The sequence below is a fragment of the Eschrichtius robustus genome, chromosome X (genome assembly GCF_028021215.1).
Source record: "Eschrichtius robustus isolate mEscRob2 chromosome X, mEscRob2.pri, whole genome shotgun sequence".
NCBI classification, from domain to species: Eukaryota; Metazoa; Chordata; class Mammalia; order Artiodactyla; family Eschrichtiidae; genus Eschrichtius; species Eschrichtius robustus.
Window position 1 is genome coordinate 114,938,120 of NC_090845.1, and position 72,089 is coordinate 115,010,208.

At 43.0% G+C, this 72,089-nt stretch overlaps 1 protein-coding gene across 2 annotated transcripts; it reads left to right on the top strand.

Moving 5' to 3' along the window:
• Positions 1-17,053: 17,053 nt before the first annotated feature.
• Positions 17,054-46,636, top strand: ARHGAP36 (Rho GTPase activating protein 36). Of its 2 annotated transcripts, XM_068533677.1 has the most exons (12): positions 17,054-17,111; positions 39,575-39,733; positions 40,938-41,003; positions 41,527-41,762; positions 42,002-42,194; positions 42,415-42,470; positions 42,716-42,866; positions 43,301-43,449; positions 43,632-43,808; positions 44,048-44,145; positions 44,282-44,388; positions 46,462-46,636. In XM_068533677.1, exons 1-12 carry the CDS (start codon positions 17,054-17,056, stop codon positions 46,617-46,619), a joined length of 1,608 nt encoding a protein of 535 aa, XP_068389778.1. In that variant the 3' UTR covers positions 46,620-46,636. The 2 variants fall into 2 exon arrangements, with proteins under 2 accessions (XP_068389778.1, XP_068389777.1); XM_068533676.1 differs by lacking the exon at positions 17,054-17,111 and having other exon boundaries at positions 39,481-39,733.
• Positions 46,637-72,089: the final 25,453 nt, after the last annotated feature.

Sequence of the window (72,089 nt, forward strand, 5' to 3'; positions counted from 1 at the left end):
AGTCATACTGCATTTTTGCGGCCAAGCTAGGACTAGAACCCAGGCCTTTTGCATGCGTGTCCCAGCTTTTTCCACTCCACTATGCTAAGAAAGACCAGGATACAAGCTGCACATTGACAAGAGTGTTTTTTTTTTTCTTTTGAAAATAAGTGTTGTCTGTGTCTGTGTAACAACGTAATCGGTAGAGACTTTGGCTCATGTCTGTCTGGACCCAGGTTGAGAGATCACATCACCTCTGCTACTTTCCCATCTCCTGGCTGTCAAAGCCTGAAGGACAACAAATGGCTTGAGTAATGAGATGAGTTAAGATAGTGTCTCCCACGCTGAATTATGTGCCAGTTCCAGGACTACAGGATTCTGCCACAATCCATTTACACAAGAAATTAAATTGAAGATCTCAATGTAATATTCATATATTAAATCCTGGCGGACAATCAAAGTAATTAAGGCCAAATGCTCTGAATCATCCAGTGGCATCACGAACATTCTATTGCTGAATTTTTAGAAGGACTTATTTCTACAACCAATTATCTTAGAAATCATTAAGGCTCTTTTGGAATGTGAATAATTTGAAAGCCACCACGGTACCCAGTACTACTCAAACCCATTTGCCCCCTTGAGAGAAGAATTCTGCTAGAAAGGGGTATAGGGTGGGCAAGGAAAATCTGATTTCAAGGAGCTGGAGTTAGGGGGTAGAAACCAGTCTCTGACCAACTCCTTCACTGTGTGTTTTTTTTTTAAAGGAGTGGATATATTTCATCTTAAATTGAAATAGTTAAACTGATACAGGTTACTGAGCTAACCCCAGCCACAGACTGATCTGCTGGATGTGTAGCTTTGTTGCTCTTACAAATAAATGCTGATTAAAAAAAAAGAACTTGCGGAATGGGGATGGCTCTGTGTAACCGTGATGAATAGGACGGACCTTCAGACCTACCCCCACCAATGGGTCACCTTGTCTCTTTTTTTTTTAATTAATTAATTTATTTTATTTTTGGCTGTGTTGGGACTTCGTTTCTGTGCGAGGGCTTTCTCTAGTTGTGGCAAGCGGGGGCCACTCTTCATCGCCGTGCGCGGGCCTCTCACTGTCGCGGCCTCTCCCGTTGCGGAGCACAGGCTCCAGACGCGCAGGCTCAGTAGTTGTGGCTCACGGGCCTAGTTGCTCCGTGGCATGTGGGATCTTCCCAGACCAGGGCTCGAACCCGTGTCCCCTGCATTGGCAGGCAGATTCTTAGCCACTGCGCCACGAGGGAAGCCCCACCTTGTCTCTTAAAGTTCTCCAACTACCCTCATCTCTTAGTCCTTGTTCTTCACAGCTTCCCTTTGTGCACACCCTTGCTACAGCATTCCTGATAAAGTCCTCAAGTTATTTGTTGGTTCCCCTCTTGAAGTGTATGCCCCTCGAGGGCAAGGGCTATGTCTAAATCTCTCCAGTATCCCTACACCTGACCCAGTACATGCTTCAGACAAGGCGCTGGGTGTACAGTTGGTGAATGGATGGAAGACTAAATAAGCAAAAGAATGAATGACCAAGAGAACAAACTTACACAAATGTATCTCTAGAAAAGACAGAAGAACGGATAAATGACCTGGAAAATAAAATAGTGGAAATAACTACCGCAGAGCAGAATAAAGAAAAAAGGATCTTCCCTTCTCTTCCAGTAAATGCCTTAATTCTCTCCAAAAACACAATGCTCTCTAACCATCACCAACAAATGAAACCCTATCACCAAAAATGTGTAACTAAAAGATAAATAAAAGTATTAAGTTGTACTTTTTAGAGTTGTACTTAGAAAACAATCAGGTTATTTTACCTGAACTAATTACAAGACTTTTATGCATCTTGAATACTGCATACAAAAAAAGGTCTCTGATTCATCAGTTTTGCCAGTGGGAGTAATTAAAAGTATGCATATAGTGTAATATTCTCACCAAATTATTTCTTCTCATAAATATTTATCTATAGCCTAAGTTTGTTGACGCTGAGCAGTATCAGTATTTCTTGGCTTTAGCTCATGTACTGCTCCCTGACTGTACCATAATTCTGGTTCATAAATAAGATATTTGAGAGATAGTTGACTGTATCTTGTTCATGTCTGTATCCCTGGCTGTAGCACAGAACTTGGCACAGAGAAAGCACTCATTGTAGAATGAATGAATGAATAAATAAATGAAGAGTGAGACAGGCGCCAAGGGATGTTTCCCATCATCAAGGTAGAGCTGCATAAAGCAAGCCCCATTCATTTAGGTTCTCTTTGTGATCAGTCGGCTACACTATCTCTGAGCTTCTAAACCAACTTAATCTACCCACTCAAGCATTATGCCCCTTTTAAAAGGCAGTCGTCGCAGCCCTCCATGTGCCCAGCACAATCCAGAGGGAGTGGTGCAGTTGACACATATTGATACTGCACAAAATCAATAAACTGGGGCTATGGCTAAATATTTATTGGGGCAGACAGTGACGCCATATTTGCTCAGAAAATTCAATCAAGTTTTGTCCAATTACTGCGGGTTTAGATTTGAACGAGTTAGCTCTTAGTCATAAAATCCTAGAATGTCAGAGCTGGAAGGACCCTTAGAACTCATCTGGCCCCGTGTAACCCTGAGATTTTCAAACTTTTCTTTTGCAAGAAACACTTTTTATCCAGTGAAATTTTATGGTGTTCCTCTCATTCAAGTGGGGGTGCAGGTATTAGATCTTGCTACTTGACCTCCTCCTCCCATCTGCTTCAAAATGCAGAGAAAAGGAAAGTCCAATGAAGTTAAAAAGGATCATGGAATACCAGGGGAAAAAGTCCTAGTCTTGGAGTAAGAGTCAAGACAGACTCCAAATCTGTCTTAGCCATGGGACCTGATATTCCACTATTTAAACTCATGCCTGAAGGGGCCTTTTGGATATGGTTGTTTAAACTGGTTAAGGACATCTGTTCCCTGTGAAGGATGACACAGTAACTAATAGATTCATTAGCAGGAGTGAGTTTATTTAAATAAAACACACTGCTACCAATAGTCACAATGCCCAGAGGAAAATCCTGAGGGCAGGAGACACAAGGGGGTAAAATGTCTTTTATCAGGTACTTCAGGAAGGCAAAGAGAGGAGAGGAAGAGAAGAGCTAAGGTGGCACCTCCTCCTCCCACCCTGCCTGCTGTCTGCTTCTGCACCTGTCTGGTTGTATGTTGATCTTTTTTCTGTGCCTCTGTGTCATCTTTCACAGCAGTGTATCTAGTTCCTTGTCAGTTTCTGCCAGTGCCCATCCTTGTGTTCAGGTTGACTCTGCTGATACCTGTCTGCTTGGGTCTGTCCCTGCCTACGTCTCAAGTCTTTCAGCACCTGTGCACCTGTTTGCCTCAGAATGTCTCTGTGTCTGCCTAGTTTTGCACACGTGTGTGTGTTTGTGTATGCATGTGCTCTTCTGTGTGTTCAGCACTCTGTATCTGTGACTTTTATTTCGGTAGGTTAATTGTCTCTACCTTTCTGTTTCTGCTTTCAATGCTTTACCCCTCAAGAATGACTAATGGTAGAAGTGGAAGGGAGCTTTCTGAGCTAGGAGGGAAACCTGGTGACTCTCACCGTTCTTAAGACCAGCCCCAAGGCATTACATTGAAATCACGTGTGCCATAGAGCAAAAGGGAAAAGATGCAAATAGGAAAAACAAAAACAAAAACAAAAAACATTTCTGGTGCCTCTTAAGACCTCAATCTCTTCTTCCATGTTTCTCTACTTCCATCATCTGTTTTATCCCACCCATCCTTCCTCTCCCATCCCTTTTTCTTTTACTCTCTTTCTTTATCTCTTTTTGTTTTATTTTTCGATTTCTCTTTATCCCTTTCTTATTTTTTTTCTATTGTATTTCTCCCCCTTTCTCCTGTTTCTGTTTATTTTCTTACTAGATTTTGCATTCTTCATATATTTTCCTTAGAAAACACTTTTCTTTCATTCTCTGTTTATCTTTTTTCTCTTTTGAGGGGCTGCTTTCTTACTGTTTTTCTTTCTTTCTCCCTTTCCTCTTAGCTCTTCTTTCTGAATTTCTTTTTATTCTATTCCTCTTATTTCCTTTGTCTCTTTTCTGTTTTTTATTTTTCTTCATTTTCTCTTCCTCTCCCTGTCTCTTTTTAATCCCTCTTTCTTCATTTCTTTCTGTTTTTCTTTCTGTTGCGCATTCTTCTCTCTGCCAATAGGTTCCTATGTACGAATCTGTCCGTCTCTTTTGTGCTTTGTCTTCCACAAACATGCTTTAAGCATTGGGAGAGAGAATAAGTTCTCTTTTTCTGCTCTGGGCTGGGCTGTGTGTGGGTGGGGTTCATTACGTCTTCTCACTCACCGGTGGGTGGGGTCGTTGCTGCTCCCTGGAACCTAACCCTGTTCCCCGCCCCCAGGACCCGTCTGCAGAGTCACACTGCACTCCTGCGCTTGCATTCCCTGCACGTCCCATGCAGAGCGATGAGCCCCCAGGTGCTCTGGGAGAATTCATCAGCCGCCCGACAGGGCTAACGATTTACTCCTGAGAAATAATCCATATCCGGATAATGGATCACCCCGACTCCCTAAGACCATTTGTCTTGGCACTTAAATGGCACCAGAATCCAGGGGCAGAGCCAGGACTCTATCCCAGGTTCATTGGTAGATGAATAGTCTGGAATAATAATGTTAAGGATTATGATAAGGAACGCTTTGCATTTGCATGGTGCTTTTAAACTTTATAAATTTGGAGGTGATTAACCTTCCTTGGCTCATCACTTTTGAATCTGACACATTGTGGAACCTGCTTGCGAATTCAGAAGCAGGGGCTTTTAAGTGACTCTCCCGGAGTCATCTAGCTTGTTACTGGCAGAAATGGGAAGAAAACTCTATCTTTCTGACTTCCTGAGATTCTTTCCTCTGAATGCTAGATGGTCTTCCTATCTCTGGATCTCATCTATCTGGGAAGTGGAAGCCTATCCTGAGAGACAGAATACTGTTAGACCTGGGTTTGAATCCTGGCTCTGCATTAGCTATAGCTGTGTGACTTTGGACCGGCCGCTTACTTACTCAGAACCTCAGTGTTCTCTTCTATAAAGTGGGGATCCTAATAAACCTTCCGCATAGTACTGTTATGAAGATGAAGAGAGATTATGCATGTAAAGTGCTTAATATAGTCCTGGCTCATAGTAAAAGCTCCCCGAGTGGTAGCTGTGATTGTTACTACTGCCTCTCTTTTTTGCAGGATGCCAAGTGAACTCATACAAATGCATGAGAAACTTGGTCTGGGGGAGGGGAAAAGATAATTGATGAGCCAGCTTCCGCAGAGGTGTCCCTGAGGCCACTGATGGGGGAAGGGACCTGGAAGGATGAATTCTGATGGCGGGAGGAGCTAAGGATTCTACTTAGGCTGGAAGGACTGGCTGATTCTGAGAACAGGCAAAGAGAAGGAAGGAAGTTGGGGATTGGCCCTAAACATGTCTCAGCAGTGTGTTGCTCACCAGGACCAATTGCTGGCCTTCAATCCCAGCCGGCTAATGTTCCCCTTCTCAGGGTCTCAGCTGTCAGTTTCCTGGGGAGATTCCCTTCCTCAAAAGCTGGACAGAGGACTTTTTTCTTTGGAGAATACTGAAGCCATAAAGGTTTTGTGGACGGCCAGTATAAACTAAAACTAATGAAATCTTGTGTAGGACCATTTTGCATAAATGGAAGTTCACTGTACAAATGTAAAAATGATTATTAATACTCCCAATAATAACCGTAACAATCAATCTTTAGAGCTTGTTTTGTGGAGTGTGGCTGCTAGAGGTTGACACATCATCTCAGATGGCGAGAAACATCCCCAGGGTCCACCTGCATGCAAAATCAGCCCGCATTCTTCTCCTCCTTTCCTGGGACCGCATCCTCCCAGAGTCACACACATAATTCAGCCTTCAGTGAAATGATTCTGACGCTATTGAGACTCCCTGGAGAATGGATGCCATGCAGAGGCAGTGAGTGTGGGCTCCTGACGTCAAGCTGCAGGAAGGCGAGGAATTGATACATCTCCTAAGCACCAAGGGCTCAACTCCTTTGGAGATGAGAAGGGCTCTGTCAAAGCCTGATGGTTTACTAATAATTCTCTCAACTGAAGAGAGCTCCGTGCTTATCAATTGACAAGTATTTAGTGAGACCCCTCTGTGGGGGATCTAAAGAGGTTTGGCAGAGCTGACAATGTGGTTGAGGAGACAGACCACAGACATATAAAGATTATTGACAATACAAAGCAGTCCCTTCAGCAAAGGGATGCAAGCAGCTGGAGCAAAGTGGAAAAATATAAGACAGTTAGGAGACTTGACGTCACTTAATCTCTCTGAGCCTTGGTTTCCCTGTCCTCTTGGAAAGGCAGCCTAGTGGTATTGAGAAAACTTTAATTTTGGAGTCAGAACAACCTGACTTAAAATTTCAATTACCTCAAAAACTAACTAGGGGTCCTTGAACAAGTTACTTAACTCCTATGGGGTGCAATTACCTTGTGTATAAATTGGGGTATAATAGTAGCCCATACCACATAGGGTGATGGTGAGGATTAAATGAAAGCACACATGTAAAGCACTGAACGTAATGCCTGGCACACGGTAAGCACTCAATAATCAATTCCTATTATTATAATATGCAGGCGGAAAGGCAGGGAATGTTTGGAAATACAAGGGTTTTATTTTCCTCTTCAGCTCTTTATATGCCTGACATTACATTTCATAGGAATGCAAACTCAAAAAGAAATCTTATATATAAACAATAATTATAATATTCTGTGATACCTTTTATATGCCTCCCCGGCATTGCTCACTAAATTTGGTATGATCAAATTTACAGAACAATGAAATAGCAGAGGAGGCAAATTATGTATTCCTTGTGGTCTTGAGTGCCTCTCTGAGCTTCAGTTTTCCCATCTGTAAAATGTGGCTAAGAACACCTACTTCACAGGGCTGTTGTAAAGATTAAATTAAAATGTGTATAAAGCACTTGGCACAGAATAGACAGAAGACAAATGTTGGCTCCATTCCCCTTCTCTCTTTTATAAAAATGAGAATAATAAAGACTCAACCTCACTGGGTTACTATAAGGGTGAAGTCAGGTAAATATACAGGAAATGTTTGTAAACTGTAAGACCCTAATAACAGGCTTTACAGAACATTTGTTATATACGAGACCTGTGCAATTAACAAATGTTAATCAATTAGGTAAACATTAATGAGGTGTCTCATATACACAGGACACTGTTTTAGGTGCTGTGAGTGATACAGAGATATCAGAGGAATTAAGGTGGGTGAGCCCCTCCACACAAGAACAGACCATTAAGGACAGGAACTTGAGAGATGCTCCCATTTAGGGTACCAGAGGAGAATGAAGAGCCAGAAGGAGAAATCATTGATAAGAACACTAGTATAGCACAGTATCCTCAGAGCCAAGGGAAGGGAGAGTTTCAATAAATAAGGAGGGATTCACAATGTAGCATTCCACAGAGAAGGCAAATAAAATTATGACACAGATGTGTCCCCTTGGATTAGGACTCCAAAAAGACATTGGTAGCTGCAGTGATAGGGGTCTCAGTAGAGTGTGTGTATGTGTGTGGATACGGGGCAGGCACCATCTTGCTGCGGACCAAGGAATGAGCATATGGTGAGAATTGAGGAGAGCAAGTCTACACTGCTCTTTGAAGGTGTTAAGGAATAAGGCTGAGAAAAGGAAGATTGGATGATAGCTGAAAGGGGACTCAGGGTCAGAGAAGGGTTGTTTTCATATAGGAGGAGAGTTTGAATGTCTTTGTGGGCTGTGGGGAGGAAGCCCATAGGGAAAGAGAAGATGAATAAGAAGGTTATTATGAGAGAGGGCTATCGAGCAGGCAGAAGTCTGAGACATGAGATCTGGGAGGTACAGCTAACGGAAGAGGGACTTCTTTTAAAAGTATAGTTGATTTACAACACTGTGTTAGTTTCAAGTATACAGCAAAGTGATTCAGTTTTATTTATATATATTCTTTTTTCAATTCTTTCCCATTATAGTTTATTACTGAATATAGTTCCCTGTGCTTTATTTTATATATGGTAGTGTGCATCTGTTAATCCCATGCTCCCAACTTATCCCTCCCCCCTTCCGCTTTGATAACCATAAATTAACCTGGGCACGTATCTGGAAAAGATGAAAGCTCTAATTCGAAAAGATACCTGTACCCCAACGTTCACAGGAGCACTATTCACAAAACCAAGACATAGAAACAACGTAAGTGTCCATCAACAGATGAATGGATAAAGAAGATATGGCACATATATACAATGGAATATTACTCAGCCATAAAAAATGAATGAAATAATGCCATTTGCAGCAACATGGATGGACCTAGAGATTGTCATACTGAGTAAAGTAAGTCAGACAGAGAAAGACAAATATTATGTGGTATCACTTATATGTGAAATCTAAAATATGATACAAATGAACTTATTTACAAAAGAGAAACAGACTCACAGACACAGAAAAGAAACTTATGGTTACCTAAGAGGGACTTTCAATCAATAAGGAAAAAGGGATCATGGGGGAGCAAATGCTGCCAAGTTGTCAAGGGGACTGAGAACTGACAAGGGGCCACTGCATCTAGCCTTGGGAAGCTACGAGGGCCTTCAATAGTGGGCATGGAATGGAGAAGTAAAATAGTGAGTGGAGGCAGAGACCATCCATTTGAGAAGTTTTGCAGACCCAAGAGCAGGTAGAGAAAGGCTGAGGGAAAGACTGTGTCTTATGGTGAAGGTTGGGATGTGTGTAGGCAGAGGGAAGGGGTCAGTGGAAAGGGAGCAGCTGAAGGGACAAGAGAGTGAGAGTCTCTGGTGGCTGAGGTGGCAGCAGCAGGAGGGACTGAGCATCAGTGAGGAGGGCCCCCGAGGGGGCCCTTCCCACCTTTGAAGTGGGAAGGAAGAACAAAAAACCCAGAGAGGCCAAGGTTCTGCATTCAGTCCTTGAACCTGGCCTTGGACATTAATATCACCAGTCCTGACCCCATACCTTTCAGGGCATCTCTCTATCACTGAGTAGATTTGAGGGACAGTCTCTGAGGATAGCAAGGTGTGTGTTGGTGGATATACTGGTAGCTCTCTCTCTAGGGAGGCAGAAGAGAGCCATAGCCCCAGAGCATGGCCCAGCCAGGAGAGCCAGCCATCTATGACCTATACCCATGCCACACGGTCTCTTCGTTCCCAATTTCCTCCCTGAAATCACCACCCCGGAGCCCCTCTTGAAAACAAAGTCAAGGTCCACAGTCGCTCAGAGGCTCGAGTTTTCCTGTTATTCTCTAAGGCACTGGGGGCCCAGAGTCTGTTGAATGCATCATATGGCCTTACTGCCACTTGATCTGGCCCCCGCTAGGACCCCTCCACTCCAGTGTGGCTGTTCTCTGGTCCTAGGCAGTTAGAGCTCAGATAGCCCCTCTTTTCCTTGTCCCTTAGCTGACAGTCTGACAAGTCTCCTGGGATTTGGAAGGTGGGCTGGCAGGGCAGTTAGAAGCCCTGGGTGCTTGAAAGTAGGAGAGGGTTCTTGGTCCCAGAAGTCAGGAGAGAGGGGCCTTGAGTAGGTGCCAGACCCAAAACAGCTTGGAAGATAAGGTCAGCCTTTAGCATCTTTAGTTCTGAGGCCAAGTCTGGTGTTCACATACCAGCCCCCACAGTGCCTGGGATGTAGGGATGCAGGGGAGAAGGAGAGACAACTCACTAGCTAGGGGAGGCTGGGCTCTGGAGCTAGCCCTGAGCCCTTAAGACTTGAGTTGTCCCAGGATTGAGTTACAGCAGAGAAAGACTTACTTGCGTTGGTTGACAAATGGCAATTAACAAAGGAGGTGATTAAAAGTGAGAGGAGCTACAGCCTCAAAAATGTCAGCGGTTGGTGTGCAAGGGAATTTCTTCATTGAATTTTCCTCTGCCCTTCTCCCTCGGCCTTTTCTTCCCTCCCCTTGTGCTCTTCTTCCTTCTCCTCTGCTCTCCTCCTGCTTCCTCCATCCACCCCCACCCGCAGCTACTGATGTGATTTCTCATGATCTACAGTCAAATGCCATTAATCCCGACAGGCTCACGAGGGTCTAGCTAAGCTGTCTGATGAACCAATCCTGTGAGCAGACAGACCAGGGGAAGCGGCAGGTAGACCACCCCCCACCCCCACCCCGCCCCCTCAGGGTAATGGAAGTTAAACCAATGAACTAGAGTGGCTGCCCCGAGAATAATCAATAAATCACTCGGGGTCCGAGAGAGGTGGAAAGCTCCCCGGCAAACAGTGCTCAGGACATATTCCATGGCCTCCTCTTCCGTGAATGTTCATGGCGCACCAGCCGCACAGGCCTGGCCTAACTCTGCTCTCCAGGTGCTACTCCCAGATTCCGCCTGGCTCATCTCGGTTTCAGAGGGAGGTCATTCATTCCAATGGGATGTGACAGGTGCCATCTTCAGGCGCCTGGCTCTGCTCCCAGTGGCAGGGACTGTTGTTGACTGCAAATCCCCCAAGTGCCATGCTGGTCTGAAGAGAGCAAGCCCTGGGGTGGGCAGATGACCTTTCAAGAGCCCACGAATCCAAGGTGAGATGACAGGTGTGATGTAATGGACCGAGCCCTGGACTAGAAGGCTGGACACTTGGCTTCTAGTTCCATTTCAGCCACTAACTTGCTCGGCGATGTTAGGTAAGTCACTTTCCCTCCCTGGATCTCAGTGTCCTCCCTGGGATGTGAGGAGGTTGGACTGGATTATCTCTAATGACACTTCCAACCCTGATCAGTGAACCCTGCAATTTAAAAAAACAAGCAAACTATTTTTGGAAAAATTCCAGCTCTGATTAGATTGTGGGGGGACTCTTTCTCTAGGGCTTCCATTTAGCTGTGTTGCCACAAAATCCCTCACCTCAAACTCCCACTCAGTACACGCAGCCGTTTTCCCACCACTCAAGCTCCATCTAAGACATCAAAACCAGTCATGGGTCCAGCCTGTCCCTCCTGCTGAGCTAGTTCTGTGCTTGGGGCTGGGACATTCTGAAGGAGCCCCTGTGGGAGGGGATGTGCCATTGACCCCTAGATTTTAGCATAGGCAGGTGGAGTGGCTAACTAGGTTGGAGAGATTTCCCCCAAGTTTGTATTTTCAAACTTTTTAACGTACAGCAAAATTGAAAGAATGACACAAATATTTGTACATACCCTCATTAATAATTTGCTGTATTTGCACACTCTCCCTTCTCTCTTTTCTTCCCCACCCCCCTCTCCTATATTGTAGACATGATGGCACTTCACTTGCAGATACTTCAGCATATATCTCCTCAGAATAAGAATGTCCTTTGCCGGGAGGCATTTAAAGGACCCTACGATGCTCACCTAGGGGAAAGGCTCCAGTCTCTAGAGTCCAAAGGAGATCAAGGAGTATATGAGGTCTAAAGACCAGATTTAAATCTGCATATGGGTAGCGTGAGAAGGAGCTAAGCACAACAGAAGGAGGCATAAACAGGGGTCCAAGTGCAGAATGACCTTGGGCAAGTCACTTCCCTTTCTTGAGCTTCACTTTCTTCATCTGTAAAATGGGGATTGTGCTAATCTCTCTCCTGCCAATCTCCCAAGCTGTATGAGGCTCAGATGTGAAAACAGATATGAAAGCACATGGGGAGCTGCCACACTTAAACATTTAAGGGCAAGTGATTTACAGAGATGACCTTCAGAGCTAGTAAAGAGCAGTCCTGGGCGCCGCTGGTAACACATGAAGTCGAGAGTCCCCCAGCTCAACCCCCAAACTCTTCTTACTGAAAGCCACAAAAGTTTCATTTATAATGGAAATTTCAGTGGCTCACATCTTTTGCAGTTTTTCAAAGGTGTAAACACTCACCCCAGTTCTTTCTAGTTCTTGTTTCAGATAACTCCATTTTCTCTTATTGATTACGGCACAAAACTAAAAGATCACCTCTCTACTTTTTCTTCTTTCTGACATTTTCTTCTGTGCTCCCCCTTAATTCCTACTATTCCGCCCCACCCTGTCGAGACTTCTAAGACTTAAAAAATTCTATCATCCTAACTACCCTTAGCTCAAAGAGCAAAATGCTTTACAAAATTAAGTGAGCATTTGGGATTTTTAACTTGATTTTATCTTTTCATTCAACCAGAGGGATATGTGTGTGGGAGATGCACTTGTCAACGAAAAGCAATTTCTCTGCCTCCTTGGGGACCAAAGCGTAATCGTAGCTCTGTCTTCCTGGTGTCAGGATGAAACTTGCATTTTCCTGAGTGGTGTCAGCACACTGACAGACAGCTCCTGGGATCTATTGAGGGGTGCTGGAAAAGAACGGGCAGGGGGGTGAGAGGTCTCGAGGCTGGTCTTGGCTCATCTCTCCTCCCCTGGGTGACTCTGGGCTAGTCACTTACTGTCTTTTACCTCAGCTTTTCTAACTTAAAAAATGGGAATAATTTTCTCCCATTTCTACTTCACAAAGATGGTGCCAGGACCTTGTCAGGCTTTGGTGATACGAAAATGCTTGGAAGTAATAGGGCTGTGGGGGAAGAAAATAAAGTGCTGTAGAAGCAGTGTATCCTAGGAAAGCTAAGTAGCTGCAAAGGAACTTCATGTTTTCTTTGTACAACTCCACTTGAGAAATGAGGAAACCAAGGTCTTTCTGAGGTTCAGAGAGGTCCCAAATGGTCCCCCATGATTTTGCTATATGTTCACCATGAGCCCAGACAAATCCTTCCCAAACAGAATAGCAGAGAGGCAAAGTCTTGGGGTCCTAAGGCTTATAGCCCCCTTTAGAGAACACATATGACCCTATACACACCATGTGGACCTTCTGATAGGACTCCTCAAAAGGGGGTGTTGGGAGGCAAGCTTGCTAATCTCCCAATTCCTTCCATGGGCCTGGGGGTAGTTACCTTTGTTATCTCACTCCTGAAATTGCAGAGACCTTCATAGCAACCTGCTGAGGAAGTTGGGCAGGGGGACAGGGACCCTCATTTCATAGAGGAGGAGTCTGGGGTTCAGGTTGGGAAGCAGACATACTTGCATCCATTCAACCAGTCAGTCAACATGCCCAGCCTCACTCCTAAGATTTTAGCTTTAAATGCCATACTCTTTCCACGGTGCTTCTGCTGCCTCTTGCCTGATGTAAGGACCCCAAGTAGGGAATCCAAGTGAGATAACCTGACTGAAAAATGCTACACAGACATACACAAGGATTCTTAGAAAATCCAAATGAATGACCTTTATGGTGTATGCTCATTTTGAATGCCACTAGACCCTATCAGGAGTCAAGTTTTGAGGTTTGCTCAATTTCTCATGCTACATATTTACCCATACACCCAAAGGAAGTAGAGTGGGGTTAAAGGGATCAAGTTCTCCACAGGGCTGCCCCAGTGTTCCTTGTAGCTGGAGGGCAATGGGAAGAGACAGTGGTGGAGGGTTTTCAGGGAAAGACTTCTTTCCTCTATATTAGAGTTTCTCTAACTTTATTGGGTATAAGAGCCCCCATGGGGAGCTTGTTTAAAATGCTGTTTTCTGGTCCCCATGCCCAGAGATTCTTGTTCAATGAGTCTGGAGTGGGAGCAGGGGATCTGCATCATTACAGCACATCCCAAGTGATTCTGATGCAGCTGGTCCAAAGGACCATACTTTGGAAAATCCTGGTCCATGACAAAGTTTACAGGCCTTTGATGCTTGGAATCCCATTTAAATAGCAACTGTTTGCGTGGGTGCCAACTACTTTTGAGCTTCAGGAAAAAAGATAGAAGGTTTGAAACCTTTCTTCTCAAAGTCAGCAAGCCCCCAGCTTGACTTCATCATCGTGCCTTCTTCTTAGCTATAATATGTTTTCTTCCTGCTAAAGACTTCATGGCAAACAATGACCTAAGTTAGGAGCGGCGTGCTTGGCTTTTAACTGGAATTGCAATGAGACACCCTTAAGAGGCAGCAAGCTGTAAAGCTCTAAGCCTTAAACTATTAGGGTGAGGGCATATATACCCAATGTGCCCCTTGTACACCTTGGTGTGAGGGGTTGCAGGTCCAGGCTAGCAGGTTCTTGGTTGCTCATTTGGGGTGCTAAGGACCTCTGCATTCTTGGAAAGGAGATACCATAACGGGTTATGTGGCCCTGCACAGGACGGGAGTTCTGCATTTTACACACAGACCAACTTTTAGCTTTTTCTGGGTCACCAAAGCCAGGCCCAGTGTCCTGTACCAAGAGCACAATCCCAGCATAAAGGCCCCAGTCTTTCCCTTACCTAACCTCATCCTTTATTCTGTGGACAAGGTTATAGTTTTTTTCCTATAAGTAGTATTTTCTAACTCCAGAAAAAGATCTATAGGAAAGTTGGAAAATACTAAAATATGGAAATAATAAAACAGTTTAAAATTGCCCATAATTGCATTGCTTAAACAATCACTACTAAGATTCTGGTGTGTTTCATGTTAACACTTTTTTTTCTATGTATAAGCTTATTATTTATTTGCACTGTTTATATAATAGTGTGCATATATTTTGCATTTTGATTATTTTGCACTTAAAATAACCATAAATGTTTTTTTCAGATTATCATATAGGCTTCCAAATTATACATTTAAAAATAATTCATTGAGTGAATCAACATTATATACATAGCTCAATATCTTGCACACAGAGGACATTTAATAAATATTTGTTGAATGAATGGATGGATTGATGGATAAATGCATTCCCCTATTATGTGACATTTAGTTAAGGGTAAATATTTTCAAAGGAAACAACACTAAGTAATTAAGTGGCAGAGGAGGTAGGTCAAAGAAAAAGGAGTTGGGGAGAACTGCTAACTTGACTGCTAAATAAAATTTTTTGAGAATTCTGAACTCTATATTTCCCCTTTTCTTTTTTCCAAATGAGTAGGCTTTGGTTTGCCAGGAGCTTGTTCACAACTGTTAATATCCCCATTTTACAGATGAGGAAAACTAGGCCTCAGAGAGGTTAAATAATCTTCCTAAGATTACATAGCTAGTATGTAGCACAGTTGGGCTTCCAATCTAGGTCTGTGAGCATCCTTAGCTTTGTTCCTTTACTACATCACACCTCCTGCAGAAAAAAAAGTGACCAAAAGGGATAGTGGTCATGAGGTTATACTTTAGGTAGAGCTATTTTGGAATCAGAGAAACTTCAGTTACTGAGGGCCATTGGATTGGGCTGGGCAGGCAGCCTTTATGTCATGAGGGAGCCCCCCAAAAAAATCTCATTCAGCTGGAAAAAAAAAAGAAACCCATTGAGACCATTACAAAAGCTGGTGGTATACATGCTCGTGGGAAGAGGTAAGGCCGAGATTTCAATATCCAGAGCCTGAGACTGGACATTTCTAGATGTCAGACTTGTTTGGCTTGGCTGACTGGGTATTTGTACAGCAGAAATTGGTAAAAGAGCAGGTCTGGTGAATGTTTGTTGACTCTGATTGCTTTTAGAAAACAGAGAAAATTGGAAATGATTTAGAAATTGGTGTAAAGGCAGAGAAGTACCATGTTTCCCAGAAAGGAAGGAAAATGAATGGAAGCCCTTTAAACTCTGACTATAGCTCTGCTTTGCTAAGAATTGCATGGTGAAGTACAGGCGATTTTTTCATTTTACGCACCTCTTTTGCTGCATTAATGCTAATATCAGTGGTTAGCAAAGCAAATGTAATAACTGCTCTCCCCAAAGGACTTGTGATTGCAGCTTCCACTCCTCAAGCCTGCAATCGAGCTGTTGGAAGAGGATTTTTCATATTACTTTCTACCTCCTCTAGCGTTTTGATCGACAGAGTCCCATTTTCCCAGCGGAGAAAAACAAGGCACAGAGTCATGTTTGTACGACTGCCAATGGAGAACTGGGGGAGAAATTAATTTGGGAGCCTGAACTTGAATAGAAAAGGAAATTTCGATTAGAAGCCCTTCTTGCTCAATATGGTCCATCTCTGGTGGCTGTTTACTACCACCAGATCCCCCAAACACTGAACCTATAATGGCATGTGCCCCCATATGTATTTAAAATTTAAAAATACAAAGCCATAAAAGAAGTGCAACGAAATCCAACACAGTACCACCCCCCACATTGAAATATCAAATATCAAATTCTTTCTAAAAATAAAGGTTGGTGCCCCTCCTATGCCAGTGCCCTGAGCAAAAGCATAGGCGGTGGAATCCGTAAGTCAGTGGCAACTGAGGTGCACCCCATATTTATACACATTTGACACCGTGTTCTTTTGTCTCAGTTAGGGGTCAACCCCCTCAAAACAAAAGTTCCCAGGCAGGAAAGCATCTCCCTCTTCCCCGAGGGATCCGCAGGGCAGGAACATTAAAATTACTTTCAACTTTGGGGCCCCTTGGGGAGCAAAACTCTTTTCTCCTACTCACATTTTTGATCCTCGAGAACAGAGCTGTGACATAACAAATCAGATCTGGAGCTCCTCACAGCTGAGGTGGTGCCTCCCCTAAGACAGGGGGTCCCCAAGGGCTGAGGCAGTGCCTCCCCTTCCGGTTCAGGGCTCCTAAGGCAGACACCACTTCCCGCCTAGATGGGGCCTCCCGAAGGCTGAGATGATGTGTCCGCTAAACGTGAGGGTTTCAGGGCTGGAATACAATCTCACCCTCAGATCTGAGGCTCCCAGGGGCAGGTGCACTATCTCGCCCTCAAATGCCAGCTTCTAGGGGACAGGCTTGCTTTTTACGTGCCAGATTAGGGCCCCTGGGGGCAGGGGCCTCCCTTCCCCCTCAGATTCGGGGCTCACCAGGGCAGAGATGGCGTCTCCCCTCAGACTCTGGGCTCCCTGGGCTAGGGGCACGGTCCCGCCCTCAGAGTCAGGGCTTCCCGGGGCAGGAGCTGTACCTCGGCCTCCCTCCGCGTGGGGGAAAGGGGCTGCGGGACCAGCGGCCTCTCCTCCGGCGGGAGGGGGGGGCTCCCCTGAGGCCCTGCCCCCTTCGTGACATGCCCGAGGTGTCCGGTGACCGAAACACTCTTAGCTGGGTGCAGGGTGCGGCTCAGGGCGTGGTCACCGGGGGCTACTTAGGGTAGCTGGCGCGGGGGCCGGCGCGGAAGCCGGCTGCGAGGCTGCGGCGCCGAGCGCTGGCCATGGCGTGGATGCTGGACTGCCTTTTCGCCTCGGCCTTCGAGCCCCGCCCCCGCCGTGGTGAGTGGGGCCCACCGAGTCGGGGGGCTGGGGTCCTTCGCTGGGGCTGCAGGCGGCTGCAGCCCCGGCCAGGCGCCCTGGGGCTTGGCTCGCCGTCCCTTCGCCTCCCTTCCCGCTGGCTTTTAGCTAATTGTTCCTCGCTCAAGGACTGCCCCGTCGAGGCCCCGCATAAATCACCGGCTTTGCCGGGAACAGCGAGCAATCGCGCTAATGGCTCGGCGGGATGCGGGTCGAGCGCGGGGGCGGAGTCGCTGGCTCAGCCGTCCTCGGGGACAGCTAGAGAGTCGGGGCCAGACGCGTAGGAGCACAGTCCTGAAACCCAAGGGCCCTAAAGGCCCAAGGATGAACGTCCCTGGCCGGGCAGCTAGGGCCCGCGAACCCTGAAGGTGGAGGTGGGGGGATCCTTTTGCCTTGAAGCTTGTCCCACCTTGTCCCAATCTCAGCTACCGAATATCGACATGGGTCCCTCAGAGTCATCGAATTCAACCCCTTTATTTAAGAGATGGTGACACTGAAGGCCAGAGATGGCAAAGGCCTGCCCAAGGTCATACAAGGAGTTGGCAGCAAATCTGGCTCTGCTGAGGCCCTGCCAATTGCCCACTGCCCCAAAGCTCCCAATGGCAGAGGCCTGGGGTCTTTAGTCCGGGTCTTCCCTTGGGTACTTTGATATCAATGCTGTTTTCCCTATCCTTGCGGAGTTGAGGACATAGGTGTGCGAAAGATCACAGCACCACTGTGATACGTGGGTGGCATTTCACCCCCTTCTTGGAAGTGCTTCTATAAAGTACGTTTTGGAAACTGATTATTTATTTTTCCTCCTTAAAGTTTCAGGACACTTATCTTTTCTGTTTGAGATTTCCCAGGACCCCCACCCACACTGTCCTTCACTCCCCCTTGGTAGGCCCCACCCCCTCGAGGCTGCCACCTGCCCCCACTGCCACCTGTTTTTCCATAGTCTCCACCTCCAAAATCTATATTGGTGAGAGTGCGTCATTGGTCGCCAGCCATAGACCAAACCTGGGGTTGTCTCCTCTTTCCTCTGCCCCCTCACAGGCTGGGGAGGAGGGGCCTCAGCAACTTAATTTTGCAGAAACCCATGTTTAGTCCTTGCCGGCCCCAGCACCCTGAGAACCATCCCAGGAGTCTGACCTACTACTAAGGGACTGCAGCATGCTTAGCAAGTTCAAGAGCTGTCTCTGGCAGGCCGCAAGTTCTCTGAGAAAGCAAAAGATCTGCATACACACAGAGAGTTGTTTTGTTCTGTATATTTTTTCAAGTTTATGTGATCCCGGTGAATCGAACAAAATTAAGGGTGTTTTCTAAGATGCCTTTTAAGGCCTTACAGCTCAAACACCCTACCCTTGTAAACACCCTGCCCTTGTAAAGGGGGTAGGGTGAACCATTCCATCCCTGCCTGGCCTGCAAGGCTGTCGTGTGACTCCAATGAGATCAAGGATATGAAGTCTCCTTTATGAATAACCCCATTGGGAAAGGGTCAGTATCACACAAGGAAGCCCATCCCCGTCTAAAAACAGTCATTTCTATTAGAATTAGGAGGCTTTTCCTTAAACTGAACCCAAATCTCTCTTTTTCTGGCTCTGGCACTGACCTTCATGATCCTTCCAAGAGAACAGTGCCAGCCCTCTCCATTCCCCCACCCCCACTCACCCCTGTTTTTATCCAGGCCAAACCTCCCCAGTTCCTTCATCTGTTTAACATGTGACATGGCTACAAGGCCCCTACCCGCATCTAGCTGCTCTTCTTTGAGCATGCTCCAAGTTGTGAATGCCCAGTGACCTGGCCAAAAGAGGATTTCCAGCTGTGTCCCTGTAAATATAGTCCTGGATGGCTGACTTTCCCTCTTTTGGAAGCCCACGTTGACACTCATGGTACACAGACACATAGCCACAAATACACACATACATACACATTCCCACACCCGCAAATGCCCACATACAAAGTCACCAACGCACAAACACATACTTCACATGCACCACATACTTTTCACACACAATGCAACATAACCACATCACACACGCATGCACTACACACAAATCCTTTGTACATGCCGCGTAGTTCACACACAAATAGCTAATTTATATTGGAATTACTTTCTTCACCTGAAACGACGCATTTTTTAAAAAGTAAACTCACGTTCTTTTCAGAGTCTCCATTCTGTATTTTGTTGTTTGAATCCAAGTGCAAGACCTTATTATATTTGCTACTGCATTTCCAGTCTGATGAGACCTGTCCCCCTACATATGCCAGTGGTACACCACTGCCTACCCCAGCTCTATTACTTGTACAGAGCAGCTAATATATGTGAAGTAGTTCCCAGATGCTGGGCCCTAGTCTCAGTCCTTTACATGTATGATCTCACTTAAGTCACACAACATCACTTTGAAATAAGTAATTAGTCTTTGGGTACGGTTTTTGACCAGGTAAGAGCTCATTCACTGCAACCCTCCCCCCGCCCCACCAAGAAATGCTGTGCAATATGAAAGGTAACTTTGTGCATAACTATTGATATTCCGTAGGGCTACAATTGCCCTTGGTGCCTCCCTTCAAATGCCTTCCAGAAATCCTCAGGAGTCAGAGGGAGGGAGTAGCTGGCCGATGATTGGGAAGAGTGGGGCAAGTATTCTAAATGTCCCGTCACCCACCCACCCACCTCTTGCTAAGGAGATTGTTGGTACGTCAGAACAATCTTTTGAGGGTTGCAATGGGCAATCGACGACCATATGAAGACATTTGGGAGAGGCATCATTGAGATCTGGGAAGAAGGGGGACCCAGAAAGGTCTTCTTTCCCAGGGAAAGGGACAGCACGACTGACCCACTTGAAATTCTCTCCCCAGTTCACTCCTGGCATTGGATTTAGCCTCAGACAATTGGACTTCTGTAAAGCAGCCAAAACTCTAAAGCTGAAGGGACCCTAGGGCCCACTTTACATACAAATTTGATCTTTTCTTGGGGATGGGACCCAATCGATTCGCTGAGGCCAGGCCTGGTTGAGCCGCACAGGATTAGTTCCCAAAGCTGGGGCGAGTTTGCCAATGAGACACCCCACTTCCCTGGTCATAGCATCAGACTAGCACCCTCATCCACTAATGGCAGGACTTCCCAAAGTTCCTTTGAAAATCATTTGTTTCCACTTCAAAAGGTATTTCTCCATAGGAAAAAAATGTGACACTCTATAGAGCTTAGGTTCCTAGGTTAGGCCACGCTTTACCAACCATAAGGATAGAATGCAGAATCTGTGTGATGAAAACTGGTAGAAAATAATACTCTTGCAAGTGTACCTCAGGCTCCAGCAGTAGAGCTGACATTCATCAAGCTTAAATATCAAATGACAGAAAGCATATTGGGCATTGATAGAGCAGGATACCAGGTCCCTGAGGGTGACGATGGCAACAGGAAAAGCAGTTTCATTCCCTTTTTCACACTTATCAGCCAAGACAACCTAAATGTCCAACTGTAGTGGAATGGTTAAATAAACTATATGACATATCCACTTGTTAGACTAAGTCTACATCCATAAAAATGCTGTTCATGAAGAATGTGTAGCGACATGGAAAATGGTATGATTTATGTGTCAAATATGCATTTTTAAAAGACTGGAAGAAAATTCAGCCACAAGGTAAACTAAGAGATCCTTTTAGGTTGGTGGGATTATAGTTATTTTTTTCTTTGTTTCCCAAAATCTCTATTAAATTTGTTCTTAAATTACTCTTATAATTTAAAGAGGTGTTTAAAAGGCTAACTGAAGGCTATAGTATACAAATAATTACAATGATCTAAAATCCCACTATACATAGTTTAATCTAAGGGATTTTTTTCTTCAAATTTTAGTTTAAGTGTAATGACTAAATCAGGTCAGCCAAATGTGATCCTCCCAATGATCATGAAATGTCCGCTAACACTGGGTGGGAAAAGGTAGAACTGGTTTGAACCTGCTTTTATAGTTTTGCAATAAGCAAGTTTCTTAGCCTCTTTTAAAATAATATAATAATACCTACATTTCCAGGTTATAAATAATAATTGTTATGATTTTTAATAACTATTTAATAATAGTTATATTATTGTTATTGGAGATATCATTATATTAAGTGCCTTCTATGGTTCATGTATCAAAAGATGTGTTTTAGTCCTTCTTCAAATATTTACTGTGTACCAGTCATCTTACACAAATGATCTCATTTAACTTTCATAACAACACTTTGAGGTAAGTATTATCATCTTCATTGAAAAGACAAAAACTCAGAGAGGTTCAGTAACTTGCCCACGGCCACACAGTAGCTGAGCAAGGATTACAACCCCTTTTGGTCCGATTTCAAAGCTTGAGTGAGATTAAAAGAAATAACACATGCAAAGCTTCTAGCGCTATGCTGATATAGAGCAGACATTTACTAGGTGGTCAGTACAATGTTGATGATGTTCCCTTGCCCAGAGTTCAAATTCTCGTCTTTGATCTGCTTGACTACTTATAGATTCCTTTCTATGAAAAGGTGCACATTTCAATTGAAAGATGCAATGCAAACACCACCTGTGTCCTTATTGCTGGGGCTCTGAGTCACTAGGAAACGATTTCTGTTTCCTTCTGGCAGTATCATTTGTTCTCACATGTATCAGCAGAAGTAGGTAGATGGCATGTGTGATGAGCCTTGGCAGCTACTGTCACGTCTCAGATACACTTCTTGAGAAACCACGCGGCTTCCTCGGGATAGGCACCTGCTACCCAGCAACTGGTAGGTCCCTGCACTCAGGGATGCTTATTAAATGGCTGGGGCCTATCTTGAACCCCTGTTCCAACAATTCTCTGTATAGTTTGGCTGACCCTTAATTGTTACCCCTCCCGCTTTCCTCCACTAAGCAGGGGCTGCAGGACCTCCTCAGAAGCCGACAGGGGTAGGAACTAGAGAAGATTTTAAATTCCTAAATCCTCAGAGGGACTCACTAATAGGTTATCTTGCATGGTGGAGTCCAGGGTCAGTGAGGAGTAGCATGCAGGATGAATAAGGGAGGTGAAGGAGAGGGAGGAATTGAAGGCATCCTCCAGAGACTGGGAGCGCCTGAAGCCCGGCCTCTCAGAGCTTTTTCTGCCATGTCTCTCAATACTTCTCTACTCTGTAGCCTCTTTATCCCTCCCTGAGATTATATCCACCCCCTACCCTCAACTTCTTAACCTTCACCCACCACTCTCTGCCCAAGTGCAGCTTCAGCTTGTAGTGACTTGTTTTTGTCTCTAGAGGGAGGCAATAGCATCAGGGAGGAAAGGGCACAGATCGGGGTCTTCTCTTACTTTACCAAAGGGTAGATTTTATTTTCCTTTAACTGCGAACAGATAACTAACAACTAAATGGAACAGTATTTTAGGTGCTGCAAAATATATCTCAGAGAAGCATCATCGCTCCCCTCATCTACCCCCCAACCTTGGTGGCTGCTAGAAAAAGGGTGGCCTTGGGAGCCCCTCCTAATTTCTAGGTTAGAGGTAGAAAACAAAAACAAAAACAAAAAAAACAAAACAGAAGTCGTGGGGGCAGTTTAGCCAAGGAATATTTATGCTGTCTTTCTCTTGGGTACAATGGCACACATTTAAGAGACAGGGTCTGGACTGGGTGTGAAGTGAGGGTTGGGGAGCTCAGTCCATAGCTGGGGTGGGAGGAAGTCTAGATGCCGAGCAGGTAGTTTGAAACTTTCCTGTATGGAGTATTACGTCTGAAACGTTGGTTTCATTAACACTGCCAGGAGAAACTGCAGAGTGAGAATTGGACTTAGGGTCCAGTTCTTCCGGGCTGCATTAGGGCTGATAAAAACATCACCCTAAAAGAAGAGGGGCTATTTCAAGAGTGTCAGACACAACAGTAATGAGGAAAATTGGCTTAGTCAGTCGGCTTCAGTACCTGAACACCCCGGTTGAGACCCTCTGGGCTATATGGGCAGGGCGTGAGTAAAAGCAAGAGAGGGAATTAGCCTTTTCTTGAACATTTATTAGACATGTTAGACATTTGGCTGACACTTTCCATATTTTACCTCCTTGTCATCTGAACACGTCTAAGGCAGGTGTTAACAGCTCCAATCTACAGATGAGAAAACTGAGTTTCTGAGAGATGAAGTAACCTTCCCAAGATCACAGAGCAAGTAAGTGATGGAGCTGGGATACAAGCTCAAAGCTGTCTGAAGGTCCTCATTTTTAAAGGGTTTTACTCACATTTTTCTTGTGAAAACCAAGGTCTCCCTCTTCAATAAAATTCACATTTTGGTTCCTTGCCTGTAATGGGGGTTATTAAAGCATCTTGGAGCTTTTAGCTTCTTCAAAGTTGAAGTTTGTTCCCCATTTCACAGGTAAGAGTACTGGACTGGAGTGAACCAGACAGTCTTCACGAATTCAGGTGGGACTTAACACAAAAGAATTTAGATAGGTGGTCCAGTGGTTGAGCGTTATGTGTGTAGGGGTGGGAGGCAGAGGCCTCACAGGATCGACTGTGAGGAAGCGGAAGTGGAGTTGGTATACTCAGAGGAGAGTGAGGAGGTGTCAGACTGGCCCCCAAAGCAGCAGGAAAGCCAAGTGCCTGAGACCAGATGCTGGGAGACACCAAAGTTTGCGTGAACTTCTTGTACAGATTTACCAAGGGGCTTCAGCTACTCTGTGCCCTGTGTGACTTACACTAGCCTCTCTAGCAACACCCCCCCGACCCTGCACTTTAAAAAAAAAGACTTTCTGGCTATGTAGTAGTTTAGGCAATGCTTTTCCTTCCCACCCAGGATGAGGTGCTGACCCAGGCCCAGCTGGGGGTGAAGCTTTATGGATGTTACAGCTGCTTCTCGTCCGCACACCAGGCTCATTTGTGCCAGTTGAAAGGGCACAATAATAACAGTAGCAATTTAAATCGTGCTCCTCGCTTTCCGCTTTCCCCCCTGAAAAGTGGCGAAGTGACTCACCACTGTTGAATTGTCCTTCTCTATCCACTCCCTGACCTCTTTGCGGCAGTCTAGGCTGGTTCCCTGGGGGCTGAGCTGGGAGCCCGTTCTTCCAGCGGCCCTTTAGCTGTGACGGAGCCACCCCCCCCCCCAGTAAATGTGTTCCCCCAAAATGCGATGTATTGTTTTAATTTGAAATTCTCAGATGAGGCTGCTTGGAAGGCATTAGAGCAGCATGAACCCATTAGGTAAGCACAGTTCTCCCCGCCAAACATGAATAATACAAAATGGGACCCATTCAGGAATCGTTTGAGGGGGCTCTGCTTGTTTTTCTATATGCAATTTCATATGGAGATGACTGGTCTGCTTGAAATTTACTACATACCAACTTCTGGTGGTAATGCCGTAAAAATAGGTCCCAGGGGAGCTGTGAAATCATTCCCTTACTCCATCCTGACCCCTCACCCCCATCCCCATCCATACCCAATTCCCCTGACCCTATGGCTAGAAAATGCTCATTCTCTGCTCTTTCTTTCAGCACCAGCCTAAGGAGAGCTCCCAGAACTGGAGGTGGTGAGGTGCTTATGAGCCTAGAGTAATTAAAGATTTTGAGGTGTCAACAAAGCAGGTAATTAGGTGGAGAAGGTATCAGCTGTCTGAGAGACAAAGAAAAGTAATTATGCTGAGCACTCTTGGCGCTGTCTGTAAACTCCAAAGAAAGCTTTGTTGGGAAGTGATACTGTTTGATAGAGACTTCAATGCCTAGCAGAAACGAGCGACTCTTGGTGAGGCTGCCTGGAACAGAAGAAAGGTTTAGGGAGCTTGGCAAACCTGGATTCAAATACCAGCTCTGCCTCCCACTGGCTGTGTGACCCTGGAGAAGTTACTTAACTCCTCTGAGTTCGATTTGTGATGTGCAAAATATTAAGTCATAGCTCTAATTACCTCATTAGGTCATTGTGAAGACTCAAGGAGATAATGCATGTAACAGCACTAGCACAATGTCTGGTATACAATAAGTGCTTAATAAATGGTAACATTATCATGATCACTATTATTATTCTTACTATATACCAGGCATTCTCTACAGGAGCCCAGAGTTTAAAAGGAGAGACAAATAATCGCAGTTATGCATGATCGTGTCATGAGAAGTATGAAGAGTGTAACTATGATGGCTCAAAGGAGGGAGCCCTCAATTGGGAGGGAGGGGTACAGAAAAGCAGAGAAAGTTTGGTGACTCCTGAGTTAGGTCTTAAAAAAATAAGTAGGAGTTTTTCACGAGGCCCAGGGGGAAAGGGATTCCAGGCAAGTGTATGTGCCCACACAAAGCCAAAGAGGTGTGAAACAGCCAAGCCTTGAGCTAATAGTTGGGCTTTGCTGGGCACGAACTGGGATCTCCTGGGGGAGGGGGGGGAATCAGTGACCAAGAATCTTTCCAGTTTATTCCCACCAGCCCCTGAACCGCGCCTTAGGCGCCCTACCTGGCCAATCACGTGCGACGCCCTCCTCTTCTTTCCTCTAAGCAGTCAGGTAAGCTCACACCCAGCCCCCAGCGGGCCTGGTGCGCACAGCGGGGGGTCGGCGGACCCAGAGCCGGCAGATCAGGCCAAGGGGAGACTGTGCCCAGGTCGCGGGCCCCTATCTCCTTCCTCGTCCCAGTCCTGGTGCAAAGCCCCCCTCCACCCCCAATTAAAAAAAAAAAACCACCAAGCACACAGCCACTTGGGTTCTTTAGACAACCCCGTGCTCTCTCACACACCACACCGGTAAACTCACGCCGCGACCCCCCTCCAAGACACACACGGTCTTCAGCCCTCCATCCTAGCACGTACATTGGCTGCATGCGTCCCCACCACACACATGAATACATCACACTCAAACACACACAGACATTGCACCCTCACACACACAAACCTTTGAACACACACGCCTTAAGTAAGCTCACATATAAAGACACCTTGCTCACAAACACACACACTACACACCACAACAACCACCGCCCGTAAACCCACATTGACACAGCACAGCTAAGGGTAAACACACACCAAACAGATATATACACACAAGCTTCAACGGGCACACACACATACACACACTGCATACACATACACACTACAGCACGACCACAAACCCCGGCAGAAACATACATCGAACACACCCGTATCCAGACCGCACCCACATAGTCACACTGTCATCGGGCAGAAACATACAACCTACAAACGTGCACACACAAACATCGCACAAACACACGCTCCACGTCCGAGCACAAACCAAATACACTTCACACCCAGCACTCGGACTAAAACATGCAACACGCACACACACCCCACACCCAGCCACACACGGAACTCACAGGCGAACCGCACTTGCGCGCGCGCACACACGCGTACATGCATACATACATACACATACAGCCCGCCCCCTCCTTCCCTCAGGGCGGAAGAGAAGGGGGCGAGGATGGGAGGAGGGGGAAGAAAGGAGGGGGGGATGGGCGGGCGAGGCGCTGCGGGCACAGACGCTCTTTTCCCTTTGACCTGGGGTGTTGTTCCCATTAACCCGCCTGTTCCCCATTCCCGAGCAAAGGGAGTGAGTGAGTTGGGTCCAGACGGGATCCAGTCCGAACCCGGGAAAACTGGAAGGGCTGGGGAATCCGCCGGCGGGCGGAGGGCACGTGAGCTCCAGCCGGGACCCTGATTCTGCGTTGGTCGACCCTGCCGGAGGCTCCTCCCCCCAGCAGCCTCCCTCTCAGACCCCTTCGCAGCTTTGACCTCTGCTCCCCACCGCGGGGGGAGGTGGTGGAGGGGGTGGGGGCTTCTTCCCCTCCTACCCGGGAAAGTGAGCAACTGTTAGGGGTGGAAAGCTTTACTGGTTTCAAGAAGTAAGGAGTTTAGATCTGCAGAAAAGCTTTTTGCGAAACCTGTTCCAATCTAGTTTGAAGACGTCTCCTAATAGAGAGCTCACTATTTTGCAAAGCAACTAATTTTTACATAAAAGGCAATGATTATTAGAAATCACCGACACCGCGCTGGACACATAGTAGGGCGTTATAAATGTTCCTCCTTCCCGCTTTTGTCAACAAATCTGGCAGGGCTATCTGCAGCCCAGCACCAGCCCGCGACAGCTCTGGGGCAGTCGGTGAGCTTTTTCTAGCGCACAAGCCCTCTGGAGAACAGCCGCCTTGGCCAGGGAGCCACCGGCGGCAGGGGGCGGTAGTGTCGCTTAGGGTGCTTTGCCCGTCTGGCGGCATAGCCCCCGCGGGACAGTCTGAGGTCCCCTCCCTCTGTGGCGGGCTACAGGGGTCACTCTAGAATACTCCGCGGCCAGATGAACATCTGGCTCCTGTCCTCCGCCTGCCTCCTTTCTGTAGAGATGGACAGCGGGTGAAGGAGAGGAAGAGGAAGAGGACTTCCGCCTGAGGCGGCGCATTGTGTAAAGCGCCTTGCGGTGCAAAGTGCACAAGCTTCGGAGTCCGTATAGGTTCGAATCCCAGCTCTACCACTTCGCAGCTGACTACCTTGGCAGGTCACTGTCTTAAGTTGCGGGGTGGGTGTGAAATTTAAAGGAGGAAATGTATGTAAAGCGCTAATTCCAGTTGAAGTCCAAAGGGTGTCCATTCCCTTCCATTCCCTCTCCCTAACCCTCACCAAGGATAAAGATTTGGGAGTTTGGGAAAGAGGGGGATCAGAGGCCGGAGATATGGCCACCAGGTAATGCCTCTAAGCCAGAAGATGGACAGAGGTTCAGTTAGCACTCAATTTCTTAAGCGATGTGCTGTATTTAAGGGAAATGCCTGCACCAGTGATTTTAGTGATGCCACTCACTAGCCACAAGACATTTCAGTTCACAGCCCCAGTCCTTGGGGCTGCAGTGAGGCCACTCTGCCCATCACCTCACCTCTCACAGGGACTTCCTAAACCCTTCCCACCCCCACCCCGAATTCTTCTCCCCCTTTCCAAGTTGCTGAGTTATGTTTTAGTTGTAATGAACACTCATTGGATGCCAGGGACATCTTCTCTTACCTTATGCTTTGCCAGTGCCTAGCACAGTGCCAGATACAGCACAGGCTGTGTACACGCGGCAAAGTGATGCCCTGGGTGAAATCCCTTGGAAACACTGAGACTTAAGGGCACATAAGGAGTTATCATAAGGACTCGAGAGAGAGGATTCCAATAGCAGCACCCCAGGCATTGTGGGGATGGAGGGCAGTGGCTTTTGAATAGGGGGCTATTCCGTTCCTCCTCAAAGCCCTCCAGCCCTAAGCTTCCCTGGAAGGGGGTTGTCTCACTGTGGCTGAGGCTTCTGCAGTCAGTTAAGAAGACAGCCTCTTTCCTGGAGGGCAGAGGCCCTGGCCAGCTAGAGGGTGAGTCACTATCTCAGAGTTGGGCAGCAGAGGTGGCACTAAAGTGACAATGAATTAGTCCAAGATGGCAAGGGGATACTACCTGAGTGATGATCAGAAGGGGATAAAGCAGAAGCCTGAGCCCTTGAGGCTGGGATTAAGTGGTAGAATGTCTACATGCTTAAACATAGTCAGCACCTAACCCACCTCCACACTTCTACCCCTCCAAGTCCCAAAGGATAGCCAGGCAGCTTCTTAGAGGAGGAAGTGGAGTGGAAATCATCCTTTGGGAGACCTGGGTTCCAATCCTGACTTGGATACTTGCTGTATAACCTTGGGCAAGCCCTTTTCCTTCCTGTTCTCAACACCAGAAGGAAGTTAAGTGGGCAAGGGGCTCTGTGCTGGGCCCTGTGCTAAGTATTTTACCAGTGTTATTTCACACACTGTTCCCCTTAGTGCTATGTGGTGAGCATTTATTCCGCTATGTTGCAGTTGAGAAAACTGAGGCTGAGTGATATTCAGTCATCATCTACTTTCTAATATATATCATGCAGTCTTTATGTATTTATGTTACCAAGACAATCACTGTAACTCAAACCAATAACCTGCCAGTCCTCTGCCTAAATTGGCTCCTTATGCACTCAGGTTCAAATCATGTCTCCTGGCTGCCCCCAAAGCCAACCCGTGTTGCTTTCAAGGTGGTTGGCTACCTGGGTGGGTTTCTCTTGTCATCTTCGGTGACACCCACCTACCCCCAATTCAGATCTTTCCCTGGCATATCAGCATAAGATCCCACATTGGAAAGCAAGCATCACCAGAAAGGTGCACCCCAGTATGAGTCCCTTATCACAAGGGTGGGGGATCTGGCTGCAAGATGTTGCAGTGAGGAAGGGGAGCAGAGCTGCCAGGGCCAGAAGGAGGGGCTGCATAAAAAACCAAGAGGAGAGACAGAGAGAGAGAATGCCAGGGACAAATTGGACCAGCCTCAAACTGCCGCTCCCTCCCTTTCTCCCCCTCTCCTGATCTGGTGCTCTAGAATGTATAAAGGGGCAGCACCCAGCCCATTTTCAGCAGGTGGAGAGGGAGAGATCCTCTCCTTCAAAGGAAGGGAAAACCACCCTGAGCATTCAAATTACATTCCTGTGGTGGGTAAGATTTATTTAATTACTGAGGGGTGGGGGTAGGAAAGAGGAGCAGGGGAAGAGGGCGCCTTCTTGGTAGTGCTGGTGCTGAGGTGGTACTTTTAGTGAAAAGAGCGCCACCCATGCTGCTGCCAGAGCCAGAAGCTCGCTCCCTTTGCTAGGGGTTAAGAGAGACTCGCCACTGGGCTTCTGGATCTCATTTCCAAGCCAGATCCCTATGAGCCACATCTCTGAGCCTTTGGGGAATAAGTCCATGTCTTCCTTGGCTACCTCAGTACCTATGTATGCCTGGGGTCAGCAACTGCCCTCTATCCTTCCCCCTCCCCTTCCTTCCTCCTCTCCTTTGCCTAGGCTCTGCTCCTTCTCCTTCCCTCTTGCTGGGCTAAACTAGAGTCTCTGACATTCTTGATTCTCTTCTCCTCTTTCTTTTCCATCCAGTCAACAACACTCTCCCTTCATCCATTTACTTCATCCAGGAGAGGAGAAAATTCAACTGGGAGGGAGTGTAATTGTGTATTTGAAATTCTCCCCACTTGAGATCTTGCGCTTATAACCCCGTATTGCCCTTGTTGCGTCAGATGAGAATATTTTGTGCTTGTGAATAATACATTTTTGCTTGGCTGAATAGTGATTTGAATATATGATTGTTGGGCTGCAGATTAGAAGAAGGCATTTTTGGAAGCAGTATTAGAAGGTAAGATGGTTTGGGCAGGTGTGAATGGCCTTCTGACTTCTCCAGGTGCCAAGAAGATAGAAAAAGAAAGATGAAGACTGTAGTAGTGTGTGTGTGTGTATGTGTGTGTGTGTGTGTTGGGGGTGGGTTACTGAGACCATTCTCATCCAGATAGGTAGAGGAATTCTGCTTGCTTTGTTGTTCATTGAACTCTGAACAAAATGATCTTTCTTGTCTCTGAGTTTGGAAGATCAGAGGCCCTGGACAAGATGGCGAACAAAGATCAGGAAGAGTGAGGCAAGGAGGGGCCGGGAGTCGCTCCTTGTGCAGTCCTTGTGTGCAAAGGGCTGCCACCTGCCCTTCAATGCCATACTAGTCAGGGCAGAAGGGAAGTGATGAGGGGTAACAAAAAGTGTGCTGAGCGGGGTTCCAGGAGTTTGGGGCCTGCCTTTTGGCTCTGCCACTAATTAGCTCAATGCCCTTTGGTAAGTTTCTTATCCATCTGAACCTCCACCTCTGCCTTTCCTTCGCCTGTAATGTGAGATTGTGTGGCATGGCCAACGGAAGAGAAAGGGAGCCCTCAAAGGAAGGGACCCTTGGGCTGAATCTTGAAAGAGAAATCAGCTTTGAATAAAGGGAGAGATGATTGTGGGGTATGATAAGAAACAGTGGGAGTAGCCCCGGGAATTTAGCAAACAGGTATGCGTAAGGCACTGAGTTGGCTGCTGCGTAGAAAATTGCTATGAATCAGCTCCTGCCCCACCGCGGGAGCTTCAGAGAGAGAGTGGGGGAATCTGAGCGGCAGAGCGAAGCGCTCGAAGCGCCTGCAGCTCGTCCCAGGACGGGTCGTAGTCGCGCCGCAGGACTGACCAGCGGCTCACGCAGCCATTTATTCCCTGGCCGGACCAGGAGAGTCGCCAAGAGGTAGTGCAGGGGCAGGGCTCCAGGGGCCTGAGTGCAGCCCCTCGAGGGGCTGAGTGGGAGGTGAGTGCCCTCCAAGCGGAGCGCCCGACGTGCGGGAGGGAGAGGAAGCCTGCGGGTCCTGAACTAGGTGCCCAGCTTTTCGCGTTCAATGGCTCAAGCATGGAGCACGCAAGAAAGATTGCCTTTTTCAAATTCTCGGCAGCGGCAAGCAGCAAGAGTGGTTTCTGCGCGCGGCGGGGCTTTGCTTAACTTTGCAGGTTCTGCGCGCTCTTGAGCCACGTAGGGGCGAGACGCAAGGGGCGCAACCCCGCCTGACCACGCTCGCAGCGGCAACCTGTGGCCCGGGACAACCCTTCGAGAGGAGGGCGCAAAGTCTTGGCTGGCCGGTTCCTGTCCCTTTCCCCCTCACCCTGCTCCCCCTCCCTTCACCTTCACCTAGCTCTGGGTAGAGGGCAGACTACCGGGCTAGGGATCCATTAGGGAGGGAGAGGGAGACCCGCTTAGACCCACTCTCCACTCTGGCGCACAGAAGCCTGCAGAGGGGCAGCGATGCTCTCTCTTTCCAGCTGTGGGCAGCGGTAGCGTGGCCCTGTGTCCTGGAGGTGGCTACGTCCTGTAGAAGAATCAAGGACTAGGCAGAAGTGAGGACTGTGTCTCCACCGTGTTCTTAGATAAACCGGATAATAATAAATGACACTGGTTGTGTTTTGGGGCTTGGAGATGCTCACAGACTTGCCCAAGGCCACTCAGCTGCTTAGTAACTAGGCAGACCTCCTGACTCCTGGTCTAGGGTTTTTGTTTGTTTGTTTGTTTGTTTTTTCTTTTTTGCACTGTGTCATAGCCAAGACAGTGGTGTAATTTTGAAGGAGGATAGATACAGGTAGGTAGACATTGATTTTTTTAAAAAAATACGTTTATTTAAATGTAGTTTAAAAATACCATTCCTATCAGGAAAACATCTCCCACAGCCCCAATTCCCTATGACAGCCATTCAGACAGGATTTTGAAAAAGAAAACTGCAGAAAATTGAATGCTTCTTGGGGGAGATACAATCAAAGGAGAAGGGAAGCAGGTGGGAGTGGGGGAACAAAGGTGAAAGAGAGGTAGCTCTCAGCACAGATTTGGAGAACAACTTTATTCTGAAGGTTTCCTTGACAGGTCTCTGTCCAGATGGTCTGGGGAAGCGTCCCTACTGGTCTTTCCTCTCTCGTGTCCACTCTGTAGAAACCCCAGCTGTGGTCTAGAGGGGCAAATGTTTGATGGTTCTTTCTTTAATTGAGAGCCTCCTCCTTCCCTCTGTTGTAGCAAATACATTGGGTAAGTCTGTTCTCTGTGTGTGTGTGTATGTGTGTGTAAATGCATATGTGAGAACGCATGAGGATGTGTGTGTGTGTGTATGTTTGTGAGAGGAAATGTGTGTGTCTGAAAGGGAATATGTCTTAAAGAAGGGGGCTTGGGACCAGGGGAGTTGAGAAGATGGGAATAATGAATCAGAGTTTACCGAATGCATACTATAAACCTACAGTTGAATAAGGGTCTGAGTAGCGCTGGTGGACCTGAAGAAATAGTCAATTCTTAACATTCCTTAAAGGAACAAAGGAGAGGAAATGTATTTAAATGAGGGCAGGGAAGGACGATGTTAGACCCATGTCAGACTCTTGATATTTATGTGACCTTCAACTAGGCTGTAAGACCCCAAGGACAGGAACTGGGACTTTCCACTCCAGATGGCCCCCCCCTTTCCTCCACCATCCCTAACATGGATGGCTTGCACACTGTGCTGAGGAAACCAAAGGTAGGGACTAAATCCCTTTTGTGGGCCAATTAACTTTTTTCTACATTTCAGAGCCTAGGCTGATCCCCCCCCCAACCCCCACAGTTAGTTGCCTTGCATTCCTGATCATGAAAGACCCAGTGAAGAAACAGTTCAACTCATCCCCTCTGAAAGTGAGCTACCTGCTGGCAGGATGTGGTACCCACTTTTACCTTCTATGGATGGTACAAGGGCATTCTTCAATGGGGGCACTGTCTGCTTCATTCCAGATAGCAGCACTTCTGCTCAGTCTTCCTTTCAAATATGACTCTCAGGTATTTGGCGGGGGAGGGGGGACAATTCCTCACCTTGGTACAGCACTGTACCCTTTGGAGGATTCTTTCATGTGACCCTGTCTTTTATTTAATCTTTACCATAGCCACACGTGATAGGTATCATGGTTTTTACTTTGTAAGGTGATGGAACTGAGGCTCACAAAAGTGAGATAATTAGCTCTAAGTGACTTGGTTGGTGAGTGTGTGAACTTACAGGTGGTAAGGCTGGGATTTGAACCCAAGTTCTAGTCCATATCTCAGGACCTTTTCAGGATGCCATGCTGTCAGCTTGGGGAGTGGGCTGAGGCAAGAGACGTGATGGGAGGAATACATAGGGCTTTTGGTGCTTTTCTCTTCTATTCACTCCTCTTCTCTACCTTTCATAATAGTGTTTTTCAAAACCATATATATCTGTATCTTTCTATCTATCATTATCTACCTATCTTATTTACCTATCATATCTTTCTTCTTCTTCTTCTTCTTCTTCTTCTTCTTCTTCTTCTTCTTCTATCTATCCTATCAATCATCTACCTTCATTCCCATTTCCCAAGAATAGTGTGCAGAAAGAAAGACCTCAAAATCTAGCCATCTCCTTAGGAAAGAAAATAATCTTGACTCAGGCCATCCCAGTTCCAGGCAGCAGATGTTGGTGATGTATACCAAGAAATACTGTGGCTTGGTGGGAAGGGCAAGACCAGGCCTGGGGATAGTCTAGTTCCCAGATTGTATTCCTCCATGGCATGTTAGTGCAACTTCAGTTAAGTTACAACCTCTCTGGAGTCCTAGTTTGTTGTTATCTGTAAAATGGGAACATAACACCAAACCTACCTCCTTCACAGGGGTTGTTGTGAGAATAAAGTGGCATGATTCATTTATCCATGAATCACAAATAGCTGTTTTAATTACAAGACCTTTATGTTCTCTCAAAACTGTCAAGAGTTTATAATCCTATGATTACCCAACAAACACATTGAACACCTATTGTGTGCTAGGGTCGGGAAATAATGGACATGTGGAAAGCTTTTGGGAACATGAAAAGCACAAGAAAAATTAGACATTAAAAAATTACCTTCTATTGATGGAACATCTTACTTTTTTTACTTTTTCTGCCACAACATAATAGAAACAGCAACCGAGAGGGAAAAAAGAGATAAAGGGTGACACAGCTTGTGATGCCAGCACTATTATGCACTCTGACACATACTGCAGATAATACTGAGAATATCTATATCTTGTTGTACCTTCGGATATGACCTCCCTTGGTTTATCAAATCAGGCTTTGATTATGTGTCCATGCTTTTGATATCATTATTTAGCTATGCATTATTTTGTAGCTATTAAGAGCAAGGGTGGATGAGGCAGTGGAAAGAGCCCTAGGTCTGAGAACTGGGTTCTTGTCTAGATTCTGTGTCAAATTGCTGTGTGGCCTTGGGCAATCTCCTGTCTCTCTTTGAGCCCCAGTTTTTTGAACTCTAGAATGGAAGCTTCGGGCTAGATGATGGCTAAGGTCCCTTCTATCTCTGATCCATTCTAATCTAAGAAGTTCTGGAAACATTTTTTGATACCAGGGCTTTTCTGAATGTATTTTAACAGTACTACCTTTGGTTTATGAGCTTCTGTTATGGTTTGATGGACTGACTCACGTATTGAAGAACGCTGCCCCCAAATTTAATTATTTTGGGGCATTACACCGCATAGGGTAAAATGAGCCATTTTGTTCATCACGACTGCAGCCTTTGCTGAAATGGAGGTTATGGGATAGCAACTTAAAGGCCAACTCATTAATGCTCAGGGACGAATGAGGTAATGTGCCAGCAGACCAAATTGGTGCCTGAATGTTTTCATCTAGAGACCTGTATCTCTTTCTCATGTTGTGATATATTAATGGGGATGTCTTTATCCATTGTCACTGCCTGTAGACATTTGAATACCGTAGATGCAATACCTTTTGGGCACTCAGCCCTGCACACTATCAATTTCTCAAAGTCCAAATTCTCTCAACGGCTAGAAGCAAAATTCTGATGGTGCCATAAAGTGCCTAATTTATTAGGATTCTATCGATGGCATCAGTGCAGTCCTGCTTTTCTCTCAGAGGTGTTTACTAGTGAGCACTGCACCACCCCTAACTATTTAATGGGGGCAATGGAGTAAATTAGTCCTCCAAATTGTGAAGGCTGTGGATTTATGCCTAGCTGAAACATTTCTGTCCTCACAATGTCGAAGAGGGTGACCTTTCTGATGTTAATTTGTTTCTCCATCTGTGCCATGCGTTTCAGGAGGACGTGAGGAACAAGCTTGATGCCACTCATGTGTGTTTTCCCTCTTCGTATTGCTGGAGAGTTGATCTGGTTGTGCCTCTACTCTTTGTTCAAATTCTCTCTCTTGGTAGCTGCTAATATCCTAGCCCCTTTACTGATTCAAATGAAATTGTATGTTATTTTGCTAGTGACGATGTGAAATTGGATGGTTTAAAAGACAGATAAATTTTTGAGACTTACAAGCATTTTACTAATCTGAATAATAGCATTTAAAAAATGGATCTATGCAGTTAGTTTTTCTAAATTTTATAAGATAATTTTTTATACTTGACCCTGATGTCATTGGAGATTGAAGAAGAAAGATCTATTCACAACACTCTCCCAAGATCTTTTTACCCGTTTTCATTTAATTCAAATTTAGTAGAGAGTGAACTAAGTCAGATGCATTGATACACATTCTAATTTTATGTAATTACTTTTGAAACCTGATATTTTCTGGTAAAGTCAGGCCCTCTGCAAAGAACCTTCACTATCAGTGTGTTTATTAAAAACCAGTGCTAAGTATCACATGTACATTATTCATTTAATTCTTCCACAGTTGGTGAAATGGATACTGCATCATTTCCCCATTTTATAGAGGAAGCCGCTGAGGCTCAGAATTCAACAAACTGTCCTAAGCTCACACAGCTAAGAAATCACAAAGCTTGGCCTTGAACTCAGTTCTATTTAGCTCTGACTCCAGGGACCATTACAGATATTTGTCTCAGGATATTGTTTTTGCAAATGTGTTGAATTCTATGCTGAAATTGAGAGGGCTTACTTTCGTCTTCCTTCTTCCTTTTTGATGTCATGGTCACTTCAGGCCAATGCCAGGGCGTGCTGAAGGGGAAGGGGAAGACACTTCGGAGCAAGAGAGGTCTCTTAGCACCTTGTTCTCTGTGAGGAGCCTCCTTTTGTGATCAGCTCATAGTGTTGAAGCCTGGTTATTGGTCCCCCCTCCCCAACCTGCTCATCTGCTTCTTATCTACGCACACTGGACGTCCTAATTCTGCTTCTGTCTGGTATTCTACTGGTGCCTTGAGAGTATTGAAGGCAAGCAAGACAGTGTCAATTTTGCTGGCAGAATTGTGGCATATGATTGCTCTTAAGTTTAGCCCTGTATCTTTGAGCAGGAGGCAATGACAAACAGTTTATTCTAAGGCCTTTGATTTCCTTTGGAATTGTAAGCGTCTAGGCTGACTCATCTCTCAAAGGCTTCTCTCTCTCTCTCTCTCTCTCTCTTTTGGCTGATGTTGTTTTGAGGTTCTCTTATTTGTTCTCACCTTATTTTGGGGGGAGAAGAGGGATTGATTTTCATCTTGATTTTTGGGTGAAAGAACCAGCTATACTCTTTGGATGACCAGATTGTAACCCTTGGCAAGAAGAAATAGCTGCAACTCCAAAACAGGTACAAAAATGTCTAAATTGGGGTAAAGGGAAAGAGGGAGCCATGTAAAAAAAAATCAATCCAGAGCTAGGCTGTGTGTGTCAGAATGAGACCCTTGGCTAATAGATTTTGGACCTGCCATTGTGAATGGGGGATTACTGGCTGCTTAGTTTGGGACTGTGGTTAGGTTCTCTGCATGTGCCTTTGGTTAAGATGGTCATTTTGTGGATGCAGTTTGGTGGTTGGGCTTAGGTGTTTACTCTGGGTCCAGGGGATATTGATTTTCAGTTGAAGGGACTTCTTTTAAAAATATGTATGCTAAGAATTTTCCTCTTAGCTCAGTTCAAAAGGTATAGAAATACTCCTTCCTCGTCCTATCTCATACTGAACTTCAGTTATCCGGCAAATATTTATTTCTGACATGTGTGACTTTGGCCATTAAGGAAAGTGGGCAAAAGAGGATTTTGGAAACAAAAGAAGTGAGGGATTTTTTTTTGACAGAGCTCATTTATATAGGTTATTGGATGATAAACTTCTACCTCCCTTTTCTCTGTCAAAGCCACATTACCTGATCTTTGGAGTTTAAGCACCCCCTCCCCCATAATATATAGAATATTATCATAAAACTCCATGGGCAAGGGGAGCTCAGAAAAGTAGCATGTGACCACTTCCCTTCTTGCCAAAAGGTTTAGTTCCCCACGTCCCGAATTATCTTCTCTTAGGAACAAGCATCCACACACTCACCCAAACCATAAACTTCGGAGCTATCCTTTCCATTACAATAAAAAATTTTCTCTAAGTCCTGTCAATTATACCCATAAAATCCATCTCCTGCTCCAGCCCCATTGATACTGACTTGTGTCAGCATCTCTTGCCTCTTGGCTGATCTACCTACTTCAGGCTTTCTACCCAAACCACGTTTTTCACTGCTCTGCGATTTTTCCAAGCTGCAGCTCTGACTCTGTCACTTCCCACTTAAAACCCTGCAGTAGTTCCCTATTGCCTTCAGGAGAAAGTCCAGCTCCTTAACATGGCTTATAGGGCCATTCATGATCTCATTCCTGTCTATCCAGATTTATCTCCTTCCATCCCCTTTATACAGCTTTAAGAATATAACAAACTCTCTCCCATCTCTTTGCCTTTGCACAAGCTGTTCTCTCTTTCTGGACACTCCCCCCTCCCTGTCTCCAGGCAGACTTAGATGTTTCCTCCTTTCTGCTTTCACAGTAGTTTGTTTATATCTTGGGCGATTGACTTATCACAAGGTTTTGTAAGTTGTTGCTAACCTGTGTATCTCCTTCACTGCACCGTTAAATTCTTTATGAAAAGAGTATTATTACTTTGCTCATATTTGAATCTTTAGTGCCTGGCACAAAGTAGACAATTAATGCAGGTTTCTTTTCTTTTCTTTTTTAAAAAATGCATACATGAAAGAACAAATTAATAATAGAGGTGAGGATGTGCAGGATAGGATGCTGTGTGGGGTGCAGGGAGATCCCCACTGGGGGATCCTGTGCAACCTGGGAGCAGTTTGAGATAGTGGGCACCATGCAGAAGGGATATGTAAAACAGGTTTGCCAATACACCAAGAAACTTCACTATACCAATCCTGTATGGAGAGCCTCATTAGAAATAGCCTGGAAATGATGTTTGTTTTGGTACAAACTGATGTTGTTTTTTTTTTTTCAGGAAAAAATAACATAATCAAGTTGCACAATTTTGGGTAAATAGATAAAAGGCAAAAGGCAAACCAAATCCCACTATTTGATACAGACACCATCAGTAATTGGGCGCATCTCTCTCAGTCTTTTTTTTTTTTGCATGTTTTTCTTCACATAGTTGTAATCATAATTAATACGATTCTGTATTTTATATTTGTTGTTTAAAAGCTCCTTGTAAACATCACTTTAATGATCGCATAATTTTCCATACTGTGGCTATTCCATAATTTATATAACTAGTCTTGTTGCTGGGCTAGCTTTTTTCCCTTAATTTTTTACTGTTATGGTTCATGTACATATGGTTTTTCCTGTCTGTAGGAAGATTTCATTAGGATAGATTCCTAGAAGGGGAATTACTGGGTCAAAGGGCCTGGGGATGATTTTTGGCTTCAGACTCACGTGTCCAGTTTGCTTTCTGGAAGAGTTGTACAAAATTTACAGAGCTCCTAACCCAGATGAATGTGTCCATTTCACCCAAACTGGACAGCATCAAGCATTGTTATTAAAAAATAAAAATAAACTCCATCAATGTTCCTAATAATTAATGGAAAAATATTACCTTATTCTTATCTTAATGTGTATTTTAAAATTGTAAGGTTGGGTTTTTTTTTAATATTTTTTTCTTCTTCTTCTTCTTTTTTTTTTTTTTTTTCCTTTTTGCCTAATTAGGTTTTCTCTTTTCTGGACTGTCGGTTCAGGGCTGGCTTTTTTTAAGTTGGATTTTTTTTTTAAATAAGCAGCCAGAGGCAGCTCTGCTTGAGGGTGAAGCCACCTCCCAGTTTTCCCTCCCCCTTTACCACCCTCCGCCCCCCCATAGTTCCCTCTACCAGGTCCAGTGACAATTGGATGATGCAGTCCTGATAATCATCCGATTCCAGAATGGGAGGCTGCATTCCTTCTCTGAAGGCAGCAAGGACACTGTGCCCCAGAATCATGCCCCTTCTGCTGTTGTTGTCCGCCTTCATTTTTTTAGTGAACGTCCTGGGAGGAGCCCTAGGACACAACCCGGACCGCAGGACCAAGATGATCTCAATACACAGCCTCTCCGAGCTGGAGCGTCTGAAGCTGCAAGAGACTGCTTACCACGAACTCGTGGCCAGGCATTTCCTCTCTGAATTCAAACCTGAAAGAGGTGAGCAGTACCCCGGGATGTGGCATCCTCGCCTTCGGGCCGAGTGGACCCCCTGGGCGGAACGGGACGAATTGGGGGTCCAGGAGGGTGGGAGGGACTCTCCTCTGGTCTTGGACCTGGCCGGTTCTCCTGGATCCTGGAGAACTGAGGGAGCGGGAGTTGAAGGGTGTTTGGTGAATTGGGAAGAGGTGAAGATTAGTTGAGTTGGGTTGAAGCCTGGGGGCTTGAGGGGCAGTGAGACAGGCAGATACCAGGGACAGACAGGTGGACAGAGGACAGGTGAAAAGACAGACGCACCAGGTGAGGTGCCAGAACAAGTCGGAATGAGATGGAGACGAAGAGGGACACTCAGAGAAGACTGGGACAGACAGAGACAGCGCGGTTGAGAGACGAAGAGTTAGAGGGAGATAGCGAGACAGTGAGAGAGAGACACGGGCCAATCCGGGCGAGTAGCGGGAGGGCGGGTGCGGGTGCGGGGAGCGGAGGCGAGAGGTGCGCTGGGAGCGAGCGGGACCCAGCGCAGGACGGGGGTCGAGCGCGCCAGTGGTCTCCGCGGTGCAGGCGCAGATTCTGCGACTGAGGGGAGGTGGCAGGGGGTCACGCGAGCCGAGGGGTGCCGCCGCAGTGATGAAAAGTGCAGGGGGCCGCAGGTTCGCCCGGCGCAGCCTAAAAGGAGCGCAGCAAAGGGCGAGGAGACCCCGCGGGCAGCCGCCACTGCGGGGGTCGGAGTGCGGAGATCGCGGGTGTCACCGCTTCTCTCGCGGCTGCAGCGCTGGGAGCCGACGGCATCCCGGAAGCAAGCGCGCCAGCAGTAACTTAGCGACCCTTGCTAGCCGAGGCGCCGCAGGCAGAGCCCCTCCCCTCGCCTGTTGCGCTGTCCCGGGGCCTCGGAGCCCCGGAATTTACGTTTTAAGCGTTGTGTTGAGCTACTGCTGGTGCGTAACAAGATGCGCGCTGCGCACGCGGCGCCTTGGATGATCTGGTTTGGTTAAATTCTTGGAGTCTCATATGTGGTAGTTAGGATTGGTCCCGTTTTCAAATGGGGAAACTGAGGCTGAGTGAAAGCAAAACACTTTTGGGGGGCTGGTCAGAGCTGTTTGCCCCTCTCCCCAATCCCTGTGGATCAATGCATTGCGATGCTTTAGTCACTTATCAAATCCTACTTGTATGAGAATGCGTGTGTTTTCTTTTTCTCTTCCCATAGCTCTACCTATTGACCGTCCAAACACCTTGGAGAAGTGGTTTCTGATTCTGAGAGGACAAGAGAGGGGTGAGGGTCTCTCATACTGTCCTTAGTAAAGAAATAGAATGCTGCACCCCTCCTGTACTGCGTCCCTGGCTACTGGAGACTGGGCGGTGCCCACTGCCCCTGGGGGGGACTCACTCGCCCCACCCCCCAGCTTCCAGAAACCCCGCAGGGGATGATTTCAGGAAATGGCGCACTAGCTACAGGAGTGCTGGGCAGTCCCATCAGATATGCCTAAGCCTTCCGGGTGAATCTACCCCAGACAGTTTGCCCAGAAGAAATTGCCCTCATTGCTTCAAGGTGGTCACCCCCTGGCAGGACTTAAGGCAGAGACCCCGTCGGGGTAGTTGAGTGGAGCTGAGTCGTTCAGCCAGACCATCGCAGGGTCCCTTTGGCTCCCTCCCCAGGGAGGGGCGCTGCGGGTCTGGTGGGGTGGGGTTGGCTGGGGGCGGTTGCTTAGAGGAGTGCTACAGCCCCTGCAGTTCCTCCTGATTTAAGCGCTGCGGAGCGTAGACGTTTCTCATACTTTCTCTCCTTGGCTCCCCAGCGGTATCACTCAAGACGTTTGGCATTCGACTGGAAGAGGTGCTGGTGAACGAGCTTACCCGCCGCAAGCAACTTGAACTGAGAGCCGCGATGCAGATTGAAGAAGCCACCGGTCAGGTTGCGGGCCGTCGTCGAGGAAATGTGGTGCAAAGGATGTTTGGCCGCATCAGGCGCTTTTTCAGTCGCAGGCGGGATGAGCCCTCCTTGCCCAGGGAGTTTACTCGCCGTGGGCGTCGAGTGAGTTAAACCCTCCAGTTTTCAGGCAGGGACCTTCTTGAAGTGTCCAGGGATGTGGGGCGGGAAGGTCAAGGCCTGTGTCCTCAGAGAGAAGGGGAGCTGAACAGAACGTGTTGGAGGGGTGTAATTGGCTTGCCACAGAGAGAATGTCTCCTGTTGTGAATGTGATGCAATCTTCAGGAAGGTCCAGAGTGACCCTCCTGCTCCCCCATTTTAACATAGTCTGGGTTTCTCCACAGGGTGCAGTCTCTGTGGATAGCCTGGCTGAACTGGAGGACGGGGCCCTGCTGCTGCAGACCCTGCAACTTTCCAAGACTTCCTTTCCAATTGGCCAGCGACTTCTGGGATCCAAAAGGAAAATGAGCCTCAATCCGATTGCTAAGCAAATCCCCCAGGTTGTTGAGGCTTGCTGCAGCTTCATTGAGAAGCATGGTAAGGGGCCAAGAATGATGGTTAAATCAAGGTAGGAGGCAATTCAAGAGAAAGAACGATGTTCTAGAGATGGGGAGAGGAAAGAGGTCAAGGGATGAAGGGCTTGAAACATTCCCCTGCCACCAGTTGGGGTTGGGATACAATGGGGGAGGAAAAGGGAAATGCTGGGGGTGGGGGCGGTGAGCACAGATACTTAGCATCCCCTGGTCTTTACTTTCAGGCTTAAGCACAGTTGGGATTTTCACCCTGGAATATTCTGAGCAGAGAGTGCATAAGGTAAATCAGCTATGTTTATGCTTTTGTTCCTTCAGTGAGAAAAAACTGGTGGGGGTGGGGGCTCCCCCATAGACCTGAAGAGAATGTCATGCCTCATGAAGGGAGCACAGTCTTCTTTTTAGCCCCCTAGGCACACCGTATAGCCAACTACCTCCACTGAAGCCTGAGACTTACTGAAGGAGTGGCCAGTAGGGAGCCTGTGATGGGCAGAGCAGCCACCGAATGTATTCTCTCTCTTTTTCTAGCTCCGTGAAGAATTTGATCAAGGTCTGGATGTAGTGCTGGACGACTCTCAGAATGTGCATGATGTGGCCGCACTCCTCAAGGAGTTTTTCCGTGACATGAAGGACTCTCTGCTGCCAGATGATCTGTACATGTCCTTCCTCCTGACGGCAAGTGAGTCTTCTGCTCTCCCTTGTTGGACAAGGAAAGGAAATAGTACAGGGGATGTGGGGTTCTGGGGACAGAGCTCAGGCTGCAAGACCCCAAGGAACTAAGGCAAAATGAACACCAGAAGATGAAAACACCTCTCCAGATTCCGCTATAAGTCTGTTGTTTGGAAATCTCTCTAGAGCTTCTTGAAGTTGTGTGCACCCTCTCAGGGCAAAGAAGAACCTAGGTTCTGTAGGGAGGGGGGGTCTGATTTTGATGGGAGCACTTCTTGCTTTTAGGAATCCTGAGCTCAAATGCCATGAGAATGAGCAAAGAAAAGATGCTTGAGTACTTTATCCATAGCCTTTGGCATTTTTCAGCCAGAATCACACCTTTCTTTGTATCAGGCTGCTGCCAAGGCTAGCCCCCTAAGCCAGTCCCTGTTTTCCTTCCTCTAGCTCTGAAGCCACAGGATCAGCTTTCTGCCTTGCAGTTGCTGGTTTACCTGATGCCACCTTGCCACAGTGACACCCTGGAGCGTCTCCTGAAGGTCCTGCATAAGATCACTGAGAACTGCGAGGATTCCATTGGCATTGATGGACAGTTGGTAAAAAGCTCAGGGAAAGGGTAGTGAGACTTATAGAAGGGGAGATGTGTGGGAGTATATGAGAAAGAGACAGAGACAGAGAGACAGAGGGAGAGGGAAACAAGAACAAAAAGAGACATTTCTATTTGGGTAACTTCCATTACTACTTCAGAGTTGATCACTTTCTGCTTTCCTTTACTTAGGTTTCAGGCAATCGAATGACTTCCACCAATTTGGCTTTGGTGTTTGGATCTGCTCTCCTGAAGAGGGGGACATCTGCCAAGAGGGAGTCCAGGAAAACAAGACTGGGGATTGACCACTATGTTGCTTCTGTCAATGTGGTCCGTGCCATGATTGATAACTGGGATATCCTCTTTCAGGTAGGTGGAAACTTTGGACACACTTATTTCACAGCTCTTTCACCTGTTCACAAGGCAAAGAAGAGTGCTACATGCATCCCTGGGGGTATCCAAAGCAGGCAGCCACAAATCTCCCCGTCTAGAAATCCTTCCTACATTAGCTGGGCATGGTGCCTTCAGTTCTGGGTACCTGATAGAGATGAGTATAGATTTTTAAAATGTTGTGTAATAAAGGCTAACATTGCTAATTTTACCCTCAGGTGCCTCCCCATATTCAGAGGCAGGTTGCTAAGCGTGTATGGAAATCCAGTCCTGAAGCCCTTGATTTTATCAGACGCAGGAATTTGAGGAAGATCCAGTGAGTGTTTTCTTGGTTTGTTCATGCTTAGCCTGAAGGAGAATCACCTATGGGGGCTCCCAACCCCAGGCCACCTTTATATTAGTCAACCCAAGTATACAAACTGACTTGCTTTTTCAAATTCATTCCTCTTCAGGAGCGCACGGATAAAGATGGAAGAGGATGCTTTACTTTCTGATCCAGTGGAAAACTCTGCTGAAGCCCGGGCTGCTGTCCTTGGTCAAAGCAAGCCCTTTGATGAAGGTCAGTTCCCTGCTGGCGGTCAGACCCCTGGTGAAGGTCAGTCCTTTGGTGAAGGTCAGGCCCTTCCTGAAGGCCAGGTCCTTGCTGAAGATGAGCCCTTTGAGGAAGAAGAGTCCCCTGAGGAAGATGTGCCAGTCAATGAAGAACTGCTGTTTGAATATCTCAATCAAGGAGTAGTCTTTGGTGAAGTCCAAGGTCTCGAGATTCCAAATGACTTGGAGATTCAAGGCCCACATCTCGAAGGCATTCCAGAGCCTGATGAAGATGACGACGATGACGACAACGACGATGATGATGATACCCTGAATTTTGATGATCTTCCTCCCCTTGAGGACATTCTAGACCCTGATGATGAAATTCTAGAACTCATTGAAATCCAAGACTTTGAAGAAATACTATATTTTGATATGGTTCCAGACCCTGAAGTAGCCCAAGATGTGCAAGAAATCCCAAACCCTGGAGAAAACCCAAACCACGACCTTGAAGAAGGACCAGATTTTGAAGACTACCAAAACCTTGACCTAGCAGAAGTTCCCTATCTTGTTTTAATCCCGAACAATGAAGAAGCCTCAGATACTGACGAAATCCCAGACAATGAAGAAGCCCCTGACACTGATGGAGTCCCAGGCCATGCAGATGACTCAGATAATGATGAAAACCCAGATTCTGAAGAAGACCCCAATCTTGAAGAGGTCCCAGCCCTTGATGAAATCCCAAATGATGAAGCCTCAAATGCTGAAGAAGTTCCAGACCACGAAGAGGTCAATGGGATTTCAGACTCTGATGAAGACCTTGATTTTGATGAAGTCCCAGCTCTTCATGTGATCCCAAGCCCTGAAGAAGCCCCTGGTGGTCATGAAATCCCAAATCAGGAAGAATCCCCAGAGGTTAATGGGCTCTCAGACTCTGAAGAAGACCCCAGTCTTGAAGAGGTTCCAGCTCTTGATGGAGTCCCAAATGATGAAGAAACCTCAGATACTGAAGAAATTCCAGATTATGAAGAAACTCCAGAAGTCAATGGAATTGCAGGCTCTGAAGAAGACTCCAACCCTGAAGAGGTCCCAGCCCTCCATGTGGTAACGAGCCCTGAAGATGTCTCTGATTTTGATGAAATTCAGAACCAGGAAGAATATTCAGATGTAAGTGGAGTCCCAAACAATGAAGAAGCCTCAGACGTTGAAGAAATCCCAGGACACAAAGAAGACTCTGATGTCAGTGGAATCCAAGACTCTGAAGAAAACCCCAATCTTGAAGAAGACACAGTTCTCAGTGTGGTTCCAGAGCCTGAAGGCACTCAAATTCACAACAAAGTTCCGGATTCTCAGAAAGACCTAGCCAACACTTTTGAAGAAGATGAAATTACAAATATGGCTCCAGAGCCTGAAGATGTCTCCATTCTCAATACAATTCCAGACCCTCAGCCAGACCTAGCTGTCAATCTTGAAGAAATCATGAAGGTGGAAGCAGTCCCAATGCCTAGTAATCTTGACTCTAAAGAAGTTCTGAGTCCAAGGACCATCCAGTTCCACAAAGAAGATGCAGCTGTTACATTTCCTGTAGATATCGCCTTCCTTAAAAGCAAGTCTCAGCCTGGCCAAGTCATGGACTACAGGTCCTTCTCAGAGTCATTGAAGACCGACACCTGCTTTCTCCCCTCCATGAAGTTCTGTAAGCTTCCGGCTCCAGCTTTGTTACTCATTTGCTTAGTAAAATTAGTCAGGCTGGTTGTAGGGTGGTGGTGGTTGTTAGGAGGACGCCCACTTCCTCGCTTCCCTGGTGGTATTGCCCATTTGCTCTAAGCACGGGGTATCTGTCTCACTCTTTCTGTTCTTTAACATGGCCCTGCCCTCCTGCCCCCCGCCCCCACACACTCAGCTTCCACAGTGGGCCTAGATTTAGAGATGTATGTTCTACTGTTAGGCTGCAGTTTTCTTACATGTCAAATGGGGATAATCATTTCTGCCCTAACTTCTTGCCTCATACTGTATTTGAAGCTCAAAATTAGGTCTTAGTTCCTTGGGTGCTGTGTGAAGTCTAGAAACATAAGGAGTTAACATTGTTACTATTTTCCAGGTTCCTCTGAGGAGCCAGCTGTGCCTCCCGGCACTGCCCGTTCCCATGACGATGATGAAGGAGCGGGTAAACCCCCCATTCTGGAGCAAGACCGCCCATTGCTCCGTGTGCCCTGGGAGAAGGAGGCCAAAACTGGCGTCGGCTACTTCTTTCCTTAGATGTTTTTCCTTCTATATGGTGCCAGACAGGGGGAAAGGGTGGGGGTAGACCTGGGATGTCACAGGAAACATTAAGGAGAGTCTTGAAGGTAAATATCTGAGGGTAAGAAGGAGTTCCACCTGATGCTCGGGTCAGGTTGTGAATTCCAAACACACTACCAGCCCCTTTACTGGGGATGCTTGGTCCCTTCAGCTGGTAAAAGTGGAGATGTTTCTGTGTCATGCTCAGGCGCCCTGGTGCTACCTTGCCTCTCTCTTTTATCCCTGATCCTGGCTTTCCCTTACTACAGCCGTTCCTTTAATTGATGTGACATTTGTGGTAAACACCTGTCCCAGAGAAGCTCACAAATCTCGAGGTGCTTTCCCTCCCCCAAAGGGGATTGCATGCTTTTCCTGACTTTCCTACCCTCCTCCTAAGAGCTCAATTGGAAAGGCCCTCAAGAGGCATGCTAGGATGTTAGTTCAGCCTACTGACAGCTGACAGTTAATGCTAAACCATGTCACACCAACTCATAGCCGTGTCCCCACAGCCACTCCACCGCCTCAGGATAATTTTTTCCAAATTATTTAGACCAATGGCTCGTCAAACAGCCACTCCCCAAATCCTGAGAAACCCAACTAGCTTTTCTGGGGTCAAAAGTTAGAGGAAAACTTGGATTTTATTACCTAGATCTGTTTTACAGACAGCTGGCAGCCACATCCTGTTGTCAGCAAAACACCTAGTTAGGTATGAACACATAGTTCCAAGCAGTAAAAGTCACCTGATTACAAATGTTCTTAAATATCGTCTCTGTAGTTCCTCTATGCAGGACGGTGCAAATTTGCGGGACATGCTCTGGTAACACGCAGATATGGGTTATGTATGACATCCAAAATTATAGCTGTTATTGAGGGGTACCAACTGCTAAGGTCCATAGAATGAAGAATGTATTGTATTGAGGGATAGAAATTGATCAGACAATGGGTAACAACCGCAGAGCTCGAAGATTTGTGATTCTTAAAACTTCTCTGGCATTTAATCATTAATAAACATCTGTATTGTGACAGCAGCATATTCATGGCATACTGTGTGTGTGTTTATTTTATTTGAAATTTTGTTGGTGAGTTGGGAAGCTCTAGCTGGAGCTGAAGGGGAAAGAGAGGTGGGGAAGAGGAACGAAATAGAAGAGGGTGATGTGGAATAAAGGGCAGGGGTGACATGGTGTAAAGGGATGGAGTGAGTGGAATAAAGGGGAAGGGGTGATTTGGAATAAGGGGATGGAGAGAGATGGAATAAAGATGTGAGGTGGAATAAAGGGGAGTGATGTGGGGTACAAGAGAAGGGGTGATGGAGAACAGAGGGGCAGGGTGATATGGGATAAAGGGATGGAGAGAAATGGAATAAAGGGAGGTGACGTGGGATAAGGGGGGTGAGGTGGGATAGAGGAGAGGGTGTTGGGGAATAAAGGGGAAGGGGTAATGTGGAATAAGGAGATGGAGAGAAATGGAATAAAGGGGTGAGGTGGAAAAAAAGGGTGTGGTGCGTGATAAAGGAGAGTAAAGTGGAAGAAAGGGGAAAGAGCTGTAACTGAATAAAGAGAATGTAGAAGGGATGAAGGAGAAGTAGGGGAAAAGAATAAAGCTTAAGAGGAGGCCCTCTAAAAGGAAAAAAGAGGGGAATAAAGATCACTAGGTGCTCTCAACTGAGAAATTCCCCCTGGATTGGTCAAAAATGAAAACCTAGAAATATCCTGAGACATATGATTTCCAAGGGTAAGAGAAGAACATGCTTCTGTTTGATTGATGGGACCGCCAAACTTTCTTGAAAGCTTAAGACTTCATGACATGCTTGGAAATTTCACATGTCAGGGACAGAGTTCCAGAAAGTGGAATGATGTGTATTATTTATTTTTGTACACTTTACTTTAGGGTATTTCCTTCTGTAGAGTTTTACAGAGAGCAGAAAGGTAATGTTGGGTCCCTCCTATAATAATGATTATTTTACAATAATAATTATAATGATAGTTCACACATATCGAGTTCCTAAGTGTGTTCAAATCTTTACTTGCATCATTTTATTTAATATGCACAGCAACTCTATGAGATACATGTTACTGTCATCCGCATTTTCTTCTTGAGGAAAATGAGATACAGAGAGGTCAAATAACCTGCCCAAATTACACATCTGCTTAGTGGAAAACAGCCAGTCTTCAAAACTTTAACGACTAGATTATACTGGCTTATCCTAAAATTTTAGGATTCTTCCTTTGACACAAAGATGCACTGTGATGTCTGCAGTCAGTTTTTTTGGTTTGGATTTGCACTTTTAACAAGCAAGCTTCAGGTTCCTTCCTTATAGGTCCTTTCTTCAGACAAGCCATTAGACAACAACTGTGATATCTCAGACAGACCCTAGCAGTTGTATCTAGGACCCACAGATATTAAACACAGCAGAAAATATAAAGCTCATCCATTCCAGCTCTCTGTTATATGTATGGTCACAGTAGGGCTCATATTTGGAAAGGACTTACTTGAGGTCAGAGATCTGGATTAAGATCCAGACAGGCCTCTGGCTGCCATTCCAGGACTTTATGGAGCTAAAATAGTACGATGTGTCCTTGGAAGAGTTCACCTGTGCTTTTCCCACTCAGCTTGAAAATCAACAAATAAACCAGATAACAAGTAGGTCAGTAGATTGATTCAAAACATTCCCTTCACTTCCTGGCCTTCCCTGAAACCAGGTTTTCTCCTGATCTTATTGCTTCCCCTACATTCCCCCCTAGTGCTGACTACCAACCAAGGAGTTGGGGCTGAGAGTGGTAAGTAGATATGGACATTATCCTCACTCTTCCCCATACTCTAAGGGCCAGCTCAATGGGCTTCCTTGACACTCCAAGTCCTGTCCTCATCCTAGGCGACCTCAACAATATCTACGTGGAAGACCCATCCCACACCCTGGCCTTTCATCCTTTAACTTAGCATTTCAACCACCTGCAGCCGCTTGGCATCACTAGGCATGACATCACTTCCAAAAGCCTCAACTCCAGTATTCCACTGTGACTCAAATCTCCTAACAATGGCTGGATTCCACGTCTTCTGCTGTTTGGTCTTGTTGAGATGTCCAGTGCCTCAAGCCTTTTCTTTTCTCTTCACTTCTTTCCTTGTCCAGGCAGGATCTCAGGGCATATTAATTTAGAACTGACTGTATCTTCATTCCCTTGCTCTTGAAGTACCGTGTCTGCACTATTTACTCTCAGCCTTGGGTCCCTCCAAGCATCTGATTCCTCCAATCTCAGGACCACTGTGAGAAAATGTAGTAGCCCTCCAAATATTGGTTCATCTAATAGAATTTCCAACCTCAGCTGGGCCCTCAGGCCACTCAGCAATTCTCTTGCACACCCCAGGTCATGTCCTTCTCTAATTCTCCTCCCATTCATATTCCATTTCAATATCATCCCCCTCAAACAACAGCCCCTTTCACTCTAACTCATCCCCAATACAACCTCTCTTCTGCTTTACGCTTGTTTATTTTCCTCTGCTTTTACTAGTTTCTTTAGGTAGGAACTTAGATTATTGATTTTCTCTTTTCTAATGTAAATGTTCAGTGCTTTAACAGTGTACCACAAGTTTTGATGTGTTGTATTTTCATTCAGTTCAATATATTTTTAAAATTTCCTTTGAGACTTTCTCATTGACCAATGGATTATATAGAAGGTTAGTATACTTTTTAAGTGTTTTGAGATTTTTCTGCCATCTTTCTGTTATTGATTTGTAGTGCTGCCTGGCTCACCTGTGATAGGTGGGACTTTCATTTGATCCAGAAAAAGAATGAGCCTACCTGGGCCACCTTCTGTTTCTAAAACTAAGCTGGTGTTCAGGAAATGGCAGTCCTGGGTCACCTTTCTTTCTTGGGTTAGAGGTAATAAGACAACTTTGTACTGTGCTGTTTCTCTAGTCCTAGGGTCCTAAACCTTCCTCTTATATCTTTTAGAATTCTACTTTGGTTTTCTCTGAAGTTATTTCCAGGGCTTATACTTGTACTTGATAAGGAGGAGCTTGGGAGAAAAAGGGCTATGTGATCTTCTCCTGAGCAGAAGTCTCCTGGTTATTCTTAAAAAGATTTATTGAGATATAGTTTCCATAATTTCCAATCTATAGTTTAGAGTGTACAATATTGTTAGTGTATTCACAGAGTTGTGCAACCATTGCCATAATCTAATTTAATAATATTTTCATCACTCCAAAAAGTAGCCACATACCAGTTAGCAGTCATTCTCTATCCTTCCTGTCCCCCAAGTTTAGGCAAACACCAAACTACTTTCTATCTTCACAGACTTCCCTATTCTGGACATTTCATATAAATGGAATCACACAGTATGTAATCTTTTGTGACTGGCTTCTTTCATGTAGCATAATATTTTCAAGATTCAACCATGTCACATCATGTATCAGAACTTTATTGTTTTTTAATGTCGAATAATATTTCATTATTATTTTGGATATGACATATGGATATGCCATATTTAATTCATAATTACCTACAAATAATGATGAACATTTTCATATTTTCCCCCATCCTTTGGTCATATATCTTCTGCCTATTTTTAAGTGAGATTTTTGATTGTGTTGAAAGTTTTTTTTATATATTCTGGATAATTTTTTTCCTGTCTGTGACTTGTTTTTCATTCTCTTAATGGAATCTTATGAAGAGCAGAAGTTTTAAATTTTTTTTAGAAATTTATTTATTTTTTATTTAATTTTGGCTGCGTTGGGTCTTTGTTCCTGCGCATGGGCGAGCGGGGGCTACTCTTCGTTGCAGTGCGTGGGCTTATTGCAGTGGCTTCTCTTGTTGCAGAGCACAGGCTCTAGGTGTGCAGGCTTCAGTAGTTGTGGCATGTGGGCTCAGTAGTTGTGGCTTGCAGGCTCTAGAGTTCAGGCTCAGTAGTTGTGGTGCACTGGCTTAGTTGCTCCTCGGCATGTGGGATCTTCCCGGACCAGGGATCAAACCCGTGTCCCCTGCATTGGCAGGCGGATTCCCAAACACTGCACCACCAGGGAAGTCCCAGAAGTTTTTAATTTTAATGAAGCTCAGTTTACCATGTTAAAAATATTTAGGAGTTTACTTTTGGTGTCATTTTTAAGAAATCATTGCCTACCGCACGCTCACTAAGCACTCTCTCAAAGTCTGCACCAGACCGAGGAGATGATTGGTCTAAGGTGCAAAATCTAAGGAGTATCTCTCAAGGTTGTGCAAATCCCCGAGAGTGAGGACGTTCTTAAATTTTGCACCCTAGGCCCCTCACTTGCCTGGTCCTGTTTTCTGCTATGTTTTATCCAATAAGTTTTATAGTTTTATTTATCCAGTCATCACTTGAGAGCCAAATGGGTTGTTTCCACTTTTCTTATGGTAAATAATGCTGCTATGAAATTCATGTACAAGTTTTTGTGCAGAGATACGTTTTCATTTCTCTTAGGTATGTACCTAGGAATGGAATTGCTGGGTCATATGGTAACTCTGTTTTTAAACATTTTTGGAAACTGTCAGTTTTTTAAAGTGATTGTATCGTTTTACATTCCTACCAGCAATGCATGAGATTTCCAATTTCTTCACATTTTTGTCAACAATTTTTATTATCTTTTTATATTATTATTATTGCAGTCCTTCTAGTGGTGTGAATGGTTTCTCTTCGTGGTTTTGATTTGCATTTCTCTGAAGACTAGGGATGCTAATCAATGTAATATACCATATTAAGAAACTAAAACTTTAAAAAGATTTAGTTTTTCTATTTCTGCCTACAATTTATTTGCAGTTGAATTTATATACAGTGTGAGGTATGGATTGAAGTTCATTTTTTTCTTCTATACATATATGCACATTTTCTAATACCATTTAATGAAAAGACTATAATTTCTCCGCTTAATTGCCTTTATAACTTCATCAAAAATTGGTTGATCATTCATTCTGTGTATATTTCTGCATTTTCTCTCTGATGGATCTATTTTTCTATTTTTATGTCAGTAACATCCTTCTTGATTACTGTAGACTTATAATAAATCTTTAAATAGGGGAGTGTCAGCTGTCTATTTTTGTCCCCAGTTTTACTGAGGTATAAATGACATATAACGTTGTGTAACCTTAAGGTATACAACATGACGATTTGATACATGTCTATTTCTCAAAATGTTTACCACAACAAGGTTAGTTAACACAGTTTACCTCACATAGTTACCATTTTGTTGTAATGGTGATGGTGGTGAGAACATTAGAGCTCTACTCTCCTAGCAACTTTCAAGTATACAATACAGTATTATCAACTACAGTCACCATGCTGTACATTATATCCCTGGAAATTATTCATCTTATTCAAAGTTTGTGCCCTTTGACCAATACCTCCCTATTTCCCACCCCTCAGCTACTGGCAACCCAGCTACCATTCTACTCTTTCCATGAATTTGATGTTTTTAGAGTCTACATATAAAGTGAGATCATGCGGTGTTTGTTTTTCTCTGTATGACTTATTTCGCTTAACATGATGCTTTCAAGGGACATCTACGTTGTTGCAAATGGCAGAATTTCCTTCTTTTTTATAGCTGAATTATGTATCTATATCTGTATCTACCTATATAGATAGATATAGATTTAGATATAAATACAGATATAGATATAGATCACACATTTTCTCTATTGATTTATCCATTGATGGGCACTTAGGTTGTATCCATGCCTTGGCTATTGTGAATAATGTTGTAATAAACATGGGAGTGCGGCTACCTCTTTGATACCCTGTTTTCATTTCCTTTGGATGTGTACCCAAGTGGATTTCTGGGTCATGTGGTAGTTCTCTTTTTAATTTTATGAGGAACCTCCATTCTGTCTTCCACAGTGGCTTTACAACTTACATTTCTACCAGCACTGCACAGGGTTCCTTATTCTCCACATCTTCGCCAGCATTTGTTATTGCTTATCTTTTTGATAACAGCCATTCTAAAAGGTATATGAGTAATACATCATTGTGGTTTTGACTTGCATTTCCCTGATGATTAGCGACATTGGGCACCTTTTAATGTATGTGTTAACCATTTATGTCTTCTTTGGGAAAAAAATGTCTTTTCAAGTCCTCAACCCATTTTTAAATAAGACACTTTGTTTTTGCTATTCAGTTGTATGAGTCTCATATATTTTGGATATTAACCCCTTATCAGATATGTGGTTCGCAAGTATTTTCTCCTATTCAGTAAGTTACCTTTTCATTTTGCTGATTGTTTCTATTGCTGTACAAAAGCTTTTTGGTTTGATTTAGTCCAACTTGTTTACTTTTGCTGTTGTATCCAAAAAATTGTTGCCAAAACCAATGTTGAGGAGATTCCCCCTATGTTGTTTTCTTCTAGTAGTTTCACAGTTTTGGGTTTTACATTTGTCTTTAATTTATTTTGAGTAAGTTTTTGTGAGTGCCATAAGATAGGCATCCAATTTCGTTCTTTTGCTTGTGTTTATCCAGTTTTCCAAAAACGATTTTTTGAAGAGACTATCCTTTCCCCACTGCGTACAGTTGACCCTTGAACAACACGGGTTTGAATTGCATGGGTCCACTTATAGGCGGAATTTTTTCAATAAATTCATACTGCAGGACTACATGATCTGTGGTTGGTTTAATACTCAGATTTGGAAACATGGATAGAGAGGGCTGACTGTAAAATTATATACAGATTTTTGACTGGGTGGGGGTTGGTGCCCCTAACCCCCATGTTGTTCAAGAGTCAACTGTAGTTTTGGCTTTCTCATCAAATATTAGTTGACCATATATGCAGGGGCTTATTTTGGGCTTTCTACTCTGTTCCATTGGTCTACACATCTATTTTCATGCCAGTAATATACTGCTTTGATTACTATAGCTTCATAATATAGTGTGAAATCAAGAAGTATGATGCTTCCAGCTTTGTTCCTTTTCTTTTTTTCAGAATCGTTTTGGCTATTTGGGGTCTTTTGTGGTTCCATACAAATTTGGGGATTTTTTTTTCTATTCCTGTGAAAAATGCCACTGGAATTTTGATAAGAATTGCTCTGAATCTATAGGGCTTTAGGTAATATGGACATCTTAGCAATATTAATTCTTGCAATTCAAGAACATGGGATACCTTTCCATTTGTTTGTGTCTTCAATTACTTTCATCAAAGTCTTGTAGTTGTCAGTGTACAGATCTTTCACTTCCTTGGTTAAATTTTCTCCTAAATATTTTATTGTTTTTGAAGCTGCTGTGAATGAGATATTCTTAATTTCTTTTCAGTTATTTTATTGTTAGCATATAGAAACACAGCTAATTTCCGTATGTTGATTTTATATCCTGCAACTTTACTGAATCCGTTGATTAGTTCCAACAGTATTTCTTCGTGGAGTCTTTAGGATTTTCTATATATAAGATAATATCCAATGAGTGGTGCTGGGAAAACTGGACAGCTACATGTAAAAGAATGAAATTAGAACACTCCCTAATACCATACACAAAAATAAACTCAAAATGGATTAGAGACCTAAATGTAACACCGGACACTATAAAACTCTTAGAGGAAAACATAGGAAGAACACTCTTTGACATAAATCACAGCAAGATCTTTTTTGATCCACCTCCTAGAGTAATGGAAATAAAAACAAAAATAAACAAATGGGACCTAATGAAACTTAAAAGCTTTTGCACAGCAAAGGAAACCATAAACAAGACGAAAAGACAACCCTCAGAATGGGAGAAAATATTTGCAAACGAATCAACAGACAAAGGATTAATCTCCAAAATATATAAACAGCTCATGCAGCTCAATATTAGAAAAACAAACAACCCAATCCAAAAATGGGCAGAAGGCCTAAATAGACATTTCTCCAAAGAGGACATACAGATGGCCAAGAAGCACATGAAAAGCTGCTCAACATCACTAATTATTAGAGAAATGCAAATCAAAAGTACAATGAGGTATCACCTCACACCAGTTAGAATGGGCATCATCAGAAAATCTACAAACAACAAATGCTGGAGAGGGTGTGGAGAAAAGGGTACCCTCTTGCACTGTTGGTGGGAATGTAAATTGATACAGCCACTATGGAGAACAGTATGGAAGTTCCTAAAAAAACTAAAAATAGAATTACCATATGACTCAGCAATCCCACCAGTGGGCATATACCCAGAGAAAACCATAATTCAAAAAGACACATGCACCCCAATGTTCATTGCAGCACTATTTACAGTAGCCAGGTCATGGAAGCAACCTAAATGCCCATCGACAGATGAATGGATAAAGAAGATGTGGTACATATATACAATGGAATATTACTCAGCCATAAAAAGGAACAAAATTGGGTCATTTGTTGAGACATGGATGGATCTAGAGATTGTCATACAGAGTGAAGTAAGTCAGAACGAGAAAAACAAATATCGTATATTAATGCATACATGTGGAACCTAGAAAAATAGTACAGATGAACCGGTTTGCAGAGCAGAAATTGAGACACAGAAGTAGAGAACAAACGTATGGATACTAACGGGGGAAAGTGGCGGGGGTGGGGGTGGGGGTGTGACGAATTGGGTGATTGGGATTGACATGTATACAGTGATGTGCATAAAATTGATGACTAATAAGAACCTGTTGTATTAAAAAAAATCAGCAATGAAAAAAAAGATAATATCATCTGCAAATAAAGACAATTTTACATCTTTTTTTCCCAGTTTGGATGCCTTTTATTTCTTGATCTTGCCCGATTGCTTTAGCTGGGACTTCCAGTACTATGTTGAATAAGAATGATGAGAGTGGGCACCCTGGTCTTGTTCCTGATCTTAGAGGAAAAGCTTTCAAACTTTTACCATTGAGTATAATATTAGCTGTGGGTTTGTCATATATGGTTTTTATTGTATTGAGGTATTTTCCTTCTATACCCAATTTGTTGAGTAATTTTATAGTGAAGGGATGTCAAATTTTGTCAAATAATTTTTCTACATCTATTCAGATGATCATATGATTTTTATCTTTCATAAAGTTGGCATAAAACTGGAGCAATTGTCAAGCTCATCTCATTTGTTTCTCATCTTTCTGGGATCACTATCCTTTGTTGTATGGTTTTCAGTGACGTGGGAACTATTATTTCATATATTTTGACAGTTTCTTAAGTTTTTCAGGTGGAATGGTAGATTTGGTCTCTGTTATAAGTATTTATTAATTTCACACTATTTAGGGAGTTTCTAGACATCTTTTCATTACTTATGCATAATTTAAGTCTATATGGTCATAGAACATCATTTATCTGACTCAAATTCCTTAAATTTGTTGACGTTTGTTTTATAACCCAGAAATATGTTAAATCTTGGCAAATGTTGCATGTGCACATGAACACAATGTTTATTCTACTGTTGTTGGGTGATGTATTTTCTATATATCGATTAAGACAAGTTGATTAATAGTATCACTCAAGTAATTTATATACATATTTATTTCTCTGTACTTGATGTATCAAGTACTGTAGAAGGAGTGTTGAAATCTCTAATTACAAATGTGGATTTGTTTATTTCTTTGTAAGTTTTATATTTGTTTCCTCTATTGTAAAGTTCTGTTTTAGGTGCACACACATTTAGAATTGTTGTCTATTTGGTGAATTAGCCCCTTCATAATTATGTAATCGTCCTTTTTATCCATCTAAATATTGCTTGTTTTGAAGTTTACATGTATGATATTAATATGCCCATCTTTCCTTTCTTTAATTTTTAAGAACAGCTTTATTGAGATGTTTCACATGCCATAAAACAAATGGTTTAAAGTTGTTTAGTGCATGCATTCAATGGTTTACTATTTTAATAAAGTTGTGAGACCAACAACACTGCCTAATTTTAGAACATTTACCTCCTCCTAAAAGAAAAGTCATACACATTTGCAGTCACTGCCCACTTCTCCTTAGCCCCCAGCCCTAGGCAATCACTAATCTAAATTCTGTCTTATAAATTTACCTATTGTAGACATTTTCTATAAAGGGAATCTTAACCATATGTGGCCTTGTCACTAGATTCTTTTACTTCACAAAATGTTTTCAAGGTTAACTAATGTCTTTTTTTTTTTAACATCTTTACTGGAGTATAATTGCTTTAAAATGGTGTGTTAGTTTCTGCTTTATAACAAACTGAATCAGCTATACATATACATATATCCCCATATCTCCTCCCTCTTGCGTCTCCCTCTCACCATTCCTATCCCACCGCTCTAGGTGGTCACAAAGCACCGAACTGATCTCCCTGGGCTAAGCGGCTGCTTCCCACTAGCTGTTTATTTTACATTTGGTAGCATATATAAGTCCATGCCACTCTCTCACTTCGTCCCAGCTTACCCTTCCCCATCCCCGTGTCCTCAAGTCCATTCTCTACATCTGCGTCTTTATTCCTGTGCTGCCCCTAGGTCCTTCAGAACCATTTTTTAAAATAGATTCCATATATATGTGTTAGCATATGGTATTTATTTTCCTCTTTCTGACTTACTTCACTCTGTATGACAGTCTCTAGGTCCATCCACCTCACTACAAATAACACAATTTCTTTTCTTTTTATGGCTGAGTAATATGCCATTGTATATATGTGCAACATCTTCTTTATACATTCATCTGTTGATGGACACTTAGTTTGCTTCCATGTCCTGGCTATTGTAAATAGAGCTGCAATGAACATTGTGGTACATGACTCTTTTTGAATTATGATTTTCTCAGGGTATATGCCCAGTAGTGGGATTGCTGGGTGATATGGTAGTTCTATTTTTAGTTTTTTAAGGAACCTCCATAGGGGTTGTCTCAATTTACATTCCCACCAACAGTGCAAGAGGGTTCCCTTTTTCCACACCTTCTCCAGCATTTATTGTTTCTAGATTTTTTGATGATGGCCATTCTGACCGGTGTGAGATGATATCTCATTGTAGTTTTGCTTTGCATTTCTCTAATGATTAGTGATGTTGAGCATCCTTTCGTGTGTTTGTTGGCAATCTGTATATCTTCTTTGGAGAAATGTCTGCTTAGGTCTTCTGCCCATTCTTGGATTGGGTTATTTCATTTTTTTGATACTGAGCTGCATGAGCTGCTTGTAAATATTGGAGATTAATCCTTTGTCAGTTGCTTCATTTGCAAATATTTTCTCCCATTCTGAGGGTTGTCTTCGTCTTGTTTATGGTTTTCTTTGGTGTGCAAAAGCTTTGAAGTTTCATAAGGTCCCATTTGTTTATTTTTGTTTTTATTTCCATTTCTCTAGGAGGTGGGTCAAAAAGGATCTTGCTGTGATTTATGTCATAGAGTGTTCTGCCTATGTTTTCCTCTAAGAGTTTTAGAGTGTCTGGCCTTAAATTTAGGTCTTTAATCCATTTTGAGTTTATCTTTGTGTATGGTGTTAGGGAGTGTTCTAATTTCATTCTTTTACATGTAGCTGTCCAGTTTTCCCAGCACCACTTATTTGAGAGACTGTATTTTCTCCATTGTATATTCTTGCCTCATTTATCAAAAAAAAGGTGACCGTATGTGCGTGGGTTTATCTCTGGGATTCCTATCCTGTTCCACTGACCTATATTTCTGTTTTTGTGCCAGTACCATACTGTCTTGATTACTGTAGCCCTGTAGTATAGTCTGAAGTCGGGGAGCCTGATTCCTCCAGCTCCGTTTTTCTTTCTCAATATTCCTTTGGCTATTCAAGGTCTTTTGTGTTTCCATACAAATTATGAAATTTTTTATTCTAGTTCTGTGAAAAATGCCATTGGTAATTTGATAGGGATTGCATTGAATCTGTAGATTGCTTTGGGTAGTATAGTCATTTTCACAATGTTGATTCTTCCAATCCAAGAACATGGTATATCGCTCCATCTGTTTGTATCATCTTTAATTTCTTTCATCAGTGTCTCATAGTTTTCTGCATACAGGTCTTTTGTCTCCTTAGGTAGGTTTATTCCTAGGTATTTTATTCTTCTTGTTGCAATGGTAAATGGGAGTGTTTCCTTAAATTCTCTTTCAGATTTTTCATCATTAGTGTATAGGAATGCAAGAGATTTCTGTGCATTAATTTTGTATCCTGCTACTTTACCAAATTCATTGATTAGCTCTAGTAGTTTTCTGGTAACATCTTTAGGATTCTCTATGTATAGTATCATGTCATATGCAAACAGCGACAGCTTTACTTCTTCTTTCCCGAGTTGGATTCATCTTCTTTCTGTTTCTTCTCTGATTGTTGTGGCTAAAACTTCCAAAACTGTGTTGCATAATAGTGGTGAGAGTGGACAACCTTGTCTTGTTCCTGATCTTAGTGGAAATGATTTCAGTTTTTCACCATTGAGAACGATGTTGGCTGTGGGTTTGTCATATATGGCCTTTATTATGTTGAGGTAAGTTCCCTCTATGCCTACTGTCTGGAGGGTTTTATCATAAATGGGTGTTGAATTTTGTCAAAAGCTTTTCTGCATCTATTGAGATGATCATATGGTTTTTATTCTTCATTTTGTTAATATGGTGTATCACATTGATTGACTTGCGTATATTGAAGAATCGTTGCATTCCTGGGATAAACCCCACTTGATCTTGGTGTATGATCCTTTTAATGTGCTGTTGGATTCTGTTTGCTCGTATTTTGTTGAGGATTTTTGCATCTACGTTCATCAGTGATATTGGCCTGTAGTTTTCTTTCTTTGTGACATTTTTGGTTTTCATATCAGGGTGATGGAGGCCTCATAGAATGAGTTTGGGAGTGTTCCTCCCTCTGCTATACTTTGAAAGAGTTTCAGAAGGATTGGTATTAGCTCTTCTCTAAATGTTTGATAGACTTCGCCTGTGAAGCCATCTGGTCCTGGGCTTTTGTTTGTTGGAAGATTTTAAATCACAGTCTCAATTTCAGTGCTTGTGATTGGTCTGTTTATATTTTCTATTTCTTCCTGGTTCAGTCTTGGAAGGTTGTACTTTTCTAAGAATTTGTCCCTTTCTTCCAGGTTGTCCATTTTCTTGGCATATAGCTGCTTGTAGTAACCTCTCATGATCCTTTGTATTTCTGCAGTGTCAGTTGTTACTTCTCCTTTTTCATTTCTTGTTCTATTGATTTAAGTCTTCTCCCTTTTTTCCTTGATGAGTCTGGCTAGTGATTTATCAATTTTGGTTATATTCTCAAAGAACCAGCTTTTAGTTTTATTGATCTTTGCTATCGTTTCCTCCATATCTTTTTCATTTATTTCTGATCTGACCATTATGATTTCTTTCCTCTGCTAACTGGGGTTTTTTTGTTCTTCTTCTCTAGTTGCTTTAGGTGTAAGGTTAGGTTGTTTATTTGAGGTGTTTCTTGTTTCTTGAGGTAGGATTGTATTGTTATAAACTTCCCTCTTAGAACTGATTTGCTGCATCACATAGGTTTTGGGTTGTCGTGTTTTCATTGTCATTTGTTTCTAGGTTTTTTAAATTTCCTATTTGATTTTTTCAGTGATCTCTTGGTTATTATGTAGTGTATTGTTTAGCCTCCATGTGTTTGTATTTTTTTCATATTTTTTCCTGTAATTGATGTCTAGTCTCATAGCATTGTGGTTGGAAAAGATACTTGATATGATTTCAATTTTCTGAAATTTACCGAGGCTTGATTTGTGACCCAAGATATGATCTATACTGGAGAATGTTCCATGAGCACTTTAAAAGAAAAATTTTTTTTTTGGATGGAATATCCTATAAATATCAATTAAGTCCATCTTGTTTAATGTATCATTTAAAGCTTGTGTTTCCTTATTTATTTTCATTTTGGCTGATCTGTCCTTTGGTGAAAGTGGGGTGTTAAAGTCCCTTACTATGATTGTGTTCCTGTTGATTTCCCCTTTTATGGCTGTTAGCATTTGCCTTATGTATTGAGGTGCTACTGTGTTGGGTGTGTAAGTCTTTACAATTGTTATATCTTCTTTTTGGATTGATACCTTGATTATTATGTAGTGTCCTTCTTTGTCTCTTGTAATAGTCTTTATTTTAAAGTCTATTTTGTCCGATATGAGAATTGCTACTCTAGCTTTCTTTTGATTTCCATTTGCGTGGAATATCTTTTTCCATCCCCTCACTTTCAGTCTGTATGTGTCCCTAGGTCTGAAGTGGGTCTCTTGTAGACAGCATGTATATGGGTCTTTTTTAAATATCCATTCAGCCAGTCTATGTCTTTTGGTTGGAGCATTTAATCCATTTACATTTAAGGTGATTATCGATATGTATGTTCCTATGACCATTTTCTTAATTGTTTTGGGTTTGTTATTGTAGGTCTTTTCCTTCTCTTGTGTTTCCTGCCTAGAGATGTTCCTTTATCATTTGTTGTAAAGCGGGTTTGGTGTGGTGAGTTCTCTTAGCTTTTGCTTGTCTGTAAAGGTTTTAATTTATCCATCAAATCTGAATGAGATCCTTGCTGGGTAGAGCAATCTTCGTTGCAGGTTTTTCCCTTTCATCACTTTAAATATGTCCTGCCACTCCCTTCTTGCTTGCAGAATTTCTGCTGAAAGATCAGCTGTTAACCTTATGGGGATTCCTTTATATGTTATTTGTTGCTTTTCCCTTGCTGCTTTTAAGATTTTTTCTTTGTGTTTACTTTTTGATAGTTTGATTAATATGTGTCTTGGCATGTTTCTCCTTGGATTTATCCTGTGTGAGACTCTCTGTGCTTCCTGGGCTTGACTGACTATTTCCTTTCCCATATTAGGGATGTTTTCAGCTATAATCTGCTCCAATATCTTCTCAGTCCCTTTCTTTTTCTCTTCGTCTTCCGGGATCCCTATAATTCGAATGTTGTTGTGTTTAATGTGTCCCAGAGGTCTCTGAGAGTGTCCTCAATTCTTTGCATTTTCTTTCTTTATTCTGCTATGTGGTAGTTATTTCCACTATTTTATCTTCCAGGTCACTTTTCCGTTCTTCTGCCTCAGGTGTTCTGTTATTGATTCCTTCTAGAGAATTTTTAATTTCATTTATTTTGTTGTTCATCATTTTTTGTTTGCTGTTTAATTCTTCTAGGTCCTTGTTAAACGTTTCTTGTATTTTCTCCTTTCTATTCCTAAGATTTTGGATTATCTTTACTACCATTATTCTGAATTCTTTTTCGGGGAGACTGCCTATTTCCTCTTCATTTGTTTGGTCTGGTGGGTTTTTACCTTGCTCCTTCTTCTGCTGTGCATTTCTCTGTCTTCTCATTTTGCTTAACTTACTGCGTTTGGGTCTCCTTTTCACAGGCTGCAGGTTCGTAGTGCCCGTTGTTTTTGGTGTCTGCCCCCAGTGGCTAAGGTTGGTTCAGTGAGTTGTGTAGGCTTCCTCGTGGAGGGGACTGGTGCCTGTGTTCTGGTGGATGAGGCTAGATCTTGTCTTTCTGGTGGGCAGGACCGCATCCTGTGGTGTGTTTCAGGGTGCCTGTGACATTATTATGATTTTAGGCAGCCTCTCTGCTAATTGGTGGGTCTGTGTTCTTGTCTTGCTAGTTGTTTGGCCTAGGGTGTCCAGCACTGTAGCTTGCTGGTCGTTGAGTGGAGCTATGTCTTAACGTTGAGATGGAGATCGCTGGGAGAGCTTTCGCCTTTTGATATTACGTGGAGCTGAGAGGTCTCTAGTGGACCAATTTCCTGAACTCGGCTCTCCCCCCGCAGTGGCACAGGCCTGACACCTGGCCAGAGCCTCAAGACCCTGTCAGCCACACCGCTCAGAAGAAAAAGGAGAAAAGACGAAAGAAAGGAAAATAAAATAAAATAAAAAGAAATAAAGTTAGTAAAATAAAAATTATTTTAAAATTATTAAAAATAAAAAATTTAAAAAGTAATAAAAAAAAGAAAGTAAGAAGAGAGCATCCAGACCAAAAAACAAATTCACCAGTGATAACAAGTAGTAAAAACTATACAAAAAAAAAAACCAAAAATGGACAGACAGAACCCTAGGACAAATGGTAAAAATAAGGCTATACAGACAAAATCACACAAGAAAGTATACACATACACACTCAGAAAAAGAGAAAAAGGAAAAAAAAATATATATCTATATATAAAAAAAAGGAAGAGAGCAACCAAATCAATAAACAAATCTATCAATGATAATAAACTCTAAATGCTAAACTAAGATAAACATAAAACCAGAAAACAGTCAGTTGCATACAGCAAACCCCAAGTCTGCAGTTGCTCCCAAAGTCCACCGCCTCAATTTTGGGGTGATTCGTTGTCTATTCAGGTATTCCAGAGATGCAGCACCCATCAAGTTGATTGTGGAGATTTAATCCGCTGCTCCTGAGGCTGCATGTAGAGATTTCCCTTTCTCTTCTTTGTTCTCACAGCTCCTGGGGTTCAGCTTTGGATTTTCCCCACCTCTGCATGTAGATCACCTGAGAACATCTCTTCCCACCCAGACAGGACGGGGTTAAAGTAGCAGCTGATTAGGGGGCTCTGGCTCACTCAGGCCAGGGGGAGGGAGGGGTTCGGAATACGGGGCAAGCCTGCAGCGGTAGAGGCCTACATGATGTTGCAACAGCGTGAGGCGTGCCATGTGTTCTCCTGGGGAAGTTGTTCCTGGATCACTGGACCTTGGTTGTGGCGGGCTGCACAGGCTCTTGGGAGGGGAGGTGTGGATAATGACCTGTGCTTGAACACGGGCTTCTTGGTGGCTGCAGAAGCCTTAGCGTTTCATGCCTGTCTCTGGTGTCCACGCTGATAGCCGCGGCTCGCACCCGTCTCTGGAGCTCGGTTGGGTGGTGCTCTATATCCCCTCTCCTCGCGCACCCTGAGACAATGGTCTCTTGCCTCTTAGGCAGGTCCAGACTTTTTCCCGGACTCCCTCCCGGCTAGCTGTGGCGCACTATCCCCCTTCAGGCTGTGTTCATGCAGCCAACCCCAGTCCTCTCCCTGGGATCTGACCTCCAAAGCCGGAGCCTCAGCTTCCAGCCCCCACCCATCCCGGCTGGGGAGCAGACAAGCCTCTCAGGCTGATGAGTGCTGGTCAGCACCGATCCTCTGCGTGGGAATCTCTCCACTTTGCCCTCTGCACCCTTATTGCTGTGCTCTCCTCTGTGGCTCCGAAGCTTCCTCCCATCCCCTGTCTCTGCCAGCGAAGGGGTTTCCTAGTGTGTGGAAACTTTTCCTCCTTCACAGCTACCTCCCAGAGATTCAGGTCCCATCCCTATTCTTTTGTCTCTGTTTTTTCTTTTTCCTTTTGCCCTACCCAGGTAAGTGGGGAGTTTCTTGCCTTTTGGGAAGTCTGAGGTCTTCTGCCAGCGTTCAGTAGGTGTTCTGTTGGAGTTGTTCCACATGTAGGTGTATTTCTGATGTATTTGTGGGGAGGAAGTTGATCTCCACGTCTTATTCCTCTGCCATCTTGAAGGTCATCCTAATGCTGTCTTATGTGTAACTACTAGATTCATGTTTTACTGGCAAGAAATATTCTATATTATCGACATACCACATTTTATTTATCCCCTCAATAGCTAGCTGATGGGCATTTGTGTTGTTTCCATTTTTGACTGCTATGAATAATGTAACTGTAAACATTTTTCTACAAGTTTTTGTGTGGACATGTGTTTTTATTTCTCTTGGGTAGATACTTAAGAGAGGAATTTTGGGGTCAAATAGAAATGCTATGCTTTATATTTTGAAGAAATGTCACACCGATTTCCAAAGTAGCTGCGTCAATTTCCCATCCCATAAGCAATGTATGAGGGTTCCAGTTTCTTTATATCTTTGCCAGTGCTTGCTATTTTTGGTCTTTTTATTATAACCATCTTGGTAGGTGTGAAATGATATCTCACTGTGCTTTTGACTTACACTTCCTAATGATTTATGATATTGAGCATCTTTTCGTGAGTTTACTTGTCATTTGTGTATTTTCTTTAAAGAAATGTATATTTAAAGTTTGTTTAATTTATATTATTTTATGTTTTAAATATTGGGATTTAAGTAGTCTTTGTAAATACTGGGTATAAGTCTCCTATCAAAAATGTAATTTTAAGTATTTTCTCCCATCCTGTGGGCTGTCCTTTCATTTGTTTGATTATATACTTCACAGTACAAAAGTTTTTAATTTTGTTGAAATCTGATTTGTCTGTTTTACCTTTTGTCATTTGTGCTTTAGTTTCGTATTAAAGAAACCATCTGCTAACACCAAAATCATGAAGATTTTCTTCTAAGAGTTTTATAGTTTTAACTCTTATATTTATGTATATGATCCATTTTGAGTTAATGTTTGTGTATGATGTGAGGTAAGGGTCTAACTTCATTCTTTTGCATGTGGATATTTGGTTATCTGAGCAGCATTTGTTGAAGAGACTATTCTATGCCCATTATCTTGTCTTGGTATCCTTGTCAAAATCAATTGACCATGGAGGTAGAGTTTATTTCTGGACTCAATTTTATCCTATTGATCAATATATCTATCTTTATACAAGAACCACACTCTTTTGGGTATTGTAGCTTTATAGTCTGTTTTGAAAATGGGAATTGTGAGTTGTCCAAGTTAGTTCTACTTTGTCAAGATTGTTTTGGTATAAAATGGATAACTAATAAGAACCTGCTGTATAAAAAATAAATTAAATTAAATTTTAAAAAAGATTGTTTTGGCTTGCATTTCCATTTAAATTTTATGATGAGATGGTAAAATTCTGAAAATCAGACTGTTGGAATTTTGACAGGGATTGTGTTGAATCTGTGTATTGATATTAACATTATGTCTTCCTAGTCATGAATGTGGAACATATTTCCGTTTATTTAGACCTTTAATTTCTTTTGGCAATATTTTCTAGTTTACAATGTACAAATCTTGCATTTCTTTATTAAAATTTATTCCTATGTATTTTCTCCCTTTTGGCACTATTGTAAATGGAATTGAATTCTTAATTTAATTTTCAGATGGTTCTAGTGTATAGAAATACATGTGATATTTGTGTATTCATCTTTTCTCTTGTGAACAGTCTCAACTCATTTATTAGCTTTAATAGATTATTTTTGTGTAGATTACTTAAAACCTTCTATATATAATATAATATTATCTACATATAGAGATAACTTTACTTCTTACTTTCCTATCTGGATACATTTTATTTCATTTTCTTGTCTAATTGCCCTAGCTTGTACCTCCAGTTTGGTGTTGTGTAGATGTGGTGAGGATGAAAATCCTGTCTTGTTCCTGATCCTAGGGTGAAAATTTATAGTCTTTCACCATTAAGTATGGCATTAGCTGGAGTTTTTCATAGATGCCCTTTATCAGCTTGAAGAAGTTCCTTTCTCTTTGTAGTTTTTTGAATGTTGTTTTCATGAATGAGTGTGGTATTTTGTCACATGCTTTTTGTTCATCTATTGAGATATCTGAGATTTTTTGTCTTTTATTCTGTAAATGTGCTATATTACATTGATTAACTTTTGGAATCTGAACTAAACTTGCATTTCTAGGATAAATTCAACTTAGTCATGTTGCATACTCATTTCTTTATATGTTTCTGGATTCACTCTTCTGGTATTTTGTTTAGAATCTGGTATTAGTGTATATATCATAAATGATATTGGGCTGTAGTCTCATGTTGTGTTTTTATGATTTTAATAATATCAGTGAAATATTGGTCTCAGTATTAGTTGAAAAGAAGTGATTATCTTCTATTTTTTAGAAGATTTTGAGAAGGATTGGTGCTAATTCTTTAAAAAGATTTTGTTTTCACTTTAAAGAAATTTTATGGCACTTGCCAGTGAAGCCATTCAGTCTTGGGTTTTTATTTATGACAAGTTATTGATGACTGATTCAATCTCCCTACTTCTCTACACATATTTTCTATTTCTTCTTAAGTTATTTTCAATAGTTTGTGTCTTTCTAGGCATTTGTCCATTTTGTCTTATCTAATTTGTAGTTCATACTGTTCTTTTATAATGCTTTTTTATTTCTATAAGGTTGGTAGTAATAGTGCCTCTCTCATTCTTTACTTGGGTAATTTGAGTGTTTTTTCTTGGTCATCCAAGCTAAATGTTTGTTGATTTTGTTGACCTTTACAAAGAACCAACTTTGGGTGGTTTTATTTTTCTCCATTTTTTTTTCTATTTATGATTAATTTCTGCTCTAATCCTTATTTATCCTTTCCTTCTATTTACTTTGGATTTAATTTACCTTTCTTTTTCCAGTGTCTGAAGGTGGAAGGTAAGGCTGTTTATTTGAAATTTTTCATCTTTTTTATTGTGCATTATACAGCTCTCAATTTCCCGCTACTGCTTCCACTGCATTTTTCTATGTTTTTGCTTAATTGATAGACTTTATGTGGTTTTTTTTTTCAGTTTAAGTTTACAAGAAAAAGTGAGGAAAAGTACATAGATTCCATATACTCCTCAATACCCCCAACTTCCTCTTTATTTAATATCTTGCATCACTGTGGTACACTTGTTACAAAGGATGAGCCAATATTGATACATTATTATTAAATAAAGTCCATGGTTTACTCTTAGTGTTGACATTATAAGTGTATTCGTCATTACAGTATCATACAGAGGAATAGTTTTATTGCCCTAAAAATCCTGTTATAACGCTCTGCTTATTCATCCCTTCCTTCCTCCCCCAGAACTCCTGTCAAGCACTGATCTTTTTATTGCCTCCATAGTTTTGCCTTTCAGAATGTCATATACATAGTTGGAATCATACAGTATGTATGTAGCCTTTTAAGATTGGCTTCTTTCACTTAGCAATGTATACTTAAGATTCCCCTATATCAGAGTTTAGGATCTAAGCACAGATGGGACTGTGAAGATTGCTTTGTGCTCTACAGCCTGCTGCTCACTTCAAGAACTATGGAGGATTTCTCTCTGTTTCAGAGCTTGGATGTCAGCTATTTGGTCCTCTGATTAGTTCTCTTAGGTCTCCAATCCTGTCTCCCCTCTGGGTTTCTGTGCTTCAGGAGATACCACTTTATACTGATGTCCTACACCTGCCCTCCCCCCGCCTCTCCCCATTTTCAAAGGACTACTTTAGCTGCTATCTTGTATTAGTTGAAGATTTGGATTGTTGCGGAGAGATGTCTTTCAACTACCCTGACCCACTGTTGGCTTTCATCAGCCTCTGACTTAAATTCATAGAAGACCTGCAGTGATTCATAACAGTTTTTCTGTTATGAATGTACAGAAAAACAGTTTTCATGCACAACACAACTTGATGTGGGATATCTCTGTCAGTTTTAGATTTTAGTGTGTTACTCCCATGCATTTAGGGAAGGCTTTGTGAAGTAGTTTGTAGGTGGGTAAAAATTAACTAATTGAATGAGATTCCTTGGGAATCTAAAATGTCACACCAGTCAACATGGGACATTTAATGTTTCTTTAAGAAGTTTGGCTGGTCTCTCCTTACCACTATCCATGACATTCTTCTAGGGATAAAATGACCATGAGTCTCTCAGGAATAGCTTATCATTTTCTGGAAAAATAGTTATTTTTCTTCTAATCCTTTGCAGCCTCAAATCTCTGATGGGATTAGAAAAACACTATACTTTTGTATGTTATCCAGCTTGTTCTCATTTGTAGAGTGAGAGTGATGGTCTTTTGTGATTTTCTTTATTTTTTTTTAACATCTTTATTGGAGTATAATTGCTTTACAATGGTGTGTTAGTTTCTGCTTTATAACAAATTGAATCAGCTATACATATACATATATCCCCATTCTACATTCTAAATGTTTGAATGTTTTTAAAAATAGTATTCTGTAGGTAAATGGTTGTTTTGCTGAGGATAGTGTCCACTGTGTTCCTTAAACTACCATTCTGGAAGTCTCTCCAAAGGTGATTTTTTCCCATATGGATATTCACTTGACTCAGAACTATTTATTAAACATACCATCTTTTCTTCAAAGTACTGCAGTTTCTTCTTGTCGTAAATCAGATCATCATATACATATGTGTCTGATTCTGGACTTTAGATTTTGTTCCAATAATTAGTTAGTTTAACCTTTTGCCAATACTACAGCCCCTGGATTACTGTCCTTTTATAATAAGTATTCTTATCTGGTAGTTATTTCCTCCTCTTTCCTCATCTTCTACAGAATCTCAATTATTTTTGGCCCTTTGCATTTCCTTATGAATTTCAGGATTGCCTAGTATATTTTCCAAAAACATATTGGGATTTTCAATGGGATTGTGTTGAATCTATATATTATTATAATTAGGGGAGAATTTATATCCTAACAATAGTCTTCTGATCCATAATATATCCATCTACTTATGCCTTTGAATGTTTTCTCAAAATGTGATTTTAATATTCAGTATAAAAGTCTTTCACATTTTCATATCTGTATCTAGGCATTTGATTTCTTATACAATTGTAAGCAAAGTCTGTATCGGTCAAGGTTTCATCAGAGGAATGGAACCAGTTTAAATGTGTTTAATCTGCCCAGTAGATTTCAGACTTGCCCCCATTTCACATAAGCTATTCTCTCTCTCTCTCTCTCTGCTCTTATGGCCTTTCAACAAACTCAATCAGGACCACCCATATTTAGGATAATCTCTTTTTGCTTCGAGTCAACTATATATCATGTCTACAAAATACATTCACAGCAACATACAGATTAATATTTGAATAATTGGAGACTAGAACCTAGCTAAGTGGACACAGAACTGTATCACAATGTCATTAAATTTCCTTTTCAATTTTTTCTATTATATTTTATATTTATTGATAATATATATTTATATATTTTACAATATAATATACTTATATATAATATATTTATATACTTATTTTATATTACATTTGTATATTTATATTATAACGGAGACTTTATTTTAATGGTGGGGACATTATAAACAAACAAGCAAATCAGATAGTAATAAATGCCAAGAAGAAAATTAAAGCAGGAGGCGGGTATACACATCTGTCAACTTGAGGTGGGAGAAGTAAATTTAGAAGAAAAGTTGTGGTGGGTGGCATGAAAATTGGATGAAATAGGATGGCCAAGGTGCACCCCTCCCAGGTAGCAGCTGTATGTGATGGCACCTGTGTGAAGTGAACAAATGGCACCGGAAGATTGCTGGGAAGGAGTATCCATGTTGTTCAGGATGATAAAATTTCCTTTTTAATTTAAATGTTTGTTGCTGAAATAAATAAAATTGATTTTTGTATCTTGACTTGCTAAATTCACTTAATTCTAAGAGTGTGTTCATAAATTCCTTGGTTTCATTAAGTATCCAATCTCGTGCGTAAATAATGAAAATTTTATTTCAACCTTTCTAATCCTTATGCCTTTAATTTCTTTTTCTTGTTTTATTGTACTAGTTTGGACCTGCAGTACAAACTTGATTAAAGGTGATAATAGAAGTCATCCTTGGTGTGTTTTTTTTTTAATAGTGATGGTAAAATATTTCAGTTTTGCCATTGAGTGTAATGTTTGCTGAAGTCTTTTTGGAATGTTTTTTCTTAGAATGAGCAAGTTGCCTTTCATTCCTATTTTTCTATAAACGTTTACCATGAGCATGCTTTAAATTTTGTCAAATACCATTTCTGCCTCTATTAATATGGTCCTGATTTTTCCCTTTTTAACTTTGGTAATGTGATGAAATACACTGAATGATTTTTGAATGATAAACCACCCTTGGATACCCAGAATGAAGATCACCTGATTGTGATATATTCTATTGTTTTATTTATTGCTAGATTTGAAATGTTAAATGTTTAGTAAGGGTTTTTTTTTTTAACATCTATATTCATGAGAGAGATTTGTCTGTAATTTTTCTTTCTTTCAATGTCCTGATCAGATTTTGGAATCAAAGTTTTGTTGGTTTCTTAAAAAATATTTGGGATGTCTTTCTTCTATTCAGTTATGTGTATGAATTTTGCAAAATTAATGCTATTTCTTTCTTAAATGCTGGGCCTGGGGTTTTGTTATGGGGAAGTTTTAAGTAATAGAGTAAATTTCTTTACAGATATTGGATTATTCAGATTGCCTGTGCATTATTTTTTCAGCTTCGGTAAATCATATTTTCAAGCAATTTGCTTTTTTTTTCTCTAAATTTTAAATTTAATTGCATACATTTGTTCACAACAACCTCATTAGTTTTAAATATCTTTAGGATCTCTTGCAATATGCCTTTTTTCCGATATTAGTAATTTCTGTTTTCTCTTTTTCTTAACCAATCTTACTAGACATTTTATCAATTTTATTCAGCTTTTCAAAGAACACAGTTTTGTCCCTTTCATTTTTCTCTATTTTATATTTTAAAATTAAATTGATTTATAACCAGATATTTGTTATTTTCTTCCTTATAATAGTCTAAGGTTAAACTTTACTATTATTTTTCTAACTTCTTGTAATGTAAACTTAAAAATTGATTTTCAGTGTTTCCTCGATTGTAATATGAGAATATATATAAATATATATATATATATATATATATATATATACACACACACATACACGTATTCTACTAATGTCTGTTAAAGCTGCTTGCCACAAATTTTGACATATTCATTGTATTTATTCTATTTCACTTTGAAATACTTTCTACTTTTACTTGTGATTTT

Excerpts from the sequence above, each read along its gene's own strand:
- ARHGAP36 (XM_068533676.1), top strand. The coding sequence starts at position 39,481 with ATGGGAGGCTGCATTCCTTCTCTGAAGGCAGCAAGGACACTGTGCCCC. Across the intron at positions 43,450-43,631 it reads TTGGCATTGATGGACAGTTG|GTTTCAGGCAATCGAATGAC; the intron begins GTAAAAAGCTCA and ends TCCTTTACTTAG. Across the intron at positions 44,146-44,281 it reads AGGAATTTGAGGAAGATCCA|GAGCGCACGGATAAAGATGG; the intron begins GTGAGTGTTTTC and ends ATTCCTCTTCAG.